Source organism: Lithobates pipiens, unplaced genomic scaffold (assembly GCF_037356315.1).
Source record: "Lithobates pipiens isolate NorthernLeopardFrog02 unplaced genomic scaffold, aLitPip1_a1.2 Scaffold_23, whole genome shotgun sequence".
Classification (NCBI taxonomy): Eukaryota; Metazoa; Chordata; class Amphibia; order Anura; family Ranidae; genus Lithobates; species Lithobates pipiens.
In genome coordinates this window covers 18,903,563-18,975,651 of record NW_027507785.1, presented here as the reverse complement: position 1 = coordinate 18,975,651, position 72,089 = coordinate 18,903,563, and the positions used below count along the sequence as shown (strand labels likewise).

Genomic DNA, 72,089 nt, shown 5'->3' with positions numbered 1-72,089 from the left:
TCATTCTGGTGGCAGAGAGGAATCTTTAGACAGAAAATATCTTTAGATAACTCTTCAAGGGCTCTGCCCACAAAATTGTGTGGCGAAACGGGTCTGATCCTGCAAACTCTGCTGTGCTGGCAATGTTTCTTCTTGCTGGGCAACCTGGGATGATGGACAACTACCTGGACAATTCCTTCGAAGATCTTGCCTTGAACATGGTTTCTCTTGAACTCTTTGCTGCTCCCATGAAACTCATATTTTAGCAATGCCTCTGCACTTTCTGTTTAACAGATTATTGCGCTCTCCCAAGATAATATCTCGCCTTGTCATTGATGCTGCCATTGGTATCTCTGCTATTACTCATTTACGATCTTTGGCTTGTTCCTCCACTATGCTTCTGCTTGATCCCAACCTGTAATCACTTGTTGCCAACCTTTGGCTTGTTTACTGACTATGCTTTTGCTTGATCCCTACATGCTACATCTGCTACTGGACCTGGCTTGCTCACCTCCTGGTGGCACGATCCTGAGGACTGCTAACTGGTACTAACAAGTAGTGATGGACGAACTTCTGACGGGACATTTCGCGAACGCGGACCGCGAACGCATGTTCGCGAACCGGAAAGTTTGCGGCAGGCCCCATTGACTTCAATGGGAGGCGAACTTCGCAAACCTATAGGTCAAATTTGCAGCCACAAAATAATTATTAGCTGTGCAAACATAGTCCCACCACATGGCCAATGACATAACACATGTATGAGGTGAATCTGGGATCGACAACTACAAGCATTCTTTTTTTATATGGGAAATTGTTGTGACAATTCAGGACTGTGGAGCGCATGAAGGCAATGGAGGAGACGGAAGGTCAGGGACCAGGGTAGGCAAAGAAGAGGGTGCAGGAGATGATCACCAGCAGCGTAACATACAGCAATGACACCTGCACCGTGATAGAGTCATCTGACATCAGCAGCGTGACATACAGCAATGACACCAGCACCGTGATAGAGAGCACTGACATCAGCAGCGTGACATACAGCAATGACACCAGCACCGTGATATACAGCACTGACAGCAGCACCGTGATAGAGAGCACTGACATCAGCAGCGTGACATACAGCAATGACACCAGCACCATGATATACAGCACTGACAGCAGCACTGTGACAGAGAGCACTGACATCAGCACCGTGATATACAGCACTGACACCTGCACCGTAAGCAGCCCCAGGAGGAAGTCAGCATAGCACAGGGATGGTGGGAGCCCCTCATAATAAGCAGCCCCAGGAGTAAGTCAGCACAGCACAGGGATGGTGTGAGCCCCTCATAATAAGCAGCCCCAGGAGTAAATCAGCACAGCACAGGGATGGTGTGAGCCCCTCATAATAAGCAGCCCCAGGAGTAAATCAGCACAGCACAGGGATGGTGTGAGCCCCTCATAATAAGCTGCCCCAGGAGTAAATCAGCACAGCACAGGGATGGTGTGAGCCCCTCATAATAAGCAGCCCCAGGAGTAAGTCAGCACAGCACAGGGATGGTGTGAGCCCCTCATAATAAGCAGCCCCAGGAGGATGTCAGCACAGCACAGGGATGGTGTGAGCCCCTCATAATAAGCAGCCCCAGGAGTAGGTCAGCACAGCACAGGGATGGTGTGAGCCCCTCATAATAAGCAGCCCCAGGAGTAAATCAGCATAGCACAGGGATGGTGTGAGCCCCTCATAATAAGCAGCCCCAGGAGTAAGTCAGCACAGCACAGGGATGGTGTGAGCCCCTCATAATAAGCAGCCCCAGGAGTAAGTCAGCACAGCACAGGGATGGTGTGAGCCCCTCATAATAAGCACTGACTGATTAGCAGACTGTACGTCAGTCCCTATACTGCTGAAGGACTGCTGCAGTATAGGGAAGCGGTCAGCAGTAGTGCACCTCAACCCTATGTATTGTGGACCGATACCAGTCCTTACAGAATAGCAGACTGTACCTCACTCAACCCTATGTACTGTAGCACCCTAGACAGACCAAGTTACCAGTCCTGATAAAGAGCTTTGTGGAACAAGTGAGTTGTGACTGATTAGCAGACTGGAGCAGAAGGGCAGCAGTCAAGTATAATATTCTTTCTATATTTGGAAGAAAGAATATTATACGTGTACAAGCCTATTACCATACCACTGATACCAGTCCTGAAAAGAACCTTTGTGGAACTAATAGTAACAGCTACTGTTTAAACTGACCCTCACTGCCTGACACACTGCTTCCTGCCTGTCCCTATATGAACTGGCAAAACAGAGGCTACTGGAACAATAACTGGTTACTGGGATAGCACTTTTGTGGACCTGATAGTAACAGCTAATGATGATGATGACTAATCTGGCTATCCCTACAATAGCAGCACACAGCGCCCTGTCCCTTTCTCTAAACTGACAAAATACACTCAGGCTGCTGCAACAATCAGTAGCACAGCAAACCTATATACACCTAACACCTATACCAGTCCTGAAAATAACTTTTGTGTACCAAATAGCTAGCATTTTATCTCTCCTTACTCCACACAGCAACCTTTCCCTATAGTGACAGAAGAAAGAATGTAAAATGGCCGCCGGATCGGGTGTATTTATAAGTTAGGGGGAGTGTCCAAGTGTCCATGTGCTGTAATGTCTCAATTGGCTGTCCTGTACCCCATGATGGATGTGTCATCAGGTCAAAGTTCCTTTACACAGTAAAAACACGGAAGTCCGCCGGGCGAACGGCGCCAATAGTCCGCCGAACTGGCGGACCGCGAATAGCCGAAATTCGCTGCGAAACAACCGCCGGGCGAACTGTTCAGCCATCACTACTAACAAGCAGGAAAACCCATCTCCATCATTAGGAGCTCTGGTGGACATTGGCTGGTCCAGTTGGTTGGTGGGATCTTCTCTACTGCTTTAGTTACTGGTCTCTGAACCTGACCCTGGTCATGCCAGAATAATTTGGCCCAAACATGGAGGCCGCTATAGCATGCTGCGGCTCCTTTCAAGCAGCAAATTGCAGAGCTGTAGGAGGGTTGCACCTGGATTGGCCATCAGATCACGAATGAACACTCAATGACCTGGAAGCTGTTTGATTAACATCTGTTTCACTTGCCCTTTGGTTCAGGCCCCATTAGGCTTGTCCTGCATTACACACAAGTCCAGCTGCTCATTTTGCTCTTGGTACCACTCTACAACAGTGGTAGGCTTTGTTTCTCTTTCTTCTAGCTCACAGGCACATCAAGCAGAGTATGCTGGACAAGCCCACACATGTATCACTGGTAGTATAGGGTCCTCTGCCCTCTAGCCGAAACTTCACTTCCACTGACACCACCAGAATAGTTTGGCTGGTGACTCCCAGTGATCACACAAAGAAGATACATGCCAGCCTTTTAGAAAAATAAGAAGACTGCATTGACAGACCAAATTTAAGATGTAACAAAGCAGATCAGTAGTTCAGTGTAAATGCATAAAACAGTACAATATAAATACAATGCAATAACCCAATTATCCTTAAAGCAGAGGTTCACACAAAAATTGAACCTCTGCTTTTCAGAATCCTCCCCCCCTCCGGTGTCACATTTGGCACAGGTATGACAGGTTTTTGCTCCCACTTCAGGGCATAGACTCCCACGGGAGTCTATGCCTCTTCCTGTCCCACATGGGTCCCAGAGATAGCAGGGACCATTCGGATTGCACAGCGCGACTCACACATGCACAGTAGGGAACCGGGAAGTGAAGCCACAAGGTTTAATTTCCTGATTCCCTTACCAAAGATGGTGGCGGCAGCATCCGAGGACCAAGGGATGGTTCAGCTTCGGGTGCCGACTTCGCGGGTGCCCTGGACAGGTAAGTGTCCTTATTTTAAAAGTCAGCAGCTGCAGTATTTGTAGCTGCTGACTTTTAAAAAAAAATTAAAGGCCAAACTTGCATATACTGCAATACGAAAAGCATAAACAGTTACTCTCTGACTGAGAGGTTATGTTCCAAGTGACAGTGGAAAACTACAAAGAAGTCTAACAGGCTACGCCAGTGATGGGATCTCAGACAAGGGGCTAGCCTTAGGCCTGTGAGTTTACCACACTAAGAGCAACCTAGTCCTGTCCTTAGGTATATAGTAATTATGAGTAATACTTTAAAGTAGATTTCTGCTGGCAATGGTGAGGCCCTTTAATGTTGGTGTGCAAAAACAATGAAGATACCTCAAGGTGTGAAGCTCAGCAGCAGCCAAGGTGGAGTTAAGTTCACGGAGTGGGTAGGCCCCTTAATCCAGCCAGGCAGAGATAGGGCAGCTCAAAAGGCCAGTAAGAGGGGGGGAAGGTAAGTATGAAAGTATTATGCAGTGAGAAAAGGTGCATAAGGAGCAATCAAAGTCAGCATTCTGGGGTACTAAAAGCTATGGATTCTGTGTTAATGGAGAGCTCTCCTTCAGGTTTGGGTTGAAGAAAGGGTTAACCATTAGTTATAACTGTTGTGCGGGTCAGGGACCCTCTCACCAGATCCTGCTACAGTAGTCCATGTATGTGTACGAGTAGTTTTTCTGTGGGGAGCACCATTAAATAGCAGTGAAGGAGGGTTGAACTTGGCCGGTTTGTTGCCTCTAGCCATAATCACATTCAAACTTTCAGCTCCCAGCAATTTGAAAGTGCCTGACTGTAAGAAACACATTTATGTATGGGATATTGCATTATTAAATAGGCTCATACAATTTCTCAGAATCAAATCTTGGTTATGACTTATCTGTGTGTATAAGAGAATTATGTATTGTGTATTGAGAATTAGGTATACAAAATGCAAGTATATGACAAAATATTAAAAAAACATTCAGCATATCTCTGCAATACATGTGCATTCACCTATGTTTCATCCCCTTTATTCCCCTTTATTACATCAGGGTCCAACGTGCTCTCCTTTACAACAGGGTTCGCAGAGTTCCCTCTTACACTGTAAGGGAGAACTTTGTGGACTTTGATGCAAAGAGGAACTTTAGAGTCTAATGTAACGGGGGAACTCTGTGCACTGTAATGTAAAGGGGAGCTCTGTGAAATCCTGTGTAAGGGAGGGAGGGGGCTCTGGTGACCAGAGACTCCCTTACATCTGAGTTTCCCTTTACACCAGAGTCTGCAGCATTCCCCCTTACATCAGAGTCTTCATACTCCTCCTTTACATCAGAGTCCACACTGTTCCCTTTTACATTAGGATCTGCAGATTTCCTCCTCGCACTGTAATGCCCCGTACACACGAGCGGATTTGGATGTTTTTTCCGATGGAATTACGCACAAACTTGGCTTGCATACACACGGTCACACAAAAGTTTGCTGAACTTTTGACCGTCAAGAATGCTGTGACGTACAACACTACGACGAGCTGAGAAAATTAAGTTCAATGCTTCCGTGCATGAGTCAAAATTGTTTCCGAGCATGCGTAGGAATTGTTTTGTTTCGATCATTTTTATTGAACATATATTGAAAGATATACAGACAAAGTTACATCCAGCTGTACAGACGCATATACTTACATATGTAAGTGTTTGGTCAATAACATGTTATTGCTCAAGACAAACTAAATAACAACAACATTATTCCCATTATCATCTTGAATTAGGAATACCGGGCTTGTACCACCATCACTAAATCAATGAATAGTTTACAGGGATATAGGAGGTGAAGATATCCCCCTTCCACACCCCTTTGGGATCTATCTGTGCCCTTAGAAGAACCCCCCCCCCCCCCACCCCCCCACCTTCATCAATAACTCTAATGATTGACCGTACAGACTGAATGCATTGCAAATATGAAAGCGGTAACTTTAACAAGGTAAAACAAGGTTACAAGAAAGGTAGAGACTTCCATGGGGAGCAGTTATTTTCATAATTTGTCAGGCTTCTATCTCTATAAGCTAGTATTCATTCGTACTCTGCTATTGAGTTTATTCTGAGTATAATATCTCTGAGGCTTGGAATTTCTATAGACTTCCATTTGCACATTAATGCAGACCATGCTGCTAGCAAAATGTGTATGACTATGGACCTATACTTGGCTTGGAACTCATGCAGGTTTATGCTTAGAATAGCTTGCTCCAAATTAGGTTGTACTTGATGGCCTATTATTGTTGTTATCATTGGATAGACTTCTATCCAGAAGGGTTGCAATTTCGGACATGCCCACAGTATGTGTAGTAGTGTCCCCACTTTTTCACATCCTCTCCAACATAGATTGGAATTTTCCCTAGAGAATTTAGATGTTATGTATGGAGTGTAATACCATCTCAGCATGAATTTTTGCGTAAGTTCTTCGTAATTTGAGCATCTGGAGTACTTATAATTGTGTTTGATTGCATTATTTCCATTGGAGATCAGAAAACTCCCCGCCTATTTCTTTTTCCCAGTTCGTGAATGGCTTAGGCTTAGTAAATGCATCATTCGATTTCAGTGAGTTATAAATTAGTGTTATGCCCTTCAGCTTTGTGGTGCAAGACTCAGTATACATCCATACCTTTTCTAGAATTGGGACATAAGTGGTTTTTATGGTTTGGAAATATGATAACATTTGTGTATACGTCAAAAACTCTGAGTTGGGAAGTTTGTATTTCTGTTGTATTGCAGCGAATGGGAGTAATTTATCCCCCCTAGCTATGTCTGCCAGTGTCACAACTTTATGTTCCACCCAATTGTGGAGCCGTATATTGGGTATAATCCACCTGAGGGACTCTAAAATTTGTTACCTTTAACTTTAAGTTCCATCCAAGCCTGAACTGCAGCTCGTATAGTAGGGTGATCTGGAATTACAGTATGTTTGTCCACACTAGCTGCCATAAGAAGTGCCAAAGGAGGGGAGTTGTTTGGCCATGCCAATTCCAATTGACTCCAGGGTTTTACATTGAGTGTGATGAACCAATTCCTCAGGTGGTCCAAAATTGCTGGTGTGTTATAGTCTTTCAGCACGGGTAGACCCATACCTCCTGCCGATTTGTGTTTGTACTGCATATTAGGGGTGCACCTGGATCTTTTCCCCACCCATACAAAATTTGATAGTTGTTTTTGCAATGTAGACAAGAAGGAGGGTGGGACTGGTATTGCCAATGCTCTAAAATAGTAAATAAGTTTAGGAAGTATAAACATTTTATATGCTGCCATACGGCCTGACTTGGAGAGGTAGAATTTTTGAAGTCTATTTATGTCTTGTTGAAAGGTGTTGGTTTAAGAGTTGCTTCTGTATGTTTATCTATGTGCATTCCTAGTATACTCAATTTAGTGGCATTAACTTTATAGTAAGATACTGTGCTAAACAGACGAAGTACTTTGTGCGCTGCTGGTAGGGAGGTAGTTGGGTTGGACAGTGACAAAATAATGTCATCTGCAAATAGTGAGATTTTGTAGTGGCGTTCCTTAGTTTGGATTCCCTGTATGATTGGGCTAGCTCAAATTTTTTCAACTAAGGGTTCCATAAGCAATGCGAATATGATGGGGGACAGGGGGCATCCCTGTCTGGTTCCGTTTGTAATTTGGAATGATTTAGAGAACAGACCTTTGGTGTAGACATATGCGGATGGTGATGAATAAAGGGCTAATATGGCATTCTGTACTGGGCCTTCCACCCCAAATTTCTCTAACACACTGCGCAAGTATCCCCAATATCAAAAGTCTTCTCTGCGTCCAGTGATAGGAGCAGAGAAGGCTCTTTTCTCTTCCCAACCAGGTGCATGAGGTTTAACATTTTACTGGTAGTATCTGTGGTCTGCTGGCCCAACACAAAACCCACTTGGTCATGATCTATTAATTTGGGTAGTAGGGTTGTTAATCTATTTGCAATCAATTTGGCATGTAGTTTCACATCAATGTTTAATAAGGAAATCGGTCTGGAATTTTGTGGCATGTTAGGTTCCTTACCTGGTTTAGGGAGGGTGATAATTGTTGCTTTAAGTTTCAAAAACTTGAGATAAGTGTGGAGTTAATATGGATCTAAATAGTTGGTAGTACTCAGATGAGTAGCCATCCGGACCTGGAGCCCTATTACGGGGAAGGAGTTTAATGGTCTGCTCAATTTCATTTGGTGTAAAAGGCTGATTTAATTGCGATAAATTGTCTTTTGTGATAATTTAGGCAGGTTCACTTATTTTAAGAAATCCGATATTTTGATTTCATTAGGTTGATACATGTCCCTGTCTTTATGAAGATTGTAAAGCGACCCGTAATACTCACTGAAGGTGTCCGCTATGTCTTTAGGGTTTGATAACTTCGTGTTCGTTTTGGGATCTATAATATAGGGCAGTTTTTGTTTGGATATTTTCTCCTTTATCTGGGCAACTAGAAGTTTCCCCGCCCTATTCCCATGTTGGTTTCAACCAGAGCGCAATGTGCTATGAAATAATGCGTTCAAAGCGTTAACCGAGTTACCTGTTCTTGAGAGAGTGCAGAGACTGTGTAAGCCCTTGTACACACGGTTGGAGATTCCGTCGGAATGTGTCCTATCGGACTGTTTGGTCGGATATTCCGACTGTGTGGTATGCATCGGACTGTTTCCGTTGGACCAAATTTTCCAACTTGCTGGAAATATTTTCCGACAAACTGCTCCGATCGGACATACTCCGATCATGTGTAGAGAATTCCGATCGGACAAAGTGCCACACATGCTCAGATCAAATTCCTACATCAAAGCTATTGGCTACTAGCGTGAACTTAGTCCCACCGTAACGAAATTACGTCATCACGTTCTGAAAGATCTGATTTTCCGACAACTTTGTCCGTACGGACAAAATCCGACGGATTTGGTTGTCGGAATCTCCGACCGTGTGTACAAGGGCTTAGAGTTCCTTACTTGTAGATAATATAGGATGGTTCCTCGGTATATTACTCAGAGCTGGTATAGTCACCCAGAAGTCTTTCAGAAGAAGCAAGTAGTAACTAATGAAAAAAAAGAAGAAAAGGACGGAAAACAAAAACAAACCAAAATACACTATAGCGATTCTCAATTGAATCTGTGCGGTAATAATTACTGCTCTCCGTGTGGGGGTATATAAACTACAAGTGTCAAACTTCAAAGAAACAAATTAGAAAGCTATGCATTCCCCTGGGCCATCAGGGGCGAATTGGGTATAAACTCATGCAATATAACTTGCTCGTTTCCACAGCATGTTCAGTGCAGGGCATGAGCGATTAGACTTGGTCCGAGTCATCCGTGAACTCAGGAGCTTTGATTTGCCATTCCCGCAGGAGTTGCAGGCCCTCCTTCAGGGTAGAGATCAGATGGGTAGTTTCATCTCTTGTGGTCTCGCTGGGTAGATCCAGCGGTAAGCAATGCGGTGGTTGTTTAAAGGCTTCATAATACTGGCTAATTGCCTATGCTGCTGCATGGTGAAGGCTGACAGGTCCACGAAGAACGAAAGTTTTTGTAGTTCCTGGGGTAGTGAGTCTCGGTGTCTAGTTGCTGCCATAAATTGGTCTTTGATATCATAGAAGTGGACTCTAACAATGGTGTCTCTAGGTAGATGCGCTGCAATATCCTTGAGCTTTGGGAGCTGATGAATACGGTCCACAATATGGTCTTCCTGAGGAGCGTCAGGGAGGACTGCTCTGACAATCTGAATGAAGTGTTTTTTCAGATCTGGAGTTTTAACTGTGTTGTGTATTCCCCGTATTTTGACATTATTCCTCCTAGATTTGCCAGTTTAAGCTTTATTTGCAGGATTTCATCCTCTCTATCATTATGAGAATCCACTAGATCATTGAAAGTGGCAGAAAATTCGCCCATTTTGATTTCTACATGTGACACTCTTTTGTTCACTGTGGACAATTCTGATTTAAAATGTCGGGTCAACGCTTGGATGTCCGCATGTAGAGTAGCCCTGAGAGACACCAACATATTTTTCAGAGTGGTGTCCATTACTGGGGTGTTGGCTGTAGAGAAATCGGTTAGCGAATCTTGCAATTCTCCAGTGTCCCCTAATGAGTAGTCTAGGCTTACCTCCTCATCTTCTCCTTCATTGCTATCCAGTCTCGGTTTGCCCTTTGCTGGGATGGAGGATGCTGAAGGAGGTGAAGTGCTGATCCCCCACCCAGGGTTGTTGTGAGAGCGAGCGGAGTCCTGTGCTGAGGCTATACTTGTCTGACTGCGCGTGCTGTGCACGCTGTCTCCCCGTCTGCCGCCCCCATCTTTCTCAGTGCCTCGCCACTGCAGCAAGAAGTAATCCGGCAATTTATTCGGTTCCCCCTTCTCTTCCTGGATGGCATCCTGAGGGGCTCCCACACCTCGTAGTGTTGTTCCTGCCAAGAAACAAGGCTTTTGTTCGGTGAAATCACCCCTGATGACCCATGGCAGAGAGGAGCTCTTTCAGTGTGCGTCCATCCGCTCCGCCGGCTAGCCACGCCCCCTCATGCGTAGGAATTTTGCAAGTGAGAATTTGTACAGACGATCGGAATTTACGATGTGAACTTTTTTCCGACCGAAAAATTGAGAACCTGCTCTCAATCTTATGCTGGCTAGAATTCTGCCAGAAAAAGTCTGATGAATCCTGCAGACTCTGATGTAAGGGGGAACTCTGTGCTGGGTTATTTTAACCTGGCCTTCATGTAAAAGAAGAAATATGTTTTTTGCCTTTTGCCATACCTTAAACACATGCTAATTGTACTAGTTACATGTTTGTAGCTTGAATATACATATTTGCACCGAAAACTGTATATTTTGGCAAATTTATGAAGTATAATTAAAATAATGGGTTCTGTCAGTAAATTTCATGTGCTGTGCCAGTAAAACAAATAGGTGCTGTCAGTACATGTTTGGAATCCTGTCAGTAAACTTCACTGCAGGAGGTTGGCAAGACTGGCTTGCATTGTTGGTCAGGAGGGTGTTCTTTAATATAAGAATAGCTACACTGTAGGGCAGGAAGATATTCTTTACTAAAAGAGTAGTTACTGTCAGAGCTGCTGTTAGAAGACACAGGGCCCCATACAAGCTACCTGACAACCACCTCCCCACCCAAAAAATAAAGACTGGTTTGTGAATGAGGTCTTGGGGCTCATTCACATGGGTATTGTGGCCTGTAGAGTGCAAATCTGTGTTTATTATGTGGTTGGACCTATGTGTAGACGGTAGGGATGGGCTTTAGGTTTGGGTCAAACATGAGTTCGACAAGTTATTGTCATAAAAGGTGTTTGGGGACCTGGGTCCTGCCCCAGGGGACATGTATCAATGCAAAAAAAAATTTTTTGGGGAGCAGTGATTTTAATAATGCTTAACAATAAAAGTGAAATATTCCTTTAAATTTCGTACCTGGGGGGTGTCTATAGTATGCCTGTAAAGTGGCGGATGTTTCCTGTATTTAGAACAGTCTGAGAGCAAAATGACATTTCTAAAGGAAAAAAGTCATTTAAAACTACTCGTGGCTATAATGAATTGTCGGTCCCAATACACATAGCCATTGTAAAAAAACACATAGGATTCCCCCACAGGGGAACCCCGAACCAAAATTTAAAAAAAAATTGTGTGGGGTCCCCCCAAATTCCATACCAAGCCCTTCAGGTCTGGTGTGGATTTTAAGGGGAACCAAGTGCCAAAATTAAAAAACAACTGGTGTGGGGTCCCCCCAAAAATCCATACCAGACCCATATCCAAGCACACAACCTGGCAGGCTGCAGGAAAAGAGGGGGGGTGAGAGAGTGCCCCCCCTCCTATACCGTGCCAGGCCACATGCCTTCAACATGGGGAGGGTGCTTTGGGGTCTGGTGTGGATTTTGAGGGGGACCCCATGCCATTTTTTTTCATTTTGGTGCGGGGTTCCCCTTAATATCCATAGCAGACCTGAAGGGCCTGGTATGACATTTGGGTGTACCCCCTTCACACATTTTTATTTTTTCATTTTGGTTTGGGGTTCCCCTGTGGAGGGATCCCATGTGTTTTTTTCAATGACTTTTATGTGTATTGCTGGGACTGACAATTCATTATAGCCATATATGGACAATGATATAGCGCTCTATTCAAAACAAACATAATATATAAAAAAAGTTCATAAACAAAAATATAGTGAATGGCTTCAAAATACAATATCCTCAGATAGATATGGTGATCACATCCAAAGGCAGAAGAAGGAATAGTCATAATCCATTTCATACGCAGAGGAGGAAGGGAACCGTCACCAACACCCAAAAACACTGACTCTTACCATAAATATGTAGATAAAAACGCATGTAGTAAATCACCAAGGGGGAGGCAGTTTTCTATGCTGATTTCCCTTCGTCTACAGAAGCGCAATTATCTCAATGGGAGTCGTCCAAATGGGAAAAGAGGATTCCTATTTCTGTTTAGTAGGCACTTCACTTCCCAGGAACTGCTTAAATCTCCAGACCAACAATCCTCCCAAAAACCATAGAAAACATAAAACAAAGTGGCCTCATTGCGCAGTTTTACTGATAAACCAATAATCTTTTTATTCTCTAAAACCGTAGTTGAACTCACATTTAAGATGAGATATACAGGCATCAAATAACAATCGGCTACAGATGGAAAGAACGAATGAAGACCACTCCTGTGCTCCTTCTGATGTCACCAGGTCCCAAAATACGCCCGACGGCATGATGCCCCTGAGGACGCACGTTGGTGGCGAAACGTCGGGCGTATTTTGGGACCTGGTGACATCAGAAGGAGCACGGGAGTGGTCTTCATTCGTTCTTTCCATCTGTAGCCGATTGTTATTTGATGCCTGTATATCTCATCTTAAATGTGAGTTCAACTACGGTTTTAGAGAATAAAAAGATTATTGGTTTATCAGTAAAACTGCGCAATGAGGCCACTTTGTTTTATGTTTTCTATGGTTTTTGGGAGGATTGTTGGTCTGGAGATTTAAGCAGTTCCTGGGAAGTGAAGTGCCTACTAAACAGAAATAGGAATCCTCTTTTCCCATTTGGACGACTCCCATTGAGATAATTGCGCTTCTGTAGACGAAGGGAAATCAGCATAGAAAACTGCCTCCCCCTTGGTGATTTACTACATGCGTTTTTATCTACATATTTATGGTAAGAGTCAGTGTTTTTGGGTGTTGGTGACGGTTCCCTTCCTCCTCTGCGTATGAAATGGATTATGACTATTCCTTCTTCTGCCTTTGGATGTGATCACCATATCTATCTGAGGATATTGTATTTTGAAGCCATTCACTATATTTTTGTTTATGAACTTTTTTTATATATTATGTTTGTTTTGAATAGAGCGCTATATCATTGTCCATATATCTTTATATATTGTTTCCAGCAATATTTGTGTTAGCAGCTATTTTTGTTTTATATAGATTGATTTTGCTTTTTAGCGCAACAAATTTTTCACTTTTCTCTAATTCATTATAGCCACAAGTAGTTTTAAATGACTTTATTTCCTTTAGAAATGTAATTTTTCTCTCAGACTATTCTAAACACTGGAAACATGCGCCCGTTTACAGGCATACTATAGACACCCCGCAGGTACTAATTTTAAAGGAATATTATAGTTTTATTGTTTCACTTTAAGCATTATTAAAATCACTGCTTCTGAAAAATCTGATGTTTTTAAAACTTATTTTGCATTGATACATGTCCCCTGGGGCAGGACCCAGGTCCCCAAACACTTTTTGTGACAATAACATGCATATTAGCTTTTAAAATGAGCACTTTTGATTATTCATGTTCGTGTCCCATAGACTTTAACAGTGTTCGCGTGTTCGAACAAATTTTTTGCCTGTTCGTTTGTTCTGGATGCGAACCGAACCGGGGGTGTTCGGCTCATCCCTAGTAGGCGGGCTATGTTTTGCTATAGAGATGTGGCAGCTGTATGAACACTACTTTGACAGGCGTATCGATGCAGGTTTAATGCTCCGAACACAAACAGTGTGCATTGGGGGCCACTCACCCAACCATGCACACGTGTCAAATTAAGACCTGTTGCTGTTTTCAAAAAGCAGATGCATCCTCATAGGGTACCAGGTAGCTCCAACTGCACAAACAAACTGATCATTCACACTGGAGTGACAGGAGGGGTGCTTTACATGTGCTTTACAGGCGCTATTTTTAGCTCTATAGCGCCTGTAAAGCGCCTCAATGTGAAAGAGAAACACTATAAGAGTGCTTACATTCTGGTCTGAGCCTCTGCTTTATACTGTTTTGTTTCCTTTATATTCCAGGGACGCCCACCGTTGCTTGTCCTGGAGGGGTTGTCGAGGTGTTCTGTCTTTTCCAGTATGCCCACCTGTGTGCTGTTGTTCAAGGTGTGGGACTCAATGGGGGGTTCTTCCCTCACTCAATATACCCCTATTGGTGCACTGACAGCCTCCCTGAGCTATCAACCCTGCAGGGCTTTCAGTGGGAACAGTCAGGGGTTCTTATTCTTTCACAGCTATATGAGAGGGGTTCACTTAAACCCTTTGAGCGGCTGTCAATGGAATTTCCCCTGAACCAGATGTGGTTGTATCCAGGGCTGTCTTTAATATTGATTGGGCCCTAGGCAAAAATTTTCTTGGGCCCCCCCCCCCCCCCCCCATGCAATTTCACTCTCCACCTGCTCTGAGACATACAATAAATAGCAGCTAGACTTAAAATCAGTTTACTGTATCAGATCAGGCAGCAATTACGATTGGTTGCTAGGGGTTACAGCATATCATTACTGCTTAATGACTGGTTGCTAGAGGTTACAGCACACATTACGGCTCACTGATTAGTTGCTAGAGGTTACAGCAAATGATTTCTGCTTGTTAATTGGTTGCTAGAGATAACTGTACAGTATTACTGCTCACTGATTGGTTGCTAGAGGTTACAGCACATCATCTCCTCACTGCAGGGGAGCATGATATACATTTGAATGCTACCTTTATTTACATATCAATGCTGCCAGCCGCAGCTATTTACTTAGTAATGCCTCCTCTATTTACATATGAATGCTGGTTATTTACCTGTAAACACAGGGTCTGCTGGTGAGTCATCTGTACACAACAATAGGGCAGAGCTGGGCAGCATTAGTAGCAGAACTTCACACTGAGATATCAGGACACATCACGGGACTAAAACTTCAAGGGACAAAGGAATTTAAACTGGGATAGTTGTCAAGTATGAGGCAATCACTTTGGGCCCCACAACAATGACAGGGCCCAGGGCAGTTGCCCCTTTTGCCCTGCCTTAAAGACGGCCCTGGTTGTATCACATTTTGCAGCTGTGTTATGTACTACAAGCCCAATTTTCTTTCTCTCCTGTTTGGTTTTCTCCGGGGCTGGTATTGAAGAGAGTAACTCAAGCAACCTCTTCTAAAGGCCTTATCTCCGGTACTTACTTGTCTCTTTTAGAGACTACTTTTCATAAATTCCACCTGCCCTCTAAAGTGGGAACAGGATATTGTGCCTATTTCTAACGATGCTTGGGAAGAGATTCTTCGGGTCCTCCCCTTTGTGTCTCTCTCACCCCCACACAGGTTAACTCAGATTTTTGACACAGGATGTATAGAACCCCGGAATTTCTGTGTACTATTGGCTTTAGTGTCGATTCAGCTTGCCCAAGATACAGCAATTCGGGGTCTTTGATACATGTATTATGCTGTTTGTTCACCAAGGTTCTCTAAAAAACATTTGAGGGCTTCATAGAACAGCTGTATTTATACTGAGATTAAATAACACACAGGTGGACTCTATTTACCAATTAGGTGACTTCTGAAAGCTATGGGTTCCACAAGATTTTAGTTAGGGGTATCAGAGTAAAGGGGGCAGAATACAAATTCACGCCACATTTTTCACATATTTACAGTATTTGTAAAAAAAATTGAAAACCATTTTCCTTCAACTTCACAATTATGTGCCACTTTGTGTTGGTCTATCAAATAAAATCCCAATAAATTATATTTATGTTTTTGGTTGTAACATGACAAAATCTGGAAAATTTCAAGGGGTGTGAATATTTTCGCAAGGCACTGTAGTTACTGTAGACCATTTGGGTGTTCTTTACTTTAAGCCCTTGTACACGCGGTCGGAGATTCCGACGGAAGGTGTCCGATCGGACCGTGTTGTCGGATAATCCGACAGTGTGTGGGCTCCATCGGACTGTTTCCGTCGGAGTATTCGACGGACCAAGTTTTCCAACTTGTCTATAAAATTTTCCGACAGCATGATCCGATCGGACTTTGTCCGATCATGTGTAGAGAATTTCGATCGGACAAAGTGCCACGCATGCTCAGATCAAATTCCTAAACCAAAGCTATTGGCTACTAGCCTGAAGGTAGTCCCATCCTAACGAAATAACGTCATCACGTTAAGTACGATCGGATTTTCTGACAACTTTGTCCGACTTTGTGTATGCAACAGTTTGGGACAAAATCCAACGGATTTGGTTGTCGGAATGTCCGACCGTGTGTGCAAAGGCTTAGAGTGCTTGCACTGAAGACCAAGAAGATGTTCCCCGCTCTAAAATTAGTTACTGTAGACCAGGTGGGTATCGTTTACTATAATAGTGCCTACACTGTACATCAGGAGGGTGTTCTTAAATCTAACAGTAGTTATACTGAAGACGAAAAGGGTGTTCTTTGCTACAAGAGTAGTTACTGTAGACAAGGAGGGTGTCCATTACTGTAAGAGTGCTTACTCTGTAGATCAGTGATTTTCAAACAGGGTCCCGTGGAACCCTAGGGTTCCTCCAGAGGTTGCTAGGGGTTCCTTCAGCATTGAGCCATTTCTGCCTCTCAGATAAATTCCCACTGACACCATTGATCTTTTTAGCTATCTGTAAGGAGGTAATTCTTCCCAATGACCACAAGTGTAAGGACCATTCTTCCCACTGACCATCACACTAATGTATCAAGAGTTGTAGATTTCTCATTTCTAGCAGGGTTTCCTCAAGACCGGAGAACTATTTCAAGGGTTCCCCTGTGTTGAAATGGTTGAGAAATGCTGCTGTAGATCATAAATGTGTTCTTTAATGCATTAATAGTTACAAACAATGTGTATACAGTGCAGCATTCCTATCTTGTTACAAATCTATCCTATTCAAATCTCCACATGAATAAAATAGGTCTGCTAGACCCTATTAGACATCCACACTCCCCACGCCCCCCAGGCTGGGCCCCCTTACACAACTCTATTGTATGCTAGGGGATAGCCCTAGTGTGATCCCTGTTTTAAGTGAATAGAAACACAGAGTGGGAGAGAGAGAGAGGAAAGCATGGGCAAGTTAGAAGATGAAAAAGAGGATGGGGTATGGAGATAACAAGATAAGTTCATTCACCTGAAGGAAGGGTTGAATTTGGGGGGGGGTAAAATATCTGGAGTGATTGAGATTCTCATGAATTGGGCCCAGGGACACATCCCAATTTTATGCCAGGACTCAATTTAGAGTGAAGCATTTTTGTTCCAGAGGGCACATGGCAATCCCTAGCGGATATTCAATCAATGTTAAACCCACCAATCAATGCAATTACAGCACTTTGTGTTGCATAACTGGGAAAAATGACAGCCTTTCCCACTCCTATGGATTTTAAAAAAAAGGGATCTTGAGGACAAGGAGATCCCCATAGTCTATCCCAGTCATATTGAATAATGTCACACATAATGAAGTCGGCACCTCCTAAATACCTTACGCAGTGGGAAACCAAACTCCACACTACTTTCACTTGACAAGATCCTACAAATAAGGCATCAGTGTCTATCATAGTAAGGCCAGGGGTCTCAAACTGGCGGCCCTCCAGCTGTTGCGAAACTACAAGTCCCATCATGCCTCTGCCTATGGGAGTCATGCTTGTAACTGTCAGCCTTGCAATGCCTCATGGGTCTTGTAGTTTCGCAACAGCTGGAGGGCCACCAGTTTGAGACCCCTAAAGTAGACGGTATACAAAATACTATCTAAATGGCACTGGGCTCCTAAAATCCTTCACAAGCTTTACCCACAGGGTTTGCCACTATGATGGTATTGTCTGGAGAATGAAGGAACCATGTTTCATATCTTCTGGTCTTGCCATAAGATTCAGTCCTTCAGGTCTCCGGTCAAACACTGGATAGTTAAATTTTCTGATATCTGTATACCTGATGATGTGGCCACATTTCTTCTTCATTTAGCTCCCCTCTCCTTGAAACAATATAAATGCTGCTTATATGCAAATTACTTCTGCTTCAAAGAAGTGGCACATAATGGGCTAGTATACGAAGTATAGTAGCCCATTATGCTTTTACTTTGCATGGTTTGCAGGGAACAAAAGAGGAAGTAAAACCCATTAGGGTTTACTTCTTCTCTAAGGAATTGCCGCTATGATCCTTCTTCTGCACAGAATCCCCAGCTGGAAAGAGTGATATCTGAATGATGCTTCTAGCTGCAGGCATCATTCAGGTATCCCCGCACAGAGTCAAGGACGGAATTTGACTATGTGCGGTAGGGAAGTGGTTTAGTAAGGGTAATATAGAGGACTAATCTCCCCAGTGAGGACATATACAAACTAGGCAATGCAATCTAACCCTTACCTGCTCTAAAATAAAAATAAAAAAAGTTTAAAAAGTTTTGCAACTCTATACACTTGTCAGATCAGTTGAGCCAGAGGGCCGCAACCTGGGAGTCATCAGTAGCAAAACCCATGCTTGTGAAAACCAGATGGCTCCACAGATCTCTGTGCAGTGGCCCTTTTAAAGTGGAAGTTTGGGCAAAACCTAACTAATGCTAAACCTGTAAAGCAAAAATCTGTATACTTATTTAATCTATTCCGGTCAGGTCCCACACTGATCTGTTATTGGCGGCTTCAGTGTGGAGGTGGGTGCGGGAGAGACAGTCGACATCAGAAGCCCCATGGTAAGTCTATGGGTGATATCACTTCCCATCCATTTCACAGCTGTTGTTGGTCCTCTCCTGCACACAACCTTTGCCGCTGGAAACTGGACTGGATCAGCTGCAGAACAGCTAAGTACAGCAGATTTTGCTTTACAGGGTTAGATAGATTAGGTCTAGAATATGGCAGAGAGCAGGTTTAGAGATAGTTAGGTTTTGCCTGGACTTACACTTTAACCACTACAATACAAGGCACTTTCGCCCCCTTCCTTCCCAGCCCAATTTTCAGCTTTTATCGTTCTCACAATTTCAATGACAATTGCGCGGTCATGCTACACTGTACCCAAATTAAATTGTTATCATTTTGTTTGCACAAATGGAGCTTTATTTTGGTGTTATTTATTAACGACTCCGTTTTTTATTTTTTGTGATACAAGCGAAAAAAGAGCGGAAATTTGGAAAAAAAACAATATTTTCTTCTTTCTATTTTAAAAGAAATCCAATAAAATCTAATCTTGTCATAAATTTAAGCCAAAATGTATTCTGCTACATGTCTTTGGTAAACAAAATTTGGTTAAGTGTATAATAATTGGTTTGTGTGATCACGGACATATGTACGCAAATGATCATGTACATATGTGTGTAGATCATTGGGACATGTGATTTTAGTGGGACGTATGTGGGGGACATGTTTTTATTATTAGGGACATGTGTTTTTATTATTTGGGGACATGTATGTTTTGGGGACATGTGTGTTTTGGGGACATATGTGGGGACTGTGTTTATACTGTGTGGTGATTTGTGTTTACACTAGGCTGGTGATCAGTGAGTAAAAAGCTGTAAAAAAACATCTCATACTCACTGATCATCAGCTGGCTGCAGCGATCTGCTCTCCTCTCCTCAGCGATGACTTCTGTGTGAGGAGAGGAGAGCCGATTGCCTAGCTACCAGCTGTTTATTTACATCACATGACGGCCGTGATTGGACATGGCCGTCATGTGATCAGGAGGGCCAATCACAGAGCCCTCCCGCCGATCCGAGATGCGCCGTGTCCGGGTGACACGAGCGCATCGGGATCGCGCCGCTGCGCGGGCACACGTGCGCACGATGCCCCTCCTTCTGAAGGACGTTCAGGAACGTCCACTCAGAAGTAGAGAGCTCCCACCCAGCCGTATATGTACATTGGCCGGGTGGGAAGTGGTTAAGGTTTCTCACCCTCGCTGGAAGCTTAATCCTATTCCTTCTGTGCAAATCTTTCCTGCTTTTTCTGAGACTCCACTGGTACTCTGTGAGGTTTATTTACTAAAGCTGAAGAGTGCAAAAACAGGCTCACTTCTGCATAGACACCAATCAGCTTCTAACCTCAGCTAGTTCAGTTAAGCTTTGGCAATGAAACCTGATTAGTTTCTATGTAGAAGTGAGCCTGATTTTGCATTCTTCAGCTTTAGTAAATAAACCCCTGTGTCTCCTCTATGTTCTATGGTCTATGCCACCGCCTAGCCCCAGCTGCTATAACCAAATCCTGGTTTAGCCAGTTGGCCCCCTCCTGCCAGCTGGAACAGACTTCTGCCCATGACAAGATCTACAATGATTTGTGGAGGGATTTGACCCTTCATTGAGTTGCTGAGGAATGAGGAAGAAGAAGATGACTCAGAATTGCCAAGACCACCCGGTCAAGCAAAGGGACCAGGAAGTCTCCAGAATCAATAGCGAAACAGGCCATTCACCAGCTAAAGAGAAGTTTGACCAATGCCCCTGTCTTGGCCTATGCTGATCTGATCTGGCCCTATGAGTTACTTGTTGGCACCAGGTGGACTAGGAGGGGTGTTATATCAAGAGCATGAAGGACACCTACAGTATGACCTGTTGCCTATGTGAACTGGAGCCTTACTCATGCTGAAAAGAACTATTCCAGATACAAACTGTCTTGAAATTAGACATGTGCAGGATGAAAAAAATTGTTTAGTTTTTATTTGTTATTTAAATATATTAGTTTAGTTAATTTTGTTACATTTGTTTCAATCATTTTTGGAATTCGCTTCATTATTTTTGTATTAAAATTCAAAAAATTTACCCGAATTTGTACAAATCTGACCGCATCTGACTGAAAAAAATCGAAAACATTTATCAAATTGGTATTCAAATTCGGAAACACATTCAAATCATCACATTTTTTTTTCCATTTAAATGCAGCTGTTACATTAGGCTATTGATACTGACTGTCTGACAATTCCAAAATTAGAATTAATAGAATAAAACAGAAAAAAATATATAACCATCTTCCCAAATTTGAATTTCGAACAGAATTAATTCAAATTTGAATAGAAAAAATTAGAATAGAAAATAATAGGAAATAATGGAATAGAAAATAAGAGAATAGAATAGAAAATCAAATCGAATTTGAATTTCTGAAGATGGTTATACTCTTTATATTTTTTTCTATTCTATTGTATTCTCTTATTTCCTATTCTGTTATTTTGGATTCCATTGTTTTGAATTCTATTCTAATCTATTCTATTCAAATTAAAATTTATTCTATTTGAATTTAGGAAGACATTCATATTTTATTTTATTCTATTCTATTAAATTCTATTCTTTACTATATATACAAACGTGTAGCGCTAAAACAAAAGAAATTGCAAAGATTACATGTACTTTATATACTATGCCACGTGTTAGCCACCAAAACTACCATGATGTTCCTTATATTAAGAACTTACAATCTAAGTGAACATTATACAAATAAAACCATCTAGTATTTGCAAATTATGTGTACATAAAACCTGCACATAAAGTTGTGTGGCTATGTGCTCACAATACCCAAATGTTCAATAGTCCAAAGACAGAAAAAGAAAGAAAAAAGTCAGTGAAGTCTTCTTGAATAAAGTGATCAAATCCCACGTGTGTGATCGGATTCACATTCCCCTTTCCTTATATATACGAACACCACGTGACAATCCCACCACCGCTAAAGATGCGGGCTTACCGGACTTATCTGACCCAAACGAATATACATTCGAAGGATCGCACAGGCTTATGAAGTAGCAGTAGGAATTCACATTCACAAACTTTGAATCACCAGGGAGACATCAAAACGATCGCTCTATCCATACAATGGTTGATAATAGGTTTTCTCAAACTCTCTGGTCCAGCTCAGAGTATTGATCACATGAAATAAGAGAATGGGACCCAGTAGTGTAATTCCATTAAAGAACCAATTTTTAATAAAAATAATGCCAACAAACTCACATTTATGAAGTAAATCAAGAGCTTTTTCAGATAAAAATCGGCTGCAGTAGAGTCCCGACGCGTTTCGTCCTCTTAGAGATCGTCTGGGGTACCACTCCACTGCAGCCATACTGACTTTTATACTACGGATGCCCATTATTCTTTACTATCCTTTCATTTTATTCTATTGCTTTATTATTTTATATTCTATTTTATTGTATTCTTTTTTTAGAAAATAGATTTCTGATATTTTTTAATTTTATTTCAATTTGAATTTGTTTTTGAATTTGATTTGAATATCGTCCAAAATTTGGTTTATTATTTTGGATTTGTTTAAATTTGTTACTATTGTAATTCGGTAATTCGGATACATCTGTATTTCCGAATTCCAAAAAATGTGTCAGAATTTCAATTCAGTACTAAACGAACAGCACGTCTACCTGCAGTTTATACTTACTATAGTCTAGCTGCATGCTGGTGGAACGGGAGAGCTGGGAAATCATCATGGCTCGCAGTAAGGGGAAGGGGGGGGGGGTTCTTCTCAGCACTGTAAAAGTGAATTAAACCAGACTGAAGACAAATCACTTTGGAAAAATGCTATTTATGTTGTCACCAAGAGTCAACAAAGACTTGAATGCACATAATAATAATAATAATAATAATAATAATAATATTAATAATAATAATAATATTAATAATAGCAATAATATTACTGCTAATGATAAGAATATGAATAATAAATAAAAAAATTATAATGAACATTCTGCTGGTCCAATGGAGGAGTCATGGGAGGAGCAGAGCAGTCCAGATTTTTCCTTTTCCAGCAATGTCTTGAATTTTGAAGGATATTGTGGGTTCTAGGGTGAAGTGGTGGATGTAAATCATTCACCTTGCTCTGGGTTCACTACACAATTGCTATGGTTAGAGACAGGGCAGGACTTAGAGTGGTGGGGGCCCCTGGGCTTAAGTCCCTTTCAGGCCCTTCCTTCTATACACTACCATATTTATCGACGTATAATGAATTTTAAGTCAAAAAATTACATTTAAATGGCCATCAATGCAGCCTTATCAGTGTCCATCTGCAGCCTTGCCCAGTGTAGCCTTATCATTTGCAGCCTTGTCATTTGCAGTCTTGAAGTTTAAAAATGGCGCAGCGGAGATACAGAGTCCTGTGTATCTCAGCAGCTCTCTGGTCCTCTCGCAGTCCCGAGTGGAGCCGAGAGTACTCGGCTCGGCTCACAGTCACTCCCAGTCCCTGTGTTATGTCCATGATAGGGCGGGACTGGGCATGACTGTGAGCAGAGCTGAGCCGAGTACACTCAGCTATGTATCTCGGCGGGGCCCGCGGGGCCCCCTATTGGGCGGGGCCCATGGGCTTGAGCCCAGTCAAGCCCAATGGTAAGTCCGGCCCTGGTTAGAGACCTCTACCATTCATCTATCGAAAGTGTACTGATGTATTGAATCTTAGTTTGATACCCCAATTGTTCAGTAAGGGATAAGACTCTCCAGAAAATAATCCACACTGCACAGAAAATTGTGGGCTGTAAATTTTTCTCTTTAGATGAGTCTCGCTGTCTATGTACAGTGGGAAAAATAATTATTTGATCCCCTGCAGATTTTGTAAGTTTGCCAACTTACAAAGAATTGAAGGGTCTAGAATATTTATCATAGGTGTATTTTAAATGATAGAGACAGAATATCAACCAAAATCCAGGAATAAAATCCATGATACAAATATTATAAATTGAGTTGCAGTTCAGTGAGTGAAATAAGTATTTGATGCCCAAGCAAAACATGGCTTAGTACTTGGTGGAGAAACTCTTGTTGGCAAAGAGGTCAGACGTTTCTTGTAGTTGGTGACCAGGTTTGCACACATCTCAGGAGGGATTTTGTTCCGCTCTTCTTTACAGATATTCTCTAAATCCTTAAGGTTTCTTGGCTGTCGCTTGGCAACTCCAAGTTTCAGCTCCCTCCATAAATTTTCTATAGGATTAAGGTCCAGAGACTGGCTAGGCCAGGGTTTTCTACCAAGTACTAAGTCATGTTTTGCTTGGGGATCAAATACTTATTGCACTCTCTGAACTGCAACTCAATTTATAACATTTGTATTATATATTTTGTTTTCTGAATTTTTTGTTGGTATTCTGTCTCTATCATTTAAAATAAGATAAAAAAAAAATATATAGACCCTTTCTTTCTTTGTAAGTGGGAAAACTTACAAAATTTGCAAGAGATAAAATAATTATCACCCCCGCTGCAGAGCAGAGAAAAGAGTAAGAGATTTATTCCATCCTGGTCATCAATTTCTAAAATTAAAATTTTCCATCTGGTAGATGGTTTAGAAAGAAGTGCGGACAAACAGATTTAGCCCTTGTACACACGGTCGGAGAATCTGTCGGAATGTGTCCTATCGGACTGTGTTGTCGGATAATCCGACTGTGTGTGGTATGCATCAGACTGTTTCCGTCGGAATATCCGTCGGACCAAATTTTCCAACTTGTTGGAAATATTTTCCGACAAACTGGTCCGATAGGACATACTCCGATCATGTGTAGAGAATTCCGATCGGACAAAGTGCCACGCATGCTCAGATCAAATTCCTACATCAAAGCTATTGGCTACTAGCCTGAATGTAGTCCCATCGTAACGAAACTACGTCATCACGTTCTGAAAGATCGGATTTTTCGACAACTTTGTCCGACCGTGTGTATGCAACAGTTTCGGACAAAATCCAACGGACAAAATCCGACGGATTTGGTTGGCAGAATGTCCGACCGTGTGTACGGGGGCTTAGAGAGTTTTTTCAAGGGCTATAAAAACATTAAATATGTAAATGATATCAAATTAATGAGCCGGGTGACTTTGGGTTACTGTTATTATATTATATTACTGTTATTATAACAGGTGTTCTTAGTATTTTGTACTTGATTTATGTACTGTGCATGAATATGTGATGTATGTTTTTATGTTTTTTAATGGTTTGTTAATGCATTCTATGCATTAAGATAAAAAGCCTTCTGTGAGCAGTAGCCCTCGTTAGGCCCCCTCGTTAGGCCCCCCGTCGGAGATTCCGACGGAATGTTTCCTATCAGACCGTTTTGTCGGATATTCTGACTGTGTGTGGTCTGCATCGGACTGTTTCCGTCGGAATATCCGACGGACCGAATTTTCCAACTTGCCGGTAAAATTTTCCGACAAAATGCTCCGATCGGACATACTCCAATCATGTGTAGCCTACTCCGACGGACAAGGTGCCACGCATGCTCAGATCAAATTCCTAGACCGAAGCTATTGGCTACTAGCCTGAATGTAGTCCTGTCCTAACGAAATAACGTCATCACGTTATGTACAATCGGATTTTCCGACAACTTAGTCCGACCGTGTGTATGCAACATCACTTCCGGACCTCTTCCGGAATTAATCTGTCGGAATTACTCAGACGGATTTGGTTGTCGGAATCTCCGACCGTGTGTACAAGGGCTAACACTTACCTGAGCCCCATCTCGTTCCAGAGATGTTAACGAGTGCTTCGGCCATCTGGGACTCTCCCTCCTGGCTGAGACACAGCAGCGGCACCATTGGCTCCCGCTGCTGTCAATCAAACTCAGTTAGCCAATAAGGAGTGAGAGGGGGGCTCCATCTCTGAATAGATACACGGATCTGCGGCTGGGCTTGGGTGCCCCCCATTGCAAGCTGCTTGCTGTGGGTGCGCTCAACAGGAGGGAGTAGCTCCAGCCAGGGACCTGTGAAGAGGAGGATCTGGGCTGCCCTGTGCAAAACCACTGCACATAGCAAGTAAATATTACATGTTAATTGAAAAAACAAGACTTTACAATCACTTTAATGTGAGGAGTAGGATAAAAAAAATTGTGAATGTATTTTTGCAATGTCAATAAATCTTATTTTATGTCTTATGTTGTGCATGATTCAATAACATCAATAATCTCAAGCCAACAATAGAATAGAGATATGTTTTACACCATTACTAGACAAACTAAGATCAAGTAAAATTTAATCCAAAATTTATTTTCATGTTTTATTTTTTTTCATGTTTTATTTTTCATTGGGAAAGCTTGTTAATTTTATCTACACTACTTCATTCGATTTCTGACACTAATTAGTCCATTAGTGGCAGATGTAACAGCTGTGGTCCACTGGGAAGACTTGGATGCAGTGATTGTAAAGTTTCTACATCTAATTTGTGAGTGAGGTGACAGCTTTATGAAACCTATAAAAGCCCAACTGAATTCAAGAGAAAATTAGTGTGATGAGAATAGCACTAATATTGACACAGCCTCTATGAATTACCCGAAAAGTGTTCAGATTGAATTTGAACATTTTAGGAATTGTTGATTTTGCAAGACATAAATCCAAGTCATGAGCTCGTCTCTGAAAAATGTCTCTGTGACCAACTTTGTTCTGGTGGGGCTTGTTGAGATTAAATCATTTGGATATGTATGTGCTGTTTTGGCTCTTGCATTATTTTCAGTCACATTGTTTATGACTTCTATGATCGTCTATGTAACCTGGACAGAGAAAAGCTTGCATGAACCTATGTACATCTTAATATGTGTCTTGGTTATGAATGTGATGTTGGGGAACGCATCGTTTTTTCCCAAGCTGGCCATCGACTTGTTGTCTGGATGCTCAACCATCTCACTCACAGGATGTCTCTGTCAATCTTTCTGTCTCCAGCTTTATGGAACTTATGAAATATTTACTTTTACGACAATGGCCTATGATCGATATCTGGCTGTAGGCCACCCTCTGAGATACCACTCTTTGATGACTAATGTTACAGCTCAAACAATATCACTTGCCATATATGTTTTCAATGTGGTGATAGTACTTGTGGGTACATTGTTGACATTAAGGCTAACTTTTTGTGGGGTAAATATTAACAATGTATTTTGTGAGATCCTGTCTCTAATACCGCTTGCTTGTAATGATATAACAGTTATTGTTATGTATGGAACAATTTTGACTTTGTCTTTGGTGATTGGCTGCTTGCTTGTAATAATGTACTGTTACATAAGAACAGTTGTCATCTGTCTGAAACTTTCTGCAGAATCCTCCCAGAAAGCTATACATACATTGATGACTCACATATTGGCCTTCTCCATTTATATTGTCACCATTTTGTTCATTGATTTCAGGTACAGTCTAAGCACAGGTTCTGTATCAAGCAAAGTTGATGTTATCATACCTTTGATTGGTACTGGCATAGCTACTACTGCCAACCCTCTGATCTACGGGATACGGACCAAAGCTCTCAGAGAAAAAATTTCATGCAACCTGTATAAAATTGTTGGCAAATCAAAAGAATAAAAATCTGTTTTATATTTTTTCAGCAGAAGTCTTACCATTGCAAAGATGTGTTATTTTTCCAAATTTATTTTCACTTTTCTTTTTAATTGTGTTGGAAACAGAGGGCTGTGTTTCAACCTGTTGGAGTGTTGTTTGTTAGTGTTTCAAACACTTGCTGCTTGAGGTACAGCAGGGTGTGTTAGAGAAGTGTTATCTTGTGTTTTGGGTGTTTAGTTTAGTGCCAATCAACAGGTTTGGGGGGCATTATGAGCTGGTTGGGAGGGTATTAAATATTTCAGATACTTCCAGGCACATGGCCTTCACTCCTGAGCTTCTGCCTGGTGATGATGCTGCAGTGAGAACTATCTTTCTCCCAACACTTTTGGCCTCGGGATTGGAGTGGTGCAAGGATTTACCCTACTGGCTGTAAAGGATGTTCTCTTTTAGAGGAAGTAAACTGCAGCTGTTCCCCAAAAGAGGGGTAGTGAGTGATTGGTTGAGTGGAAAAGGGAAATTAATGAAGTAGAGAAGGATAAGACCATCTAGTGGTGAAAACTGAGACCTACACACCTAACACCCTGCTACATTTCCCACCCTGTTAAAGTGGTTGTAAACCCTTACAACCAACTTTGACCTACAGGTAAGCCTAGATTAAGGCGTACCTGTAGGTCCAAGAAATATCTCCTAAACCTATACGGTTTAGGAGATATTTACCCGAAGACAGCCACCTCTGCGTGCTCATGCACTGTAGACAGCGGCGCGCAGGCGCACTGGGCAGGCCGCAGATCTCGGTGACATGCCGCGAGTGTCGGCTCCCGTGCGCATGCGCGGGAGTGACGTTATTGCGGCTCCGGCGCATCACAGCGCCGGAGCCGCGAGACCCGGAAGTCACTCCGGGATACATGGCAGTGGCGAAGAGGAAGATGGAGGACCACTTCGGGGGCTTCGTTCTCAGGTAAGTTATTCATAATGAGCTAGTATGCTATGCATACTAGCTCATTATGCCTTTTCCTTACAGGGTGCGTTTAAAAAAAAAAAAAAGATTTGCCTTTACTTACTCTTTAAATAATGCAGTGCCTGGCATTACATTACAAGTAAAAACATACCAGTAGAACAACCAAAAAGAACAATGTATAAACAGATAACTAGTACATAGTTCAAGTAAATGTAGCTCCTATTTAGGTGCTAGCTAAGTTAGGTACATTTCGTTCTTTGGCTCCTCTAATCAGTGGAGCAGCATGCGATTGCTTTTGTCAGCTCTGAGGAATTTCACTAGCTGTGGGCTGAAGTCCCAGCTGGGTCAGCTGAGGTGGGGGTCCTATTCTTCTGAAGATTCCTGGAGCTGGTCAATGAATTTCTACTTGGGGATCAGGTTCAAGAGTTCACGGGAGACATGTCTGGCTGATATTGGAAAGAGGCATCTAATTAGCCAAGGACATTTGTCTGACTGGAGTGTGAAATCCCAGTGACTGTGTGTTATTACTATCCCTCTGGAATCATGGTCAGCCTGTGTTTAAAAGTGGACATCTTTGAGAAAGAGACAAATGTCCTCAAGTTACTACTTTTTCCTTCAGGAGTATCCCACAGTTACCCACACCTATCCAAGTTCAAGTTTAATAAAGCATCAGAAAAAAATATACCTCTAGATTGTTTAATGAGCCAGAAAAGTAAATGAGACTGTTTTCCCAGGCTGTGAATACCATAGTTTGGGAAAGAACCATAAGACCATTCAGTGGGCCATTTCGGGGGTGAGCACTACATGTGGGGGCTCGGTCCTGGATTTCTCTGTTGGTGTAGACCAGAGGGTCAACTCACTAGCACTAATGCTGGACACAGGCGTACTGTGTGTGCATAATCTTTTACCACTTCCATCAGCTCATTCCCCACAGTTACAACCTTTTGTACAACCTGCCCCACCCTATTAGATTGTAAGCTCTTCTGAGCAGGGCCTTCTTAATCCTCATATTATTTTATTGTATTATAACTGTATTGTCTCCCTTTTATATAGCACTGCATAAACTGTTAGCGCTATATAAATCCTGTATAATAATAATAACAATAGCGGTTTTGCCCTGGGCATGATTGAGGGCACAGAGCGGTTATGCCTGGTCTGCAGAAAGTGCAAGAAACCAACAGTGGTGGTGAAGGTACATTGTGGCCACTGCAGGGAACCTCTATTGGAGCTCACTCTGAGCAGTCTGCCTCCAGTGATTTACTGGGTGAATGTAGCCTCTAAGTTTAGTACAGATTTGCTGGATTCTTCCCAGTACACTGGAACCAAGTCAGAATCATCTGACGACTCTGACGCTGAAAAGTATCCTCAGTCACAGGGCCAGAACTGTTGTCTGGGGGATTTACACATGGTTGGAGTCGGAGAGTTGCAGCCACTTCTGGAAAGACAGAGGGCCTGGTAGGCCTTGCTTTAGATGGGCCATTGACACTGTACTGCTGAGTCAGAGAGGTACTAGTACTGGAGGAGCCACAAGAGAAGCAAGCACCTGCGATTAACCCTTTCACCCCTGAAAGTTAAATAAGTGAAATATGTATCTGCAAAAAATTAATGTGTAAAAGGTTGATAAATGTGCAGTCTCTACTGTGATTCCAATGGAAAAAAAGTCTATTGATAATGCTGTGTTTGCATGCACCAGCAGCTCCTTGTGTATCTTACTCTGTTTGCTATTAGCCACTTAGGGCTCAACTAATGTACTGGTGTTTGCCCTGAGGAAGCAACATGTCCCTGTGGCATAATGCATATGGGAGAGGCCGTAGGACAGCACAGTACTAGTACTCTGAATGAGATTCTGTGTATGCATGTGGCTTGCAGTCATCAATTAGTTAGGTGTATTAGTCTAGCAGCAGCATTCATAATAGACTGAAGGGGGGGTAGCCTGTGTAACGGTATGCCATCTAGGAGAGAGTAGTAGTAGTCAAGACGGGATATAACCAAGGATTGAATACGTTGTTTTGTGGTGTTGTAGTCAGGAAGGGGCAAACTTTGGAGATATTGTGGAGGTTAAGGCGGCAATATTTAGACAATGATTGGATGTGAGAAGAGGTCAAGGTCTAGGATTACACCCAGCACCCTGGCGTGTGTAGAGGGACCAGTGGTTGTGCCGTTGATCTCAATGGTAAAGTCATGGGGGGGGGGGGGGTCAGGGAGGAGGAAAGATTAAAAACTAAGTGTTAGAAAGATTCAGTTGAAGGAAGTGGTGTGACATCCATACTGATATGTCGCTCAGTAAATTTATGTTACGTGAAGAGATCAAGGGGTTGAGTTGGGGAGTGGAGAGATGGATCTGGGTGTCACCAGCATAGAGGTGGTATTGAAAGCCATGGGAGGTTATCAACTGGCTGGGGGAAGAGGTATGGAGAGAGAAAAGGAGGGGCCCAAGGAAAGAGCCTTGGGGTACCCCAACAGAAAGAGGAAGAGGAGTGAAGATGGTGTTGCATGTGACGCTAAAAGTGCGCTGAGGTAGGTAAGAGTAGAACCAAGAAAGAGCAGAGTTGTGGAGGCCAAGGGAGTGCAGTTTACTGAGGAGGCGTGGGTGGTCAACTGCGTCAAAGGCAGCAGAAAGGTCTAAGAGTATGAACATGGAGTAATGACCATTGATTTTAGAAGTTAGTAGGTCATGGTGAGTTTAAGTAGGGCAGTTTCAGTGGAATGTTGTGGGTGGATGACAGACTGTAGGGGATTGAGAAGGTTGTTGTCAGTGAGGTAGCAACACATATGGTTGTGGACATTCAAGAAGCTTGGGGGCAAACGAGAGCAGGGAGATGGGTCTTAAGTTATTCAAACAGGTGGGGTCCAGTGAGGATATTTTTAAGTATGGTGGTCACCAGTGCATGTTTGAGTGGGGAAGGAAAGGTGCCAGAGGAGAGGAAGAGGTTGAAGATATGAGTTATAGAGTTTAGGATAGAGCAGGAAGGGTGTAATAGTAATTGTGAGGGTAAACGGTTTAGTCAGTGTAGCCTAGAGGATCTACATTCTACAGTGCATTCCGTGGTCTACTACTTCAAGCAGCATATTTGATAGATATATATATATATATATATATATACATATATACGTTCTACAGTGCATTCTGTGAAGTACTATTTCTAATCTACTTCAGGTAGTGTATTTGATATAAATATATATATATATATATATATATATATACTCTGCATCTTCCAGTGATACAATACAATGCAGCTGTAGTGCTGTTGCTACTACTTTTCTGGTGGTGTACACATTACACAATTCAGTGCAACCATAGTGCAGTTGCTACTACTTTTCTAGGGGTGTACATAGTACACAATACAGTGCATCCATAGTGCAGTTGCTACTTCTTTTCTGGTGGTGTACACATTACACAATACAGTGCAGGCATAGTGCAGTTGCTACTACACTTCTGGTGGTGTACACAGTACACAATATAGTGCCGCTGTAGTGCAGTTGCTACTACTTTTCTTGTGGTGTACACATTACACAATACAGTGCAGTGTAGGGTTGCAAAACAAAATATACAGTACATCATGTCCGGAAGGCCACCAAGGAGAGGCAGACGCTCACATGCCACTAAAAGAGGGCAAGCAGCCTCTGTGTCTACAATTAACAGTGCTGGTTGTCGACATGGTGCATCCTCTGCAGGTGGCCGTGGGGCACACTTGTCCTTTTTTTCTGCTGCTGGCCGTGTTATTGAGCCAGAACATGCAGAAGAGTTGGTGGAGTGGATAACAAAGTTGTCCTCATCCTCTTCATCCTATGTCACCCAGGCTCAGAGTAGTTTGCCTTCCAATGCAGCTGCCAAAGCTGCCAATGCAGCTTCCACCTGCTCCTTGTCCACACTAGGATTGAGCTCGATGTTCGACTCAAACATCGGCCATTCATCTGTTCGGCGAATTCAGGACTTTGTGGACCGTTCACACCAAATTCGTATGGCACGAACGGCCCACAATGCGCTACACCATCGAAGTGCATTGCTGGCTCACGATTGGCCAAGCATGCACTGTGACCCCACATGCTTGGCCAATCACAGCGCCGGCAGCAAGGAGAGCCATAATTGGCCACAGGCAGGATGCCTGTGGCCAATTATAGCTGAGGGGGTTTAGTACACGCCCCACACTATATAAGGCCGCCCGTGCGGCGGCCTTGTGTTGTGTGTTCCAGCGTGCAGGGAAAGAGCAAGATAGGCAGGGACAGTGTTCTCTAATACAGGCATCTGCAGGAGTTAGTGGGTGTTGTGCCTCTAGCACAGCACAGCACAGTATGCACCTGTATCTACCCTTTTATGCTGGTGTTCTCTAATACAGGCATCTGCAGGAGTTAGTGGGTGTTGTGAGCCTCCAGCACAGCACAGTATACACCTATATCTACCCTTTTTTGCTGGTGTTCTCTAATACAGGCATCTGCAGGAGTTAGTGGGTGTTGTGTGACTCCAGCACAGCACAGTATACACCTATATCTACCCTTTTTTGCTGGTGTTCTGTAATACAGGCATCTGCAGGAGTTAAAGTGGGTGTTGTGTGCCTCCAGCACAGTATACACCTGAAGATACCCCTTCTTGCTGGTGTTGTCTGTTGCATATCTTGCATATTAGCCTTTAAAATTAGCGCTTTTTATTTCGAACGGTCGAGTCCCATAGACTTTAATAGGGTTCTAAAGTTCGTATGAATTTTTGGTCCGTTCGAAGGTTCTGGTGCGAACCGAACCCGGGGTGTTTGGCTCATCCCTAGTCCGCAGTCACTCCTTCCGTAGCCCCACCATCATGCATGGAGGAGTTCCCCAAACTATTCGACCACGGTGTCGGGTACATGCTGATGGAGGATGTGCAGCGATTAGAAGGCTCCGATGTTGGTTCCCAGGTTGAGGAAGGGAGTAATGTGAGCCTAGAGAGTGGGGGTGCCCAAGAAGGACAAGAAACTTGCAGTCATGTTCCCCCAGTCGCAGCATACTGCCAAGTTTGCTCCAGTGATGAGGAGGGAGGGGATGATGAGGTCAATGACTCTACTTGGGTGCCTGATAGAAGAGAGGAGGAGGAGGAGGCATAACTCCAACAGGGAAGGGTGTCCTCTAGGGGGCAGTTTAAGGGCACCGCAGAGCTCCGCAGGTGCAGGGTGCTGCTGACTCCACGCTGATTTTGAAAAGTTCCTTGGTGTGGGCCTTTTTTGACACGTGTGCAGCAGATTGCACCATTGCTGTTTGCAACCTATGTCTGAAGCGGATCAAGCGTGGCCAGAACAGCAGCTGCTTGGGCACCACATGCTTCACCAGCAGGGCCGGACTTACCATTGGGCTTGACTGGGCTCAAGCCCATGGGCCCCGCCCAATAGGGGGCCCCGCGGGCCCTACCAAGATACATAGCTGAGTACACTCGGCTCAGCCTGGGACTGCGAGAGGACCTGAGAGCTGCCGAGAGGACCCCAGAGCCACCGAGATACACAGGACTCTGTATCTCGGCAGCACCATTTTTAAACTTCAAGACTGCAATGACAAGGTTGCAAATGACAAGGCTGCAAATGACACTGGGGCAAGGCTGCAAATGGCAAGGCTACACTGACAAGGCTGCAAATGACACTGACAAGGCTGCAGATGGATGGGAAAGGCTGCAGATGGGCACTGATAAGACTGCATTGATAGGCATTTTCCTTACACTTCCCTCCTAAAAGTTTTTTCCTTAAAATTCCCTCCTAAACTTGGGGTGCATGTTATACACCAATAAATATGGTAATGTATAGAAGGTAGGGCACGAAAGCTACTCAAGCCCCACCACCCTAAGTCGTGCCCTGTTCACCAGACATCTGAGAAACCTCCCATGCAGTCCGTTGGCAATAGCACTTGAAAGACCCACATCAAAGAAAAAGGCAGATTTCTCTTTACTCCTCATCTGGCATCTCCAACCCTACTATATCTCCAGTCCTCTCAAAAACCTGCACTGAGAGGAATGAATGTATAGCAATAGGTGTCTCAAGTACTTGCAGCCAATCTGCTATCAGTACACCTCCATCTGATTTCCCTACCCCAGTTGCTAAACTGTAAAAAGAAATTCGGTCCCAGCCATCCACATGCTCAGCGTCTGAATGCTAGCTTGGCCAAATTGCTAGCACTGCAACTGCTGTCTTTTCAGTGTTACAGTTTTCTGGCACCACCCCCACCAATGCCTAAGGCCCAATTTTTTAACAGGGGCATGTAATTACAATTTTTGATCAAGTATTTCATAGCAGGGCCTGTTCCTATTACCAACAAGCATAACTGTGAGGGGTTACAGTGTTCTGGCACCACCAACACCTAAGGCCCAATCTTCTGCAGAGTATATAGGGCAGGTCATATAGTATATATACTTCTTTTCAGAGTATACCCAGTGTTGTGGCACCACTACCACCACTGCCTAAAGCCCAATTTTTCTGCCCCTGTTTAACAGGGGCATGTAATTACAATTTTTGATCAAATATTTCACAGCAGGGCCCATTCCTGCACCCAACAAGAGTATCTGTGAGGGGTTACAGTGTTGTAGCACCACCACCACCACTGCCTAAGGCCTATTTTTTCTGTCCCTGTATAACAGGGGCATGTAATTACAATTTTGATCTAATATTTCACAGCAGGGCCCATTCCTGTGCCTGCCAAGCGTAACTGAGGGCTTACAGTGTTGTGGCACCACCATCACCACCACCACCAAAGGCCCAATTTTTCTGCCTCTGTTTAACAGGGGCATGTAATTACAATTTTTGATCAAATATTTCACAGCAGGGCCCGTTCCTGCACCCAACAAGAGTATCTGTCAGGGGTTACAGTGTTGTAGCACCACCACCACCACTGCCTAAGGCCCATTTTTTCTGCCCCTGTTTAACAGGGGCATGTAATTAAAATTCTTGATATAATATTTCATAACAGGGCCTGTTCCTGTGCCCAACAAGAGTATCTGTGAGGGGTTACAGTGTTCTGGCACCACCAATGCCTAAGGCCCAATTTTTCTGCCCCTGTTTAACAGGGGCATGTAATTACAATTCTTGATCAAATATTTCACACACTGTTTAACCACTTACAGACCATTTTGCTGGTCAAAGACCAGACCACTTTTTGAGATTCGGCACTGCGTCGCTTTAACTGACAATTGCGCAGTCGTGCAACGTGGCTCCCAAACAAAATTGGCGTCCTTTTTTCCCCACAAATAGAGCTTTCTTTTGGTGGTATTTGATCACCTCTGCGGTTTTTATTTTTTGCGCTATAAACAAAAATAAAGCGACAATTTTGAAAAAAAACTATTTTTTTTACTTTTTGTTATAATAAATATCCCCCAAAAATATATAAAAAAAACAATTTTTTTGCCTCAGTTTAGGCCGATACGTATTCTTCTACATATTTTTGGTAAAAAAATTGCAATAAGCAATTATTGATTGGTTTGCGCAAAAGTTATAGCGTTTACAAAATAGGGATCGTTTTATGGCATTTTTATTAATAATTTTTTATTATTTTTTTTTTTTTTACTAGTAATGGCAGCGATCAGCGATTTTTATTGTGACTGCGACATTATGGTGGACACATTGGACATTTTTGACACATTTTTGGGACCATTTTCATTCATACAGCAATCACTGCTATATAAATGCAGTGATTCCTGTGTAAATGACACTGGCAGTGAAGGGGTTAACCAGTGGATGGCAGTGTAGGGGTTATGTGTTCCTAGGGGTGTGTTACTAACTGTGGGGGGGCTGGGCTTTCATTTAGTGAACACTGATCTCTGCTCCAATCACATGAAGCAGAGATCAGCGTCACTAGTTGCTAGGCAGAATGGAGAAATGCTGTTTACAACGGCATTTCTCCATTCAGCCATCCCGTGAGATGATCGCGGGTATGCCCGCGGCGATCGAGTCCGCGGGACCTGCAACCGGACTCACGGGGGTCCCGACCGGCACGCGAGCGCCCAATTTTTCTGCCTCTGTTTACCAGGGGCATGTAATTACAATTCTTGATCAAATATTTCACAGCAGGGCCCATTCCTGTGCCCAACAAGAGTATCTGTGAGGGGTTACAGTGTTGTAGCACCACCACCACCACTGCCTAAGGCCCAATTTTTCTGACCCTGTTTAACAGGGGCATGTAATTACAATTCTTGATCAAATATTTCACAGCAGGGCCCGTTCCTGTGCCCGCCAAGCGTAACTGAGGGCTTACAGTGTTGTGGCACCACCATCACCACCACCACCAAAGGCCCAATTATTCTGCCCCTGTTTACCAGGGGCATGTAATTAAAATTCTTGATATAATATTTCATAGCAGGGCCTGTTCCTGTTCCCAACAAGCATAACTGTGAGGGGTTACAGTGTTCTGGCACCACCAACACCTAAGGCCCAATCTTCTGCAGAGTATATAGGGCAGGCCATATAGTATATATAATTATTTTCAGAGTATATAGTGCCTGGGACCCACCAACGCCATTTTAAAAATGAACCCACCCGGAATCTACCAGCTCTGCTCCCAAGGAGTCATAGAATTGGTGCCAGGAGCTTGTCAACTTATTTGTCTCTAAGGTTAAGACCATTAGATACAATATCATCAGACCAGAGATTGTGCAGGAGGACATCTGCCAAACAGTGATGGCCCCTGGACTGTCCTGTTTCCAACCGGTAGTTGCTGAACATGTGGTTGAGGTAATTGCCTCTTTGAGACCATCTTCCTCCCCCCTGTATGTCTGTCCTGCCAGTTTGGTTAAAGAAACCACTGTTCTTCTTGCCCCCTTTATTGGGGAGATAGTTAACTGTTGCTTCAGGACAGGCACCATCCCGGGCATTCTGAACGTCAGTCTGCAGGACTGTGGAGGATAGTTAGCCCGGAGGGCTAGAGAAAGGGGCAGCTGCAGCCAGATGGTTTGGCAGTGCCTGAAAAGGTGGTGCTGGGGCCAATAGCCACAGCAGGGAAAGAGTGCAAGCTCATCACTGTGTACTACTACACAACAAGGGACTCAGAGTTCCTGTCTGCAAAAGGCCATTGCTAAATATGACTGTGCCTGTCAGATTCATCTACACTGATCCAGCTGGAGTCTTATCTTATCCTATCTTTTATGATTGTGCATGATTGAGTTATCAATAACATCAAACCAACAACAGAGTTTTACACCCTTACTATGCAAAACTATGGTCAGTTCAATTTGTAATTCTACATTTCTTTTCATGTTTCATATTTTTTTTTTTTTTTATGTTTTATTTTTTATTGGGAAAGCTTGTTAATTTTATCTTCACTGCTTCATTCCATTTCTAAAAAAATAATTAGTCCATCAGCGGCAGCTGTAACAGCTGTGGTCCACTGGGAAGACTTGGATGCAGTGACTGTTATAGTTTCTAAATCTAGACTGTGAGTGAGATGGCAGCTTTATGAAACCTATAAAAGCCCAACTGAATTCACGAGGAAAACAATTTGACGAATGTCGCACTATTATCCACACGGCATGTATGAGTTACGTTTTTAAAGCGTTCAGACTGAATATAACATTTTAGGAAGTTGATTTTGCAAGACATAAATCCAAGTCATGAGCTTATCTCCGAAAAATGTCTCTGTATCCAACTTTGTTCTGGTGGGGCTCATTGAGATTGAATCATTTGGATATGTATGTGCTCTTTTGGCTCTTGTGTTATTTACAGTCACATTGTTTATGACTTCTATGATTGTCTATGTAACCTGGACGGAGAAAAGCTTGCATGAACCTATGTACATCTTAATATGTGTCTTGGTTTTGAATGTGATGTTGGGGAACGCATCATATTTTCCCAAGCTGGCTATAGATTTGTTATCTGGATGCTCAACCATCTCATTCGTTGGATGTCTCTGTCAATCTTTCTGTATAGAGCTTTATGGAACTAATGAAATATTTACTTTTACGTTAATGGCCTATGATCGATATCTGGCTGTAGGCAACCCTCTGAGATACCACACTCTAATGACCAATGCTAAAACGCAAACAATATCACTTGCCATATATGTTTACGTAGTGGTGATAATAATTGTGGATACCTTGTTGACATTAAGGTTAACTTTTTGTGAGGTAAATGTTAACAATGTCTATTGTGAGGTCATGTCTCTGCAACCGCTTGCTTGTAACGATATAACAGTTAACGTCATCTATGGAACAGTTTTGGCCTTGTTGAATTCGATTGGCTGCTTGCTTATAATAATGTACTGTTACATAAGAACAGTCGTCATCTGTCTGAAACTTTCTGCAGAATCCTCCCAGAAAGCTATACATACATTGATGACTCACATATTGGCCTTCTCCATCTATATTGTCACTCTATTATTCCTTAATTTTAGGTACAGTCTAAGCACAGGTCCTATATCAACCAAAGTAGATGTTATCATACCTTTGATCGGTACCAGCATAGCTACTTCTGCAAACCCTCTGATCTACGGGATAAGGACCAAAGCTCTGAGAGAAAAAATTGTATGTAACCTGTATAAAATTGTTGGCAAAACAAAATAATAAAATCAGTAAAAATTTTCTTCAGCAGCAATCTTACCATTGTAGAGATGTGTTATTTTTCTACATTTATTTTTACCTTTCTGGGGTTCTGTAGGAAAAAATGGCTGTAGACCAGCCTATTGGGGTGTGCCTGTTAGTGTCCTCTATGCACGGACAGTACTGTCTTAGCCCTTGTACACACAGTCGGACATTTCGACAACCAAATCCGTCGGATTTTGTCCGACGGATTTTGTCTGAAACTGTTGCATACACACGGTCGGACAAAGTTGTCAGAAAATCCGATCGTGCTTAACGTGATGACGTTATTTCGTTACAACGGGACTACATTCAGGCTAGTAGCCAATAGCTTTGGTCTAGGAATTTGATCTGAGCATGCGTATCCGATCGGAATTCTCTACACACAATCGGACAAAGTCCGATCGGATCATGTTGTCAGAAAATTTTATAGACAAGTTGGAAAACTTGGTCCATCGGATACTCCGATGGAAACAGTCCGATGGAGCTCACACACTGTCGTATTATCTGACAACACGGTCCTATCGGACATTGTCCATCAGAATATCCGACCGTGTGTACAAGGGCTTAGCCACTTGCTGCTTGAGCTTGCTCCATCTGGGTTTGTTAGAGAAGTGCCATTCTGTGTTCTCAGCATTCAGGGGCTGAGGGGGGCTTTTAAGTTGGCTAGGACGGTATTTAAAATGGTTCTAAACATTTTTATTTTATTTTTTTCACCCTGATGCATCCTCTGCATTGAGCTAAAATACCTTCTGTGTACAGCCCCTAGCCCCCACTTTTACTCACCTGATCAATTTCGATCCAGCGTTGTGCATGAGAGTAGCAGCTCTTTGTTCTTTCCCTCCTCATTGGCTCAGAGACAGCAGCAAGAGCCATTGGCATAGCCAGAAAGGAGGCAACAGAGGGCTGGGCTGGGTCGCATTCTGTGTGTTTATAGACACACAGAGCATGGCTCAGGAGTGAGCTCACATGAGTGTCCCCCAAGCAAACCGCTTGCTATGTAGCTTTTTCTGGGGGAGGGAAGCCAGGAGAGCTGGCGGGGGATCATACACCACTACTTTCTTGATATGGCTTTTCTCCTTTTTTTATGTTTGTTTGGTTGTGTGTATACAAATACAAAGATTTCAATAAAAAATATTGTTAAAAAAAAAAAGTTGATTTGCATGTAAAGGCAGGCGTCCCAATACTTTTGGTAATATAGTGTATCTTTCTCCCAATCCTTTTGGCCTAGGGATTGGAGTGCTGCAAGGATTTCCCCTACTGGCTGCAAAATATGTTCTCTTTTAGGTCTAGAGGAAGAAAACTGCAGCTGTACTCCAAAAAAGAGGTGGCGAGTGGTTGTAAAGCCTTACCCAGTGAAGTAACTGGCCGTGGGTGATGCACAGAGATGAAACAAATCCTCCTACATAAGTTGTACTTGTTTGCCTGTAGCCGTTTTCCCCCTACAGCCATTGAAACTGCAGAATTTTAAAGTTTATTACTCCATCAAGTCCAACCTTGTAATTATATGTCAGTATTACCTTGTATATTGTGGTCATTAAGGTACTTATCTAATAGTTTCTTGAAACTATGCCCCCCTATGAGACCACCACCTGTGGAAGGGAATTCCACATCCTTGCCGCTCTTACAGTAAAGAACCCTCTACGTAGTTTAAGGTTAAACCTCTTTTCTTCTAATTTTAATGAGTGACCGTGCATCTTGTTAAATTCCCTTCCGCAAAAAAGTTTTATCCCTATTGTGGGGTCACCAGTACGGTATTTGTAAATTGAAATCATATCCCATCGCAAGCGTCTTTTCTCCAGAGAGAGTAAGTTCAGAGCTCACAACCTTTCCTCATAACTAATATCCTCCAGACCCTTTATTAGCTTTGTTGCCCTTCTTTGTACTCGCTCCAGTACTTGTCTGAGAGTTTAAAAAAAAGGGGGCAGAGAATTGGTGTTACACCCTGCAGAGCTCAGTGAAGAGAGCTCTAAGAGCTGATTGGAGGGAAGAGACATGCCCCACTCCACACAGAGCTGAGGCCGTCAATCAGCTGGAGATCCATCCCTTGTCACCATATTTCTCTCAGGGTCAGGAAAACTTGTTAGAAGTGACTCATGCTGATAGCAGAGGAAAGAAAGTCAGATGGGAGTTTTTCATCGTATATTCCGACCGTGTGTATGCCCCATCAGAATTTTTACGTCGAAAATTCTGACGGACCTAGAAAGAGAACATGTTTTATATTTTTCCAACAGAACAAAGTCCTATCGGGAAAACCACTCATCTGTATGCTGTTCCGACGTACCCAAAATGACACTTGCTCTGAAGCAAGTACGAGACGGAAGCTATTGGCTACTTGTTATTGAACTTCCTTTTTCTAGTGCCATCGTACGTGGTTTACGTCACCGCGTTCTTGATGGTCGGAATTTGGTATGATGGTGTGTACGCAAGACAACTTCAGCGGAATTCCATCTAAAAAACCTTCAGAGTTTATTCCGACAGGAAAACTGATTGTGTGTACGCAGCATTAGTGCTTTTTATTGAGAAAATTACACAATGTAGAGGGATATGCTTTGTTCAAATTTCAAGTCTGAAGTTTACAGCTACTTTAAGGAACTAAAGAAGGGTAGGACCATCTGGCAGTGAAAGTGAGAATTATATACCTAACACCAGGGCTCGAGTCCTGCGAGAACGCATAGGAACGGCGTTCCTGTTATTTTTCCATAGCAGAAACGCAGTTCCCTTTAGCAGGACTGACCTTTGAACAGGGGCTTGCTGAGCTGGGAAGGCAGTTTGCTGTGCTGCATTCCGGGAGTTGTAGTCCGGACCACGCTCAAGTTCCTGGTGGCGGTGGCAGGAGACTGGAGAGAACTGAGCAGCGCAGGAGGGAACTATGACTCCCGAGTCTCAAACACTGGCCGTGAGTGTCCTGGTGTAATGGCAAACGTTGTAGAATTAGCATGCCTGGTGTGTGATGTCACAGGTGTGCCCCATTCCACTCTCCTTCCCAATTCCTCCTCCTTCACCCCGGTGCCGCACACATCTCCACTACTACCGATACCACCTAGCCTCTGCTCTACTGGGCCACCGCTGCCACCTCATGGTCAACGAAGGAACAGCGCCACACTGCTGACAGCTCACCACCTCGCTGACAGGTCAGTTGAGATCTCACCAGCCTCCACTCTTCCAGGAACTAGAAATGACTGGGGGGGGGGGGGGTGAAGGGGGCAGAGGACATTACTGGGGGGGAGGTGAAGGGGGCAGAGGACATTTCTGGGGGGGGGTGAAGAGGACAGAGGACATTACTGGGGGGGAGTGAAGGGGATAGAGGACATTACTGACAGGGGAGTGAAGGATACAGAGAACACTAGGGGGGAGTGAAGGGGGCAGAGTTCCCGGCATTCCCCTTTACATCAGAGTCTGCAGGATTCCCCCTTACACTGCAAGGGGGAACTCTGCGGGCCCTGATGTAAAGGCGATATACACACATTTTGTATTTTTGATGTGGGGGGTGTGGGATCTTGGGTGAGTTCCCGTACTTTTTTCCCCAGGACTTTACCCCTGCCTAACACCCTGCTACACTTCCCACCCTGACACTGAATGACACGAGCAATCAAAAAGAACAATGTATATACACAAAAACCAGTAAACAGTTCAAGTAAAGTAATCAGAGTACTGGGCTGGCATTAGTCCCATAGCTCCCAACTATCCCTGATTTCGAAAGCACTGTCCCTGGTTTGAAAGTCCCTCTGTCCCTCTTTCCGCCTCATTTGTCCCTTATTTTGGCCTGATCCATATAGTTCTGTATAAAAATGGGATTTTTATATACAGCTTACCTGTAAAATCCTTTTCTTGAGAGTACATCACGGGACACAGGAGCTTCATTACATAGTGGGTTATATAGGCACCTCTGGTGATTGGACACTGGTTGACCCTAATTAAGGAGAATTCCTCCCCTATATAACCCCTCCCATCCGGGAGGCACCTCAGTTTTGTAGCAAAGCAATAAGAACCACGTAAAACCCAAGAGGGGCGGGAGCCCTGTGTCCCGTGATGTCCTCTCAAGAAAAGGATTTTACAGGTAAGCTGTATATAAAAATCCCATTTTCTTGATCATACATCACGGGACACAGGAGCTTCATTACATAGTGGGATGTCCCAAAGCAATGCTCAGGTTGAGGGGAGGGAGACACAGATCATAAGCATAGACCGCCAGGGACCTGAGGACCTAAACTGCAGCCTGCAGTACACTGCGCCCGAAGGCGATATCCTCTTGCCCTCTGACATCCACCTGATAGAATCTGGTGAATGTGTGGATTGATGACCAAGTCGCAGCCTTACAGATCTGAGCCAGGGAGGCCTGGTGATGCACTGCCCAAGAAGCACTGACAGCCCTAGTAGAGTGCGCTTTCACCTGAAAAGGAGGAATCTTCCCCTTTAAGCTATAGGCCTGAGAAATAACCTGTCTGATCCACCTTGAGAGAGTGGACTTTGACACTGCCTGACCCCTTCTAGGGCCTTCTGGCAGAATAAATAAGCAGTCAGTTTTTCTTATCTGAGCAGTTGCTTGAAGATAAAGACTGATTGCTCTAACCACATCTAAAGTGTGTAAGGACTCTTCCTCTATGGACTGAGGATTTGGAAAAAAGGATGGTAGGATTATATCTTGATTCAGATGAAAACCTGAAACCACCTTAGGTAGAAAGGACCTGTTGGGACGCATAACCACCCGGTCCTTATGGATAATTAAATAGGGCTCTTTACAAGAAAGAGCTGCCAATTCTGATACCCTTCTAGCCGTGGATATGGCTACTAGGAAGACTAGCTTCTTTGTCAAGAGGACTAACGAAGCAAGATGCAAAGGTTCAAATGGTTGGGCTACTAAGGCCGAGAGAACCAAATTCAGATCCCATGGGCATACCGGAGGTCTGACTGGCGGTCTCATCCGCATAGCCCCCTGGATAAAGGCCCGTACCAGGGAATGTGATGCAAGCGGTCTTTGAAAAAAGACCGACAGGGCCGAAATCTGCACCTTGATGGTGCTTATGGCCAAATTCAATTCAAGGCCTGATTGGAGAAAGGCCAAGATTCTGTTAATGACATACCTTCTGGGATGCCATCTCCTGGGTTCACACCAGGAAACATACGCCCTCCAGATTTTGTAATAGATACGCCTGGAGGCCGGCTTTCTGGCATTGACCAGAGTGGAAAGGACTGGCCCCGAAAGACCACGGCCTTTTAAAATGTGGGTCTCAGCAGCCAGACCGTCAAATTCAGACTGCGTAAAGCAGGATGGTAAATTGGGCCCTGCGAGAGCAGATCTGGCCGGAGAGGGAGGGTCCATGGCCTGCCCACTGCTAGCTTCATGATTTCTGCGAACCATGGTCGCCTGGGCCAAGCCGGGGCCACTAGAAGGACCGACTTCGCCTCCCTCTTGACCCTTCCCAGGAACCGTGACAGTAGCGGGTTCGGGGGGAAGGCATAGATCAGGTTGTACTGACTCCAGGGAACCGTCAGAGCATCTGACCCCTGAGCAAGTGCATCTCTTGTCCTTGACACAAAGTTGTCCAGTTTCCTGTTGAATCTGGACGCAAACAGATACACGTCTGGAGTGCCCCACCTGTAACATATGTCTTGAAACACATCGGGGTGCAGAGCCCATTCTCCTGGGCACAACTGCTGGCGGCTGAGATAATCCGCCTGCCAATTCTCCACTCCTGGGATGAAGACTGCAGAGAGGCACGGAACATGCTCTTCTGCCCAGACAAGTATGCGATTCACCTCGTTTTGGGCCACCAGACTTCTGGTACCGCCCTGGTGATTGATATAAGCCACCGCGGTGGCATTGTCGGACTGAATCCGAACCGGGAAGCCTCGCAGTCTGTGAGACCACTCTCTGAGTGCCATGTAAACTGCCCGAATCTCTAGGATATTTATGGGCAACAGACTTTCGGTCGCAGACCATTTTCCCTGCGAGCATTTTCCCTCTAATACGGCTCCCCAGCCTGTCAGGCTGGCATCCGTTGTGACAATCTTCCATGAGAGGGGAAGAAAGGTTTTGCCTTTTAGCAAATTTCTGGTTTGTAACCACCAAACAAGACTCTTGCGTGCCCGGGGGGATAAACGCATAGGAAGATCCAGAAATTGGGGCTTCCTGTTCCAAATCGCAAGGATGCATTTTTGCAGGGGCCTTGAGTGGAATTGGGCAAATGGGACAGCCTCGAATGAGGCAACCATCTTTCCCAACAGTCTCATACATAGGCGAATAGAGGGAGATCTTCTGCCCAGAACTAGGCGCACCAGATCTCCAATGGCCAAGGCCTTCGGCCTTGGAAGGAACACCCTGCCCTGTGCGGTGTCGATAATGAGACCCAGGTAATCCAACCTGGTGGTCGGTTGCAGAGACGACTTTTCTAGGTTTATAATCCAACCTAGGTGGCCCAGATGTTCTAGCGTTTTGGTGACTCTGCGACTTAGGCTCGTTATAGTTCTCTCTACGAGAAGCAAGTCGTCTAGGTAAGCCATGACGGCTATGCCCTGAACTCTTAAAGTTGCTAAGAGAGGGTCTAGAATCTTCGTGAAGACTCGGGGAGCCGTAGCTAGGCCGAATGGCAGGGCCACAAATTGAAAGTGGCGCTGCTCTACCGCGAACCTTAGAAATTTCTGGTGTGCGGGAAATATTGGCACATGGAGATATGCATCTCTGATATCTATTGATGCCATGAATTCTCCTCCCTGCAGGGAGGAAACCACAGTGCGTATAGACTGCATCCGGAAGGTCTGGATGTGTAGAAACCGGTTTAAGTCTCTCAGATCCAAGATAGGTCTGACACTTCCGTTTGGTTTTGGAACGGTGAAGAGATTCGAATAAAAACCTGAACCCTGATCTTTCGGGCTCACCTCTACTATCACTCCTTGGGATAGTAACTGATCTAAGGCCAGGAGTAGCGGTTTCCGCTCTATCGGATCCTTGGGGATCCTTGACCTTAGAAAACGAGAGGGTGGAATCTTCTGAAATTCTAGCCTGTAGCCCAGAGATACCGAAGAGATCACCCATTTGTCCTGAATCTCCTCCCGCCAGGCGCCTGCAAACTCGGCCGAGCGGGGGCGCCCCTTCACAAGGAGGTCTTGGAGGTTTGCTTGGCAGGCTTCCGCCCCCAAGTCCTCTTCTGTCCCTGGGCTCGGCCCTGAGGCTTTCTAGCAGCGGAGGGCTGGGAAGGCCGTCGCCACTGTTTAGAGCTTGACGCTTCGGGAGAAAGAGTACGCCTGAATGAGGGACGCTTACTCTTCTTGACTGGAAGGAGTGTAGATTTACCTCCTGAGATATTTTGGACGAATTTATCTAGTTCTTCTCCAAACAAACGTTCCCCTTTAAATGGGAACCCAGCCAAATGCTTCTTGCATGACATCTCAGCGGCCCAATTTTTTAGCCATAGAGCCCTACGCATGTGTACCAACATGAGGGACAAACGTGATGCTTGTTGGACAGAATCCAAAATCGCATCAATTATGAAACATAAGATGTGAGGCATCTCTGCATATTTCACTACTTCCTCGCTGGGGAGGAGTTCAAACATTTGTTTGACCTGTTCCTTAAGGAACTGACACAACCCCACGGCTGCGACTGTAGGTTGCACCACAGCGCCGGCCATGGAAAAGGAGGCTTTTAACAAGGTTTCCAGCCTTTTGTCAGCTGGATCCTTAAATACCTGTGCATTATCCAAAGGACAAGTTAGGTTTTTATTCACACAAGAGATAGCCGCATCAACAGACGGGGCCCCCCATTTCTTGGTGAAACTTTCCTCCACGGGATAATTCATAGAAAACCTCTTGGGAGGAGTAAACAGTTTATCGGGATGTCCCCAGTCCTCATACATCAAGTCAGCCATTAAAGGATGAATTGGGAAGGAACAAGCAGTCTGTGGGGCTTTCCTGACTCCCAGGGAAGAGACAGAGGATGTAGCGACTTCAGCAGGCGGCATTCTGAATGTGGTACGCACCAATTCAGTGTAATACTGCACCTGCTTTCTGAGTGCCTGGGAGGAGGGGACTAACTCCTCATCCTCTGACTGATCCGACTGCTCATGATCCCTTTCTAAAGATAGGGATCTCTCCTCATTTTCAGAGCAACTGTCTGAGAGAGGGATTTCAGCAGAGGGAGGGGATCTACCCCTTTTTCTGCTATCTTTTAGGGAAGCAGAAATAAAATTCATTATCCTCCCTTCAAAACTCTCCAATGAAGCCCTAAGGGAGTCCTCAGTGACATAGACCGGGGCTGCGACATTAGGAGAGGCTGCAAAGCCTGAAAGGGGCACTGACTCGTCTTGAGATGCAGGCTCCACTCTTGCAGAGGGGGATGGTAATCTGCATGCACTCTTGGAACCCCTGGACCTAGGCGGTGATTTGCCAGTGCTTTTGTTACCTGCCCCTGAAACCCTCTTACGAGGAGACATAGTACTGAGCTACAAAGCAGAGTTACTAATGTAAAATGCAATCACTTGTTTGTGCTTAAAGTCTCACAATAAATCAATATTAGCTTAACTGCACAATATGATGCTGAGTAGGTGTCTTAAGGTTCGCCTGGATCCAATCCCATGGATGCTTACAGCCCACAGCTCCTGTGTCTCACCTTACAGTCCCCTGACGCTCTGGGCTTTTAAATCGGCCGTTTTGGCTCCTGCATTGCAGCATAGAGCACCTGATTGTGCACAGCTGGCAACCACACCCCCCCCCTTCCCCATTAGGCCGGGAGCGCGCCCGGCGCGCGTGCACGCGCCCGCGCGCGTGCACGAGGACCGCGGGATCCGGGGGGGGGGGAGGAGAACCCAAAAGGAGTGACATGGGACCCCCTGATCTGCGTGGGACCCCTTTTTTACCTTTATTGTGGCAGGGACTGCAAGGAGACGTGAGTAGCTGGGAGAACCAGGCATTTCACTGAGCGTGTTTGTATTGAAAGGCATGTAAGTATGCATCAGGTTGCTCTTACTCCCTCAAGTGGTGGAAACCAGGTAAGACATACAACTACTCACAATGAAGAAATCCATTCATATATTAAATATATAGGATGACTTCCCATACCTGTTCCCCGCCGCAGGAATTGCTGTGTTCAGACCAATTCCAGCCTTCACCCATCACGGCGGGTATTGTTAGCCAACCTTCAGGCTTATCTGGGGTTCTTACGAAAAGATCCTCCTACCTGGGCCTTGTAAAAAACTCTGCCAGAAACTTACGGGCGCCCTGAGTCAACAGTACCCCAAGTCTGGTTGTCCCAGAGTCCAGTCTTCCAATGGAGAGGACTTACAGGCAAAACCTCGTGTCTTCGGCAGACGAGGCCCGGGTACCATACCATCTTGGGAGTCAAATATCGGCCCGAGGTATGGATCCGGTTTGTTGTAGCCCTTCGGCCCTCGCCGGGACCCGCATAGAGCTAAGTTTTACGTGACCATCGACCAGACACTGGCGAAAAAACTGAGGTGCCTCCCGGATGGGAGGGGTTATATAGGGGAGGAATTCTCCTTAATTAGGGTCAACCAGTGTCCAATCACCAGAGGTGCCTATATAACCCACTATGTAATGAAGCTCCTGTGTCCCGTGATGTATGATCAAGAAATGCATATTTATCTTTCAAATAGCGTTGCCCAGTGCTAAACATTTCATCTAATTTTGAAATTGTTGCATTTCTACATTTCAAAAGTCAGTATAAAGGAATAGTAGTAGTAAAAAAAATCACTTGTGGGTTTAACTAATACATTTTTTGGTATAATTCACTTTTAAGAGGGCACGCCAGGGGGATGTGTCCTGTGCCTACATACTTTTGCTAATAGGTGTCCCTCGTTTCCATCTCAAAATGTTGGGAGTAATGTTAGTCCCCTCATAGTTCACCTGATCAGGCATGCTTCAGTGTCCCGGAACTGTACATTCTCTTTAGGGGGGCAGCATCTGAGGACCCCCTTGTTAAAGGTGGCTTCCAGATTCCGATAAGGCCCCCCGCCTGCAGAACCCCACAACCACCGGGTCAGGTTGTCATGTGATGTCAGATGGAGGCGGGTCCTTGCCTATATAAGAGCTTTCAAAGGGAAAAGACAGTAGTAGGTAGGAGCCCTCCCATGGAGGAAGAGTTTTTTCTATTTTTCAGGTCCATTGGGCAGCGTGATTGACGATGGATGTACATCGTGGGACACTTTTTTTTTCCTATTTTAATAAAGGAATTGTAAAAAAACTGTCTATAGTGGGTTTTTTTTTTTGGTTTTTTAAACTTTATTTCTTCATTCAAAAATTTCTTAATTAATACAAACAATATAAAAAATCAAACATTCTTCCCTAGTCCCGACCCCCTCCCCTGTTCATTCCGCCCTTTTTAAGGGGGTATTATATGATATGATATGATAGGTCTGTGGGCCTATGGGGAGCCTGTCTGGAATTCTATTTGGGTCTAGCTTCTTGCCCATCCGGTGAACCCACCTAGTTCATCCTATCCACTCGTTCCATCCAATCATTCATCTTTCCGACTCTCTTGAACAGTTTTCGTTTGGATCACTTCCCATCACATCAGTGCCTCTCCCGGTAAGTGGGGTTTACATATCAATCCCTCTTGCATCCCACCAAGGTTTACAAATCAATTTGTATTTCCTTAGCGCACTTTGTTTTATATATACCGCTTTCTCTTTAAGAATTACCACATTCATGCTGTTTAGCCATTCCTTGCTGGACGGGGGCAGCGCCGATTGTCATCTCCGGCCAATTAGGTTCCTTGCTTGAAATAAGCATCTCATAGCTGCTACCTGCTAGTTTCCTGGGTTTCCCCAGTTGCTATAGTGGTTTTTACTTTGACATTTTTTTTGTTAAATGGGTAGGGGTACAATGTACCCTATACCCATTCACATAGGTGGGACAGAATCTGGGGGCTCCCAGATTCCGATAAGCCCCCCGCCTGCAGACCCCCACAACCACCATGCCAGGGTTGTGGGGACCCTTGTCCCCATCAACATGCATAGAGCTGTCCCTGCACATTTCTGCAGGAAAAAAAAGTAATTTAAAAGCACTTGCGGCTATAATGAATTGTCGGCTCCCCGTAATACAGATAACAGTCATTGAAAGTCATTGATAAAAATTTTTAAAAAAAGCGTGGGGTTCCCCCAAATTCAATTACCAGGCCCTTCAGATCTGGTATGGATATTAAGGGGAACCCCGTGTCAAATGAAAAAAAAAACACGTGGGGTTCCCCCCAAATCTCCATAACAGACCTTTCTGGTCTGGTATGGATTTTAAGGGGAACTCCATGCCAAATTTAAAAAAAAAATGGTGTGGAGTTCCCCCCAAAAATCCATACCAGACCCTTTATCCGAGCACATAACCTGGCAGGCCGCAGGAAAAGAGGGGGGACAAGAGAGCGCCCCCCCTCCTGAACCGTACCAGGCCACATGCCCTCAACATTGGGAGGATTCTTTGGGGTCCCCCCCAAAGCATCATGTCCCCATGTTGATGAGAAAAAGGGCCTCATCCCCACAACCCTGGCCAGTGGTTGTGGGGGTCTGCTGGCGAGGGGCTTATCAGAATCTGGACGCCCCTTTAACAAGGGGACCCCCAGATCCCGGCCCCCCATTTAAAATGGTAAGGGGGTACAAAAGTACCCCTACCATTTCACAAAGAAAGTGTAAAAAAATGTTAAAAAACACACACACACACCGTTGGGAAAAGTCCTTTATTAAAAATAATAACAATAAAAAAAAAAAAAGATTCCAGCGGTGCTAATCCAATCTTGCTATCCAGCGATGGATGATCATCTCTCCGGGGTCCAGCGATGGCTGATCTGATCCAGCGATGGGTGATCTCTCCCTACAGCGCAGCGCATCCATCCTCTGTCTCCACCAGATGCACTGTGGAAATCCTGGCAGCCTGACACTTCTCAGCTGAGGAGGGCGGGGCCACCCATCTCCTGACCCCGCCCCCTCTGACGCAAGGGGAAAGCCGGGCTTCCCCAGTGATGTGCAGGTGATGTTGAGGGCATGTGGCCTGGTACGGTTCAGGATGGGGGGGGGCGCTCTCTCGTCCCCCCCTCTTTTCCTGCAGCCTGCCAGGTTATGTGCTCGGATAAAGGGTCTGCTATGGATTTTTGGGGGGAACGCCATGCCATTTTATTTTAAATTTGCCGTGGAGATCCCCTTAAAATCCATACCAGGCCTGAAGGGTCTGGTATGGATATTTGAGGGGAACCCCACGTCATTTTTTTCAAAAATTTGCCTCGGGGTTCCCCTTAATATCCATACCAGACCTGAAGGGCCTGGCAATTGAATTTGGGGGAACCCCATTCTTTTTTTTTATTTTTTTTATCAATGGCTTTCAATGAGTGTTATCTGTATTACGGGGAGCCGACAATTCATTATAGCCGCGAGTGATTTTAAATGACTTTTTTCCTGCAGAAATGACACTTTGTGCAGGGACAGTTCTAAGCACGAGAAATATGCACCCCTTTACAGCCATACTATACACACACCCCCAGGTATGAAATTTAAAGGAATATTACACTTTTTTTGTTTCACTTTAAGCATTATTAAAATCACTGCTCCGAAAAAACTGCAGTTTTTTTTGGATTGATCCATGTCCCCTGGGGCAGGACCCAGCTCCCCAAACACTTTTTAGGACAATAACTTGCATATTAGCCTTTAAAATGAGCACTTTTAATTTTGAACGTTTGAGTCCCATAGACTTTAATAGGGTTCACATGAAGTTTAGGTCTGTTCAAAGGTTCTGGTGCGAACCTTATTCGACATGAAAATCGGGACCATCCCTAGCCACCAATAGACTTGAATGAGGTTTAATGTTTCCAGTTTTATAGATCCCTATTTAATACCCAAACTGAAGACAAATCACTTGGGAAAAATGCTATTCATGTGGTCAGCTGGAATCAACAAAGACTTGATGGCACATAATAATAACAATAATAATAATAATAGCAATAATGGTACTACTACTAATAAAAAAAATACAGTAATAATAATAATAAAATAATAATAATAATAATAAACTTTCTGCTGGTCCAAGGGGAAGTCATGGGAGGAGCAGAGCAGTCCAGACTTTTCCTTGCCCAGCAAGGTCTTACATTTTGAAGAATGTGGGGGGTTCTAGGGTGAAGTGGTGGATATAAACTGTTCACCTTATTCTGAGTTCACTACATGATTGATATGATTAGAGACCTTCTACTGATCATCTACTGAAAGTGTACTGATGTATCAAATTTTAGTTTGGTACCCCAATTGTTCAGTGAGGGATAAGAATCTCCAGAAAATAATGCACTCTGCACAGAAAATCAGGGGCTGTAACCTTCTCTTTAGATGAATGAGTCTTGCTGGAATAAACTTCCAGCAGAGATATTGAGACAGTCAACAGTAAATGGCTTCAAACATGCTTGAGACAGATTTATACTCAGACAAAAAAGTTAACAAAAAAAAAAAAACAATAAAAAAACCCCAAAAAAACAACCCCCCCCCAAAAAAACATTAAAAAAAACAAACAAAAATAAAAATAGGTAGACTATGGACTACTCAGTCTTTTGCTGCCATCATATTTCTATGTTTCGATGTTAATGTAGAACAGAGAATATTGTGAGAGATTTGTCCCATCCTGGTCACCATTTATTTGAATTATTCCTATCTGGTAGACGGTTTAGAAACATAAAAGTGCAGACAGACTTAAGCCTTGTACACACGATCGGATTTTCGTCAGACAAAGCATCAGATTTGTCTGAAGGGCGTGTGCCAGGACCTTGTCTTGCATACTAATAGCACACAATTGTCTGCCAACAAACACGATTATAGTGACGTACTATGTGGAATTTCAGCTCTTGAGCACCACCCTTTGGGCACATTCTGCTAATGTCGTGTTTGGTGAGCATTGATTCCAAGCATGCGTGTTTGTACTTTGGATTTTTGTGTGATGGACACACGATACGAAAATCTGACAACAGACTGTTACTAGCCTGCTAACCAACATTTGTTGGCGGAAAGTTGGACAACAATTGTCTGATGGAGCCTAGTAATGGTTGGATTTTAGACAGTCTGTCATCACACAATTCCGTGGCAAAAATCCGATCGTGTGTACGAGGCTTTAGAGAGAGTTTTTTTTCCAAGACCTATAAAGGCATTAAATATGAAAATGATATTGAATAAATGAGACAGGTGGTCCTGGGTTACTGTTATTATAATAGGTATTCTTATTTTTAAAATGGAATATTTGAGTTTTCTCAGTATTGATTTGATTTATGTACTGTGCATGAGTGCATGATGTATGGTTCTTATGTTTTTAATGCCGCATACACACGATCAGACTATCCGGCAGACAACCCGCCAGACTTTCCAAATGAGTGGACCTGCACACACATGCCCACACACGGCCAGACTTTTGAAATGAATGGACTTGCCCACACACGGAGAAAAGTCAGTTCATTTTGAACATGGCTCCTGCGGCCCCCCCCCCCACCCCAAAGCACCTTGTCCCCATGTTGATGAGAACAAGGGTCTCTTCCCGACAACCCTGGCCATTGGCTGTCGGGGTCTGCGGGCGAGGGGCTTATCAGAATCCGGGAGCCCCCTTTAATAAGGGGGCCCCCAGTTTCCGGCCCCCTACCCCATGTGAATGAGTATGGGGTACGATGTACCCCTACCCATTCACCTGGGGAAAAAAGTGTACATAAAAAAACACAACACAGGTTTTTAAAATACTTTATTAGACAGCTCCGGGGGTCTTCTTCTGTCTTTGAGGGTCTTCTCTCCGCTATCTTCTGCTCTTTTGCTAGCTCTTTTACTAGCGGAGGAGCCCAGCTTTCTCCTTTATCGCCACCGCCGTCCGGGGGTCTTCTTCCTCTTCTTCCGACTTCGAGGGTCTTATCCCGCTCTTCGGTTCTTCTTGCCGGGCCTCCGCTTTCTTCTACCAGCTCTTTAACTAGCGTTGGCTCGGTCTTGTTGCCGCCGCTGTAGCCTTCTTCTTCTCTTCTTTGTCTTCCTTCCGATGTTGACACGACGCTCTCTCCAGCTTTAATGGCAGGGACGCATTGTGTGGTGACTTATATAGGGATAAGGGGCAGGGTCACCAGGTGATGTCACATGGGGACCCCCGCCCCTTATGATGTCACAGTCCCAGCAGGGACTGTGCCATCATAAGGGGCAGGGTCACCATGTGACATCACCCAGTGACCCTGCCTCTTGTCCCTATATAAGTCGCTGCACAAAGCGTCCCTGCCATTACGACCGGAGAGAGCACCTTGTCAACATCAGAAGAAGGAAGAAGAAGAAGCAAAAGGCGACGGTGACAGTGACAGAAGACCGTGCCAACATTAGTAAAAGCTGGAAGAAGAAAGCGGAGGCCCGGCAAGAAGAACCGAAGAGCGGGACAAGACCCCCGAAGTCGGAAGAAGACCCACGGACGGCAACAAAGGAGAAAGCCGGGCTCCTCCGCTAGTAAAAGAGCATAACATAGCGGAGGAGTCCGACGAGAAGACCCCCGAAGATGGGAGAAGACCCCCGGAGCTGTCTAATAAAGTATTTTAAAAATCTGTGTTTAGTTTTTTTTTTTTTATGTACACTTATTTTCCCCAGGTGAATGGGTAGGGGTACATTGTACCCCATACTCAGTCACATAGGGTAGGGGGCCGGAATCTGAGGGCCCCCTTATTAAAGGGGGCTCCCGGATTTTGATAAGCCCCCGGCCCGCAGACCCCGACAACCAATGGCCAGGGTTGTCGGGAAGAGGCCCTTGTCCTCATAAACATGGGGACAAGGTGCTTTGGGGTGGGGGGCCGCAGGGCCCCCCTTCCCCAAAGCACCCCCCATGTTGAGGGCACGCTGCCTGGTACGGCTCAGGAGGGAGTACCGCTCGCTCGTCCCCACCACTTTTCCTGACCGACCCGGCTGTGTGCTCGGATAAGGGTCTGCTATGGACTTTGGGGGGACCCCCATGCCGCTTTTTCAGCGTAGGGGTTCCCCTTTAAATCCATACTAGGTGACAGGGCTAGCGAGGTGTCAATCTCGCCTATGGAAGCGTCGACATTCACTTCCTTTGCTAGTTCCGTCTACCTGGAGCCACGTTCAAAATGAACAGACTTTTCTCCGTGTGTGGGCAAGTCCGTTCATTTCAAAAGTCTGGCGGACTCCCACCATAGCCGGAGCCCACACACGGGTGGATTTTCCGGTGGATTCTGATCCGCCAGACCAAGTCCGCCGGATAATCCGATCGTGTGTACACGGCATAATAGTTTGTTAAAATGAGGAGTAGGATAGAAATGACATTGTGAATTTTTTTTGCAAAGACAATAAGTCTTATGATTCTGCATGATTGAATCATCAATAACATCAAATCAAAAAAAATGGTAGAGATGTGTTTTACACCGTTACTATGCATAACTCAAAACTAAGGCCAGTTCAATTTTTAATTTCAAATCTTCTCTTTTCATGTTTTATTTTTTCATGTTTTATCTCTCATGCTTGTTAAATTATTCTGCACTGCTTCATTCCATTTCTGACACTAATTAGTCCATCAGCGACAGCTGTAACAGATGTGCTCCACTGGGAAGACTTGGATACAGTGACTACAACAGTTTCTAAATCTAAATTGTGAGTGAGGTGACAGCTTTTTGAAACCTATAAAAGCCCAACTGAATTCAAGAGGAAAGCAATGTGACCAATGTCACACTAATATCCACAGGGCATCCATGATTGACACTTTTCAATTTAAAGCATTCCGATTGAATAGGACATTTTAGGAACTGTTGATTTTGCAAGACATAAATCCAAGTCATGAGCTTGTCTCCGAAAAATATCTCTGTTACCAACTTTGTTCTGATGGGGATTATTGAGATTGAGTCATTTGGATATGTATGTGCTGTTTTGGCTCTTGCAATATTTTCCGTCACATTGCTTATGACTTCTATGATAGTCTATGTAACCTGGACAGAGAAAAGCTTGCATGAGCCTATGTACATCTTAATATGCGTCATGGTTATCAATGTGATGTTGGGGAACGCATCATATTTTCCCAAGCTGGCCATTGACTTGTTGTCTGGATGCTCAACCATCTCACTCACAGGATGCCTCTGTCAATCTTTCTGTATCGAGCTTTATGGAACTAATGAAATATTTACTTTTACAACAATGGCATATGACCGATATCTGGCTGTAGGCCACCCTCTGAGATACCACTCTCTGATGACCAACTTTACAACTCAAACAATATCACTTGCCATGTATGTTTTCAACGTGGTGATAGTAACTGTGGGTATATTATTGACATTAAGACTAACGTTTTGTGGGGTGAATATCAACAATGTCTATTGTGAGGCCATGTCTCTTCAAGCACTTATTTGTAACGATATAACTATTATCGTCATGTATAGAACGATTTTGACCTTGTTCATTTCGATTGGCTGCTTGCTTGTAATAATGTACTGTTACATAAGAACAGTCGTCATCTGTCTGAAACTTTCTGCAGAATCCTCCCAGAAAGCTATACATACATTGATGACTCACATATTGGCCTTCTCCATCTATATTGCCACCCTCTTGTTCCTTAATTTCAGGTACAGTCTAAGCACAGGTCCTATATCAACCAAAGTTGACATTATCGTACCTTTGATCGGTACCGGCATAGCTACTTCTGCAAACCCTCTGATCTACGGGATCAGGACCAAAGCTCTCAGAGAAAAAATTGTATGTAACCTGTATAAAATTGTTGGCAAACCAAAAGAATAAAAATGTTTTTTTTATTTTTTCAGATGCAATCTTACCATTATAGAGATGTATTATTTTTCTAAATGTATTTTTACCTTTTGGGGATTTTGTAGGAAATAGAGGGCTATAGTCCAGTCTGTTGGAGTGTACATGTTGTTTTCTATAGACGGACAGTTTCTGTCTCAGCTACTTGCTGCTTGAGCTTGCTCCATTCAGGTGTGCCAGAAAAGTGCCATTCTGTGTTATGGGTGTTTAGTTTAGTGTTACATAGTTAGTCAGGTTGAAAAAGTTAAAGTCTACGGGACACGAAAGTGAAAAATCAAAAGTACTAATTTTAAAGGCTCATGTGCAAGTTATTGCCATAAAAAGTGTTTGGGGACCCGGGTCCTGCCCCAGGGGACATGTATCAATGCAAAAAAAAGTCTTTAAAATTGCCATTTTTTTCAGGAGCAGTGATTTTAAGAATGCTTAAAGTGAAACAATACAAATTAATAGTATATTTCACCCAGACTAACTATGTAACAATGTAAGCGTTGGGGCCCGAAATTCATCAGGTTTAAATGGATCTCACAGTAAAGAGGGCAAATACCCAAATTAAATCCTAAACAAACAATGCCAGATAACAATTTTGTACAAAATCACAAGCAAATAGAGGACCTCCTAATGCCCCGTACATGTGTTTGGATTTTCGGACAGAAAATGTTCGATGGGAGCTTTTTGTCAGGAAATTCCGACCATGTATAGGCTTCATCGGACATTTTCCATCGGAATTTCCGACACACAAAATTTGAGAATTCCGATCGTGTGTACACAATTCAGATACGCAAAGTTTCACGCATGCTCGGAAACAAGCAGAAGAGCCACACTGGCTATTGAACTTCATTTTTCTCTGGCTCGTCGTACGTCACCGCGTCCTTGACCTTCGCAATTTCCAACCAACTTTGTGTGACCGTGTGTATGCAAGACAAGTTTGAACCAACATCCGTCGGAAAAAATGTCAATATTTAACATGTATAGTATTTTAAAATTAAACATGTCATTTAATTGTTTAGATGTTTTGTCACAATAAGTTATATTGCCCCTGGTCCACGCTCCGTGTGAATCTCTATATAGCCTTTTAGATCTGATGAAGAAGCGGATGCTTTGAAACGTTATCTCCATGTTCTGACATCACTTCTGATGCGACTCTGAGTGCATTCCATGCTGGTTCCGAGACGAAAAGACAGATATCCGGCCGGCTGTTGTTCCTCTCCTCTCGTGTGAACATGTACACACCACCATCCACCGGGGACCACTGAGTGACCACAGTATTATACTGTTATATGCCTGTTGATCTTTATATTGGTGCGAGTAGCCATTTGACTGATTTTAATTAAATATACCATTCATTGCATCTTCTGCTGCACTTAGTTTTTGGTAGACATGTGCATTCGTTTTCGTCCGAATGCATTTTCGTCCGAATTTCAGCTATTTTTGTTTTCGTTTTGACAAACGATAACGAAAGCACAAAATCCGAAAAACGAAAGATCCGACATAAATAAATGCTTTATTTTCGTTTTCATTGTTACAACAGTTCGATATAGAATAGGAGATTCGACATGACTCTGACAACAATCTGTGTCTATAGAACCTGTGTTCGAATGTGCCTAACCTTACCTCTATTAGTCCAAGATTATATAGAGAAAATATTCGACAGAGAAAAAAGATTTGACAGAGAGAAAAGATTCTGCAAGATACTGTCCTAAAAAGTGTTTGGGGACCCGGGTCCTGCCCCAGGGGACATGTATCAATGCAAAAAAAAGTTTTAAAAACGGCCGTTTTTTCGGGAGCAGTGATTTTAATAATGATTAAAGTGAAACAATAAAAGTGTAATATTCCTTTAAATTTCGTAGGGGGGGGTTGTCTATAGTATGCCTGTGAAGGGGCGCATGTTTCCCGTGCTTAGAATTGTCCCTGCACAAAGTGTCATTTATGCAGGAAAAAAAGTTCTTTAAAATCACTCGCAGCTATAATGAATTGTCGGCTCTGTAATACAGAGAACACTCATTGAAAGTCATTGATAAAAAAATAAATAAATAAATAAAAAAAAAGCGTGGGGGTCCCCCAAATTCAATTACCAGGCCCTTCAGGTCTGGTATGGATATTAAGGGGAACCCTGCCTCAAATTTAAGAAAAAATTTGACGTGGGGTTCCCCCTAAATATCCATAACCAGACCCTTCAGGTCTGGTATGGATATTAAGGGGAACCCCGCGTCAAATTACAAAAAAAAATTGACGTGGGGTTCCCCCTAAAAATCCATACCAGACCCGGAGCGGCCCCCCCTCCCTCCTGAACCGTACCAGGCCACATGCCCTCAACATTGGGAGGATGCTTTGGGGGTCTGTGACCCCTCAAAGCACCTTGTCCCCATGTTGATGAGGACAAGGGCCTCATCCCCACAACCCTGGCCGGTGGTTGTGGAGGTCTGCGGGCGGGGGGCTTATCAGAATCTGGAAGCCCCCTTTAATAAGGGGACCCCCAGATCCCGGCCCCCCCCCTGTTTGAAATGGTAAGGGGGTACAAAAGTACCCCTACCATTTCACAAAGAAAGTGTAAAAAATGTTTAAATAAAACAAACACACTTTTGAAAAATTCCTTTATTAAAAATAAAAAAATAAAAAAAAGATTCCAGCGGCGGTAATCCACTCTTGCTATCCATCGACGGACGGTCATCTCTCCAGCGATGTCTAATATCATCCAGCGCAGCGCAGCATCCTTCTTCTGTCTCCGTGGAGGAGACACTACAGGCATTCCGGCGGCTGACGTTTGTTATATACGGAGGGCGGGGCCACCCGTCACCTGACCCCGCCCCCCTCTGACGCAAGGGGAAACCCGGGGTTCCCTGTGACGTAGGGGTGACCCGCACCCCTCTGATGTAACACAGGCAGGTTTCCGTTACATCAGAGGGGGGCGGGGTCACCCCTACGTCACGGGGAACCCCGGGTTTCCCCTTGCGTCAGAGGGGGGCGGGGTCAGGTGACGGGTGGCCCCGCCCTCCGTATATAACAAACGTCAGCCGCCGGAATGTCTGTAGTGTCTCCTCCACGGAGACAGAAGAAGGATGCTGCGCTGCGCTGGATGATATTAGACATCGCTGGAGAGATGACCGTCCGTCGATGGATAGCAAGAGTGGATTACCGCCGCTGGAATCTTTTTTTTATTTTTAATAAAGGAATTTTTCAAAAGTGTGTTTGTTTTATTTAAACATTTTTTACACTTTCTTTGTGAAATGGTAGGGGTACTTTTGTACCCCCTTACCATTTCAAACAGGGGGGGGGCCGGGATCTGGGGGTCCCCTTATTAAAGGGGGCTTCCAGATTCTGATAAGCCCCCCGCCCGCAGACCTCCACAACCACCGGCCAGGGTTGTGGGGATGAGGCCCTTGTCCTCATCAACATGGGGACAAGGTGCTTTGAGGGGTCACAGACCCCCAAAGCATCCTCCCAATGTTGAGGGCATGTGGCCTGGTACGGTTCAGGAGGGAGGGGGGGCCGCTCTCTCGTCCCCCCCTCTTTTCCTGCGGCCTGCCAGGTTGCGTGCTCGGATAAAGGGTCTGGTATGGATTTTTAGGGGGAACCCCACGTCAATTTTTTTTTAAATTTGACGCGGGGTTCCCCTTAATATCCATACCAGACCTGAAGGGTCTGGTTATGGATATTTAGGGGGAACCCCACGTCAAATTTTTTCTTAAATTTGAGGCAGGGTTCCCCTTAATATCCATACCAGACCTGAAGGGCCTGGTAATTGAATTTGGGGGACCCCCACGCTTTTTTATTTATTTATTTATTTATTTTTTTATCAATGACTTTCAATGAGTGTTCTCTGTATTACGGGAGCCGACAATTCATTATAGCTGCGAGTGATTTTAAAGGACTTTTTTTCCTGCATTAATGACACTTTGTGCAGGGACAATTCTAAGCACGGGAAACATGCGCCCCTTCACAGGCATACTATAGACAACCCCCCCCTACGAAATTTAAAGGAATATTACACTTTTATTGTTTCACTTTAATCATTATTAAAATCAGTGCTCCCGAAAAAACGGCCGTTTTTAAAACTTTTTTTTGCATTGATCCATGTCCCCTGGGGCAGGACCCGGGTCCCCAAACACTTTTTAGGACAGTAACTTGCAAATTAGCCTTTAAAATGAGCACTTTAGATTTTGAACGTTGGAGTCCCATAGACTTTAATAGGGTTCTAAAGTATGCTATATACTAGCTCTGTCGAATCTTCTTTATACATTCGACAGACACCATAAGCCTTCAAAGACAGATTCGACCGTGATTCATGTGGATTTTCGGACGAATGCAATTTTTGAACGAAAAATGAAATAAATAAAAACGAATTTCGGGAGTAACTAAATAAATTAAGTTTTCAGACGAAAACGAAATTCCGAAACGAAATATTTTACTCTGCACATGTCTAGTTTTTGGTACCCCTTGTTTTTATCCCATTGTTCTTCCAGAGACGGCTTTGCTCTCAAGGGAGCTGCCACTAATGCTGCATATGTATACTTTCTGGACTTTGTAGACATTTAGCTGTGCTATCAGTGTGTTTTGGTACGCTCTTGTGCGCCATTTTGCTTTTGCCTTGTTGCTAACTGGCGTGATCTGTGATTGGCCCAAAGCAATCACATGGTACTTGGCTACTTGTATCATATGATTAGCTGTAGCCAATCACAGATCACAACTATAAGCAAGCTGTTTGTGAATGGTTAACCCATGATTCAGGGCAGCTAAAAGTATTGCTTATACAATGATCATCACTGTATAAGCAATAACAGTGTAAAATACAGCAAAATAATCTCTGATCACCCCAAGAATAGTACAGTGTCACTATGGTGACACTGAGCTACTCTGAAGACAGGAAGAAAAAAAAATAGAAAAAAATGTTATAAAAAGAAAACAAAATGTAAAAAAAAAGTACCGTATTTATCGGTGTATAACACGCTCCGGCGTATAACACGCACCCCAAGTTTAGGAGGCAATTTTAAGGAAAAAAAACTTTTAGGAGGGAAGTTTAAGGAAAAAAAAACATTTAAATGCCCATCAATGCAGCCTTATCAGTGTCCATCTGCAGCCTTGTCAGTGTCATATGCAGCTTTGTCATGCAGCCTTGTCCATCATTGCAGCCTTGTCATGCAGCCTTGTCCATCATTGCAGCCTTCTCATGCAGCCTTGTCCATCATTGCAGCCTTGTCATGCAGCCTCGTCCATCATTGCAGCCTTGTCATGCAGCCTTGTCCATCGTTGTACCTTTGTCAGTGTCATTTTTAGCCTTGTCAGTTTTATTTGCAGCTTTTATTTTTAAAAAGGCGGCTGCGAACTACCGAGCTCTGCCGAGATACACAGGACATCTCGGCGGAGCTTGGTAGTTCTCTGCCGCCTTCAGCTGTTCTGGCCGGATTTTGGCCGCCTTTGGCCCTTCTCGTCGGCTTTCAGGCGCCTTCGGCCATTCTCGTCAGCTTTCACCCGCTCTCGGCGTTTTTTTTTTTGCATACTGCCACCAATTAGTATCCCTGATCACCGCCACACCAGTCATATGATGACGATGCTGTACTGCACTGGTGACAGTATGTAAAAAAAATAGTGGGAAAAAAATATTTATCACGCAACAATCGGGCTAGAACCTCACATTGTTTTTAGGCACCATTAAAATGAATGGCATCTGAAATTCATGTTGTGTGTTTTACCATTTTACCAGAGCGCTTTGAAAGCGAGGGCAGAATCACAGCAATTCTGCCCACAATTCAAAAACCTAAAAGTGTTTGGGTGGTTGTAGAGATGCCCTGATCATTTTTACTGAACAGATGATCACCGACTGTAAAAACGGTACCAAGATCTTGGTATAGCCACTCTCTGACAGCACATTTTGATATCGGTACGTCGGTCAGTAGTGCTTACAGTAAACTTTCCTGTAAGTTTTAGATCTATTAGGGTTGCAACCTTCATCAATCAGTTCAGCCCTACCCTGTTACCCCGAAAATAAGACCTAGCGTGATGGCTGCAATATAAGCCATACCCCCCAAATAAGCCCTTCCCTGTTTCCCCGAAAATAAGCCCTCCCCTGAAAATAAGACCTACAAGGACTTTAACTAGGGCTTATTTGGGGGGTAGGGCCTATATTGCAGCCATCACCGCCAATCACGCTAGATCTTATTTTCGGGGGAAAACAGGGTTAAAAAAAACTATCTAATAAAAACATATTTTATTTGTCAAGTTGTAATGAATCAGAATAGGGTGCTGCTGTGTTTAAGTCAAACTAAAAGTAAAAGGTAAAAAATAATGAACACATCGATAATGCGATTCCAGAATCTGGTGTCGCTGAGGCTGTCTATAGAAATTATAACACCACATACAGCTTAAAGGCATCTCCCAAACATACAGTGCCTTGAAAAAGTATTCACACCCCTTGAAATTTTCCACTTTTTGCCATGTTAGAACCAAAAACGTAAATTTATTTTATTGGGATTTTATGTGATAGACCAACACAAAGTGGCACATAATTGTGAAGAGGAAGGAAAATGATAAATTGTTTTCAAAACTTTTTACAAATAAATATGTGAAAAATGTGGGGTACATTTGTATGGCCCCCCCCCCGGAGTCAATACTTTGTGGAACCCCCTTTCACTGCAATTACAGCTGCATGTCTTTTTGGGGATGTCTCTACCAGCTTTGCACATCTAGAGAGGGACATTTTTGCCCATTCTTCTGTGCAAAATATCTCAAGATCTGTCAGATTGGATGGAGAGCGTCTGTGAACAGCAATTTTCAAGTCTTGCCACAGATTCTCAATTGGATTTAGATCTGGACTGTGACTGGGCCATTCTAGCACATGAATATGCTTTGATCTAAACCATTCCAATGTAGCTCTGGCTGTATGTTTTGGGTCGTTGTCCTGCTGAAAGGTGAACCTCCGCCCCAGTCTCAAGTCTTTTGCAGACTCTAATGCTGTGTACACACGGCCGGACTTTTCGATAGCAAAATGTCAGATGGAACGAATCCGTCAGACAATTCGTCTGTGGGCTTCATTAGACCTTTGCTGTCGAAAAATTAGACAGACTTTAGATTTAGAACATGTTTCAAATCTTTCCGACGGACTCGAGGTTGAAAAATCCTTTCGTCTGTATGCTAGTCCGATGGATGAAAACCGACGCTAGGGCAGCTATTGGCTATTGGCTATTGGCTATGAACTTCCTTATTCTAGTCTGGTCATACGTCATCACATTCAAATCCGTTGGACTTTGGTGTGATTGTGTGTGGCCAAGTCTGTTCGTTCGGAAAGTCGGTTAGAAGTCAGCCAAAATTCCGTCAGGAAGAACGTCGGACCTAGTCTGCCAGAAAGTCCGGTCGTGTGTACATGGCAGGTTTTCTTCTAAGATTGCCCTGTATTTGGCTCATCAATTGGCCCATCAATTCTGACCAGCTTCCCTGTCCCTGTTGAAGAAAAGCATCCCCACAACATGATGCTGCCATCACCATGTTTCACAGTGGGGATGGTGTGTTCAGGGTGATGTGCAGTGTTAGTTTTTCACCACACATAGTGTTTTGCTTTTAGGCCAAAAAATTTAATTTTGGTCTCATCTGGCCAGAGCACCATCTTTCAAATGTTTGTTGTGTCCTTCACATGGCTACTCGCAAACTGCAAATGGGACTTCTTATGGCTTTTTTTCACCAATGTCTTTCTTCTTGCCACTCTTCCATAAAGGGCAGATTTGTGGAGAGCACGGCTAATATTTGTCCTGTGGACAGATTCTACCACCAGAGCTGTGGATCTCTGCAGCTCCTCCAAAGTTACCATGGGCCTCTTGGCTGCTTCTTTGATGAATGCTCTCCTTGCCCGGTCGGTCAATTTAGGTGGATGGCCATGTCTTGGTAGGTTTGCAGTTGTGCCGTCCATTTTTGGATGATGGATTGAACAGTGGACACACCTCACTGTGTACACATAAACACTGGTTAGGCACACATTTTTAAGCCAGTGTCATTAACACAATGACAGTGCATATTTTTAGCACTGATCACTTTATTAGTGTTACTGGTTCCCACAAAGTGTAAAAAGTATCAGTTGGTGTCAGGTTCTCTGCTGTAATAATGCAGCCCCGCTATAAGTCGCTAATCGCCGACATTATAGTATAAAAAATAGATAAATAAATCCAATATATGTCCCATAGTTTGTAGACACTATAATGTTTGTGCAAACCAATCAATATATGTTTATTGGGTTTTTTATTTTTGCAAAAATATGTAGCAGAATACATATTGGCCTAAATTTATATAGACATAAAAAGTTAACATTTTTTTATTGGATGTTTTATAGCAAGAAGTAAAAAATATAGTTTTTTTTTTGTTTTCAAGAAGTTTTATTGAGGTCAATGAAATTAACATACAGACAAGGAAACAACTTCCTTCAATATAACATCAAACAGCATAGGAATGATATATAAACTCGCCAGACGTTTAAGTCACCACCCATAAAGGTAGTGTCCAGACAACGATAAGTAGCCATATATAGAAAGTGCGAGACATCTTGAAGGATATTTCCATTAATTAAAAGAAAGGGAAAATTAAATGAAAAGCAAACAAAAAAACGTAAAAGATCCAAAGAAAAGAATAAAGTACGGTCAGTCTTGAAGTCTGAACAAAAACCAAGGGTTCCATTTTGCCTCAAATGCAGGGTAGGAATCGTGTAGAGTGTGGAAAAAAAATTCTGCAATCATCATAAGATCAATGCGTGATACAACCTGAGCAAATGGGATCAAGGATGATTTCCAATTTAGAGCAATGGTCCAATGCATGGCAATACAGATTTGAATGAATTAATCTCATCATGGGTTTAGGGGTGTCAGGAAGAACCTGAAATAGGAGGCACTGCTGGTGAGATAAGGCCATAGGTCTACCTGCAATTTTGTCAATCATTTCAAGCACTTCCTTCCAGGTAGGTTGCAACTTTTCACAGTCCCAAAATGTATGTAGATATGTGCCTAATTGAGTGCAGCCTCTAAAACATCTAGAGGAGGTTTGTGGAAAAATTTTGTTGAGGCGTACGGGAGTTTAATACCAATGTGTCGTCAATTTAATGACAGTCTCTCTAATGGTTAAGGATTTTGTGCATTCGCATATGTTCTGCCAACCTTTCTCCCAGTCTAAGTCCTCCTCTCTCAGAACCAGTTCTTGTTGCCATTGAGACCTGTAATTCAATGAGGCTTTCTCATCGGTTGATTCTAAGATTTTATAGAGTCTTGAGATGAGGCCTTTTTGACGAGGGGAAGTGTGGCATAGATCTTAAAAAGATGATCTGGACTCCAACCAAGGGCCAGAATAGTGTTGTTGGAAAAAGTGGCGGATCTGTAAAAATTGGTAGAATTCCCTATCTGGTAGATGGTATCGAGATTGCAGGTCTAGGAATGTGGAGAATTTCAATCCCACCAGAAAATACTCCAGTCTGGTCAGGTTACATTCAGTTTAGACCCGGAAGGTTTTGGGGTGGTCATATGCTGGGGGGAATCTGGGATCACCAAGATATGAGGCCCCTAAAGGAGTATGGGAGATAAGGTTGTATTTACTCTTATATTGATTCCACAGTTTCAGACCTGTAGCGACAATCCGATTCTGAAGGGAGAGGTCTGGGTAAGATGATTTAGAGGACCACATCAGCCCAGGGAGGTATAAGGGAGCAATAGAATCACTCTCGAATCTGACCCAGGGGACCCTGGAATTCCTAATGTTCCACTGGGTTTGTTGTGTATATCTACTGGCTAAATAGTAAAGCCATATTTGCGGGACTCCCAACCCTCCTCTCTTTGATGAACAGTATAATACCTCTTTTGCAAATCTTGGAGACTTATCCTGCCAGATAAATCTATTGAAATGGGCTTGTATGTTAAGCACACGGGTGTAACTATAGGGGGTGCAGCAGTCGCCACCGCAACTGGGCCCTGTGCTGCAGGGGGCCCATGCAGCCCCCTCTACATATGGCCAGCAGCAGCATAGGCAGCTAGGGGTACCAGTGCACCATGCACACGGGTGGTGGAGGTGGAGGGTGACTAGCAGAGCTCCATGCTCGACTATCGCACTGGCTGCTCTTTAGTTGTGCATTCCCTGCATGACCTGTGTCCTCGGCCGGCTCCTCAGAGTACCCCTCTCCTGCTCCATGCATTGCCGCTCAGTCCGATGTCTGTTCTCCCCAGCCAGAGTCCAGCCCCCCTGAGTCCGGCCCACACTTCACTGCATACTTCTCCCGAGTAAACAAACTTTAAGCACACAGATGCAGTGCAGCCCTATGAGAGCCCCCCGGAGGACACTGCAGGCTTGTCTGCCAGCCCCCTCCTCCCCCGTCATACACAGATGATGAAAGGTCTTTCTGGGAGATATGCTGATCGCCCGTCCAGCACACTGGATGGAGCCCAGGCCAACATGGATGAGTGCGTGGCCTGCAGCTTGGTCATGGTGAGTGAGAGGACCCCATCCCCCACACACCATTACATACCCCCTCCATCTCCCCCTGGGGACAGGGGTCCCTTCTCACGTGGGGACAGGGACCCCCATCTCCCCTGGGGACAGGGACCCCTTCTCACCTGGGGGCAGTAACTTCATCTGCCCTGGAGAAAAGGACCTCATCTCTTCTGGGGACGGGGACCCCATCCTGCCTAGGGACAGTCCCCCAATGGGGCACCTAAAAATAAAAAAAAAAATAAAAAAAAACTACTGATGCCAGTGGTGGAACTAAAGGGCTCACAAAAGTTATACCTGTGACCACGCCCCCTGGAAGTTCCACCGCCGGACTCGGAGGGAAGGGCCCTGGCTGGGGTTCAGGGGGGCCCTTCGTGGTTTCTTGCATCGGGGCCCTGAAGGTTCTAGTTACACCACTGGTTAAGCAGATAAGTTTTAGCGAGTCTGACTGGAAGGGAATGGAACAGGTACAATAACCTGGGAAGGATTGTCATTTTGAGGGCTGTGATCCTGCCTATGAAAGGAATGTGGAATGGGGACCAGAGTTTGAGGGTTTTCTTCAATTTAATTATCATTGGGGCGGTAGTTGGCTTTAAAAAAGGCTAGCAAAGTCACTTGTGAGATTCATACCAAGGTATGGAATATGGGATTCAGCCCATGTGAAGGTATAATTTCCTCTAAGATGATTAAGTTTGGCAGGTAGAAATCCAATTGGGAGGGCTGTGGACTTGGAAACATTAATCGAGAGTAATCAAATAATGGGGAAAGGGGAAAGGGAAAAATTGGGACTTTAAATGAGGTCATAGCCTCCATCCCTATCAATGTAAGAGCCGGTTCACACTGCGGGCGATGCGAGGCGACACGACTCGCCTCGCCACGCTCTCGCAAGTCGCCCCCGTTCTGTACAATGGAACCGTTCTGAGAGGAGCGACTCGAGTCGCTCCGACTCAGAAAATAGGTTCCTGTACTACTTCTGGGCGACCTGGGGGCGACTTGCATTGACTTCTATACAGAAGTCATCTGCAAGTTGCCGCTGAGGTCGCGGCAGGTCGCGGCGAGGCAAGTCGGTGTCGCCTCGCATCGCCTGCAGTGTGAACCGGCCCTAAGGCAAAAATTAAAAACAAGAGCTGGGCGGGACTTTATATGAAGTACGGGGTTAAAAAGAAACAAAATGGCTATTGAAAGAATTTATTCGTTTTTTTTGTCTAGCAAAGCATGATTACATGTATTTAGAGAGGTGCGCAGACAAACATATCATTAATATCAACATTTTTACTTTATACATTCATGATGACCGTTACAAAATAGGTTATAAAAGCGCACCTCAATTGTATACATAAAACAACTAATGGTAATGATAGAATAGACAATTGATAAAGTATTGCAGCTACATGAATCTATGACTTCATGATTGTTGCATTGAATTAAATAAAATAAAATAAAATAAAAAGAGCATGATTAATACAATATTACAAAGATCAATACTGTTGGAGTTGGGGTACCAAAATACACGGCAACTAGTAGCTCTACGCGTTTTGCGGCTTACTGCCGCTCATCGGGAGCAAGCTTGTGATTGGTCTGAAAATACAGAGTAGTAATAAATTAATATTTGTAATGATGGAACAAGGGAAGGTTAAAAAACCCACCTAATGGTCACTTACACACAGCCATGCAGCCATAGGCGCGGTATCGGAAGCCACCAGGCACCCAAAGCGACGGCACGGGAGCTGAGGAGGCCCCTCCGGCGGCAATGGGGCACACAGAGTGCACACACAGGCGACCATCGGGACAAAAAGAGTCTGGAGACTCTAGCGAAATTTGACAGGGTCTACAATAAATTTGGTAGGGAGATTAGGGGAGTAGAAAGGAACATTAGGATATCGTCTGCTTACATGCAAAATGTGTAGGTTGAGGGACCTTTGGAATAGCCAGTTATATTTGGGTTCCTTAATATAGCAATAGCTAGGGGTTCCAATGCAAGGGCAAAAATCAAATGGGAAAGTGGACAGCCCTGTCTAGTGCCCCTTCCTAACTTAAAGAAGTGGGTAACAGCCAGGGATCCGGATTATTGTTTTCGGGTTTTGATAAAGGGCCTGGAAGGCTTGCAAGAATTCTCCTTGAAATCCCATGCGTCATAGGAGAGAGGAGATATAACTCCAGGATACGCTATCGAAAGCCTTTTGTATGTCTAGGCAAAGCAGGAGAAGCTTCCCAGCAGATAAGTTGACATCCTGGATGACGTCTTCCGCTAGGCGTATGTTATCCGTAATAAATCTATGGGGAATGAAACCTGATTGAAAAGGGGATATCAAGGAAGGGATTATACCTGCTAATCTGTCTGCCAGGATTCTACTAAATATTTTGAAATCATTATTTATGACAGAAATCGGCCTGTAATTCTGAGGAATTGTGTGATTTTTGTTGGGTTTAGGTATGAGGGACATATTAGCCAATAGCATCTCCTTGGGGGAAACTACCACCCTGCAACACCCACTTGAAAAGCTGAACCAGTCTAGGGGCCAAGGGAGCAGAAAATTTCTTATAATATATAGCGGAAAAGCCGTCCGGGCCAGGGGCTGAACTGACTTTTAAGGATTTAATTACGTTCAAGACTTCAGAGCTTGTGATGGGGGCGTTGAGTTTCTCAAGCTGTAGGGGAGAAAGAGTGGGTAAAGGGGATATCCTGGAACCAGGCTTCATCGTCTGAGGTGGGTTGTGATTGCTCTGGGGCCAGTAAAGTTGAATAAAAATGTTCAAAAAATGTTAGGACCTCTTTTGGATGCGAGGTGGTGAGACCTGTCTCTGTGGACAGTTTATAAACATGAGGGGGCCAGGCAGACTGATTCAACTTTCTTGAAAATAGAGTCGAGGAAGTGTTGCTGTGCAGTAGGAATTTGGCCTTAGACCATCTGAGGGCTTTTTCTACCTTAGAGGATAAGAGGGTGTCCAATTCTAAATGTTTTTGGTTAATAGAATTCTTGGTGGATTTTGAAGACAATGTGTCTGTATGTTTATATTGGAGGTCTAGTTCCCGTGTCAGGTCAAATATTTTTTTGTCTGTTAAGCTTGTTGCAGGTCAAGTAATGCCAATAAGTGTGCCTCAAAGAACCGCCTTGTGGGCTGTCCAAACAGTAGAGGAGAGGGTTTCAGGGAGATCATTAAATTTAAAATATTCCTCCAAGGCCTTTGCTACCTCCAACTCCACTGCTAGATCTGAGAGGATTGCTTCATTAAGTCTCCATGAGTGGGGTGTGGGAGCAAGTTCAATAAAATCTGTCGTAAAGGAGGTAGCATGGTGATCTGACCATAGACAAGGATGGATCGTAGCCTTCGAGGAATTAGCTAAGATTATCGGGGAGGTGTAAATATATTCCAACCTGGCGTAGCTATTATGGGGATGGGGGTAGAAGGTAAACTCCCTAATCCCCATGTTATGCGTCCTCCAGATATCCACCAGTTGGTACTTGAGGAGACCATTGGCGAGAGACCTAAGGAAGGCCTTAGTTGAAGCTGTCAGGGAGGACCTGTCGAGTGTAGAGTTGGCAACCATATTAAAGTCTCCTTCTATAATCATGTGAGGTGCTTGAAAATTGGCCAATTTGTCAAAAAATTATTTAAAGAACAGATTGAAAAACTGGATCAGGCAACAAAAAAAGAGCAAACTTGCTAACACCAATATCTGGCGTTGCAATATATATATATATATATAAAAAATGAAGGACAGGTGAAAAAAAAGAGCCCACTAGAGGTGTGGATGAAGTTTCTGCTGGGTGGGGGGCCAAAACATGGCTCTGAGGGACTGAGGCCCGAATAAATGGGTTACAAAATAAGTGCTCTAGCCGTGGGAGCATTAACTCCAGACGCGTAATGTACAGTACATTGATCAGCGGGGATGTTCGTCATTTCGGTCTCCAATTTCGTAGCGGGTCCTTCTTCAATCCTTTCTAGGTGGTGGAGTCTGCCAAATCGGTGCCGGCCTAGGGGTGGAAGGTAGTCGACAAATCACTGCAGCATCAAGGAGGCCCAACTTAACAAGGTTTCCTGACCTTCTAGTAAGGAAGAAGCAGAATATGTGGTACGGTTGTGAGGCACTAGCAATTTAAAGGGGAAACCACATCTATAACGGATATGGGCTGCCTGGAGTGCAGTGGTTATCTCTTTCAATCCTCTTCTCCTGTCTAGGGTGGTCGAAGAGATGTCGGGGTAGATTTGGATGGGGTGATCATCCAACGTGATCCTCTGTTTGTTTCAGGCTGCCCGCAGAATCTCCTCCTTAGTTAGAAAATCCTTCATACAGAGGATCACGCCACGGGGTGGCTTGTCATCGGGTGGTTTTGGACGTAAAGCTCTGTGGATATGATCACATTTAAAAGCTGCTGATTCATAATCAGGGAGAAGGGACTTGAACAGTCTAATTACTGTGGGGTTAATTCTGTTTCTGACTCAGGAATCCCTCGCAGACGTAGGTTATTACGCCTGCTTCTATTGTCGAGGTCTTCGACTTGGGCTTGTATCATGGAGAATGCTGTTGCCAATGACTCATTTTCTCTACTGTGGTCATTGTATGCTAGAGCCAAATCATCGTGCTTAGTTTCTAGTCTTTCTGTCCTCGTGCCCAAGGCTGCAATCTCCTGGGAAAGTGTATGAGAGGTCTTATGAAGTTCTGTTTGAAACGTAGTGGCCAGTCTAGCATACATAGCCTCCAGACTCGCCTCAAGGTCAGCTTTAGAAAGAGCTGCGGGGTACTCACTGTGGGAGTTTGGAGATGGAGCTGGCAGTGGCGGGGAAGTCGGGCAAGGGAGAAGGGTCTCCCCGTGACGCCATCTTGAGTCATGCTGCACTGTTCCCTCGTCCGGAGGAGATAGTGTGTAAGGGTGTTCTGGATGGTGCCCCAGGCTTTCCTTCTCCTCGACAGCATGCACTGGGTTTGTGACTCTTGAGGAGTATTAGAATCGTTGCAGATGTCGGCATGTGTGGCCCTCGGGAGGCGATAAGAGTCCCGGGTGGAGCGGAGCTACTGCTTCAAGCGTCCTTTCCTCTCAGCGCCGCCCATGCGCCCCAATATTGTTTTTTTTTTTCTAAATTGTCAGTCTTTTTTTGTTTATAACGCAAAAAAATAAGAAACTGCAGAAGTGATCAAATACCACCAAAAGAAAACTATTTGTGGGGAAAAATTACATAAA

The 72,089-nt window shown here is 44.1% G+C and overlaps 3 protein-coding genes across 3 annotated transcripts; all 3 read left to right on the top strand.

Annotated features, from left to right (window-relative positions):
* Nucleotides 1–26,230: 26,230 nt before the first annotated feature.
* LOC143927089 (olfactory receptor 10H4-like) lies at nt 26,231–27,275 on the top strand. The gene has a single exon (XM_077451046.1). The coding sequence runs from the start codon at nt 26,325–26,327 to the stop codon at nt 27,273–27,275; it is 951 nt and encodes a 316-aa protein (XP_077307172.1). The 5' UTR covers nt 26,231–26,324.
* A 10,391-nt stretch (nt 27,276–37,666) lies between these two features.
* On the top strand, nt 37,667–38,825 carry LOC143926868 (olfactory receptor 51E1-like). Its single transcript, XM_077450909.1, has one exon. The coding sequence runs from the start codon at nt 37,760–37,762 to the stop codon at nt 38,705–38,707; it is 948 nt and encodes a 315-aa protein (XP_077307035.1). The 5' UTR covers nt 37,667–37,759; the 3' UTR covers nt 38,708–38,825.
* A 16,424-nt stretch (nt 38,826–55,249) lies between these two features.
* LOC143926867 (olfactory receptor 4B13-like) lies at nt 55,250–57,367 on the top strand. The gene has a single exon (XM_077450907.1). It carries the CDS (start codon nt 55,489–55,491, stop codon nt 56,437–56,439), a length of 951 nt encoding a protein of 316 aa, XP_077307033.1. The 5' UTR covers nt 55,250–55,488; the 3' UTR covers nt 56,440–57,367.
* The last annotated feature ends 14,722 nt before the right edge of the window (nt 57,368–72,089 follow it).

What these genes read in the sequence shown, in the direction of transcription:
- LOC143926867 (XM_077450907.1), top strand. Translation starts at nt 55,489, where the DNA reads ATGAGCTTGTCTCCGAAAAATATCTCTGTTACCAACTTTGTTCTGATG.
- LOC143927089 (XM_077451046.1), top strand. Translation starts at nt 26,325, where the DNA reads ATGAGCTCGTCTCTGAAAAATGTCTCTGTGACCAACTTTGTTCTGGTG.
- LOC143926868 (XM_077450909.1), top strand. Translation starts at nt 37,760, where the DNA reads ATGAGCTTATCTCCGAAAAATGTCTCTGTATCCAACTTTGTTCTGGTG.